The sequence below is a fragment of the Monodelphis domestica genome, chromosome 3 (genome assembly GCF_027887165.1).
Source record: "Monodelphis domestica isolate mMonDom1 chromosome 3, mMonDom1.pri, whole genome shotgun sequence".
Lineage (NCBI taxonomy): Eukaryota > Metazoa > Chordata > Mammalia > Didelphimorphia > Didelphidae > Monodelphis > Monodelphis domestica.
This window is the reverse complement of record NC_077229.1, coordinates 409,160,362-409,232,450: the sequence shown is the minus strand read 5'-3', so window position 1 is coordinate 409,232,450 and position 72,089 is coordinate 409,160,362.

Here is a 72,089-nt window from a genome sequence, read left to right as displayed (position 1 = left end):
ACTTGGGACAAGGACTTAATTCACACTTGGGGGTAGATGATAGTACTAAGTACTGAGTACTAATCTTTTTGCCTAAAGCTCAGGGCAGAGCTCTAAGACAGGGCAATCAAGGGTGTGCCTGATTGGATCAAGTATACATTGAGACCAAAAACTTGAGACTAAGGCTGAGGCTAGAATTTGATCAGTCCCTGACATGATTGAGATCAGAGTAAGATCAGAGTGAGTTCAAAAGGTTACACTTAAGCATGAGGCAAGTCTTTAAACTGTCAGTATTTCAAGGGTCAACTGAATCAGCAGGGGGAGAAGTGTTTCTGAACTCTCATCCCTCAGACCATTACATCATCCCCTGAAGTCAAACTTTAATTAGTTGTGGAAAATGATCATACAATAAAAATGCAGCTAATTTTAAAGAATTTTTATGGAGACAAAGAACAAGGTATAGACACAGAAAGGGACAGTGAAAGCAAATGAAACACCCAAAAATCCCCCCCCAAAATATGGATTAGACATAAATTCTGGAAGAAATTTTTTTAAATGACTTAAAAATAAACAAATTAAGAGAGGCAGAGGAAAAGTGAGAAAAAAATAAAAGTGATGCAAGAAGAAATGGGCCAATTGAAAAAAGAGAATGAAAAACTGACAGAGGAAAATCAGGGCTTAAAAATCAGTATTGACCATTTAGAAACTAATCATTTCATGAGAAATTAAGAAACAATAAAGCAAACTTAAAGGAATAAAAAAGACAAAAACATGAAATATCTTATTGAAAAACAACTGATATATAAAATAGATCTATGAGACACAATCTGAGAATTATGGGAGTACCTGAAAGCCATTATCAAGAAAAAGTCTTCAATATTATAAGAAATTATCAAATATAGCTGTCCAGAGATCCTCAAACAGGAAAATAATATTGAAATAGAAAGAATTCACAGATTACCTAGAGAAAGAAATCCTAAAATGACAACTTCCAGGAATAGAATAGCTAAAGTGAAGAGCCACAAAGGCAAGGAAAAAATACTTTAAACAACCAGCAAGAAACCATTAAAATACTATGGAGCTACCATCAAGATCACACAGAACATAGAGGCTTCTATGTTAAAGGATTGAAAGATATGGAATATGATATTCAGGAAGGAAAAAGATTGGGGTTTACAACCCAGAGTTACCTACTGAAGAATATCAGCAAAATTTTCTTGCATAATTTCTCTAAATATGATGACTAGGCTTTTTTCCCCCATGGCTTCCTGGTAGTTCAATAATTTTCAAATCACCTCTCCTGCATCTATTTTTCAGGTCAATTGCTTTTTCAATGAGATATTTCATGTTTCATTCTATTTTTTCATTCTTTTGATTTTGTTTTATTATTTCTTTCTATTTCGTGAATTCATTAACTTCTACTTGCCCAATTCTAGACTTTATGTACTTATTTTCAACTATGATCTTTTGATTTCCTTTTTCAGTTTGGTATGTCCTTCTTTTCATAACTTCTAGGAGGTCATTTCTGGTCTCCAATTTGTTTATTACTTCATTTGGTTTCTGTGCCTCTTTTTCCATTTGGGCAATTTTATCTTTTAAGCTATTCTTTTTTTTTACTTACTTTCATCTTTTTTATTCCCATTTTTCTTTATTTTTCTTACTTGGCTCTTGAATTCCTTTTTGAGTTCCTCCAAAGCTTGTGACCAATTTCCATTTTTTGTGGGAAGTTTGCATGTGTTTGCTTGTTTCTCAATGTTTCTGTACTTTGCTCTTTTTCTCTAAATTTTCCAGGGTTAAGAATTTTTTTTGCTATTGTTTACTCCTTTTCCTGCTGGAGAATTTGAACTCTTGCATGTTGGTGGTCATTGCTTACTTAGCTTCTGTCTCAGAGGGCTTTGCCTTGGTAGTATCTTCTTTTCCCTGTCGGAGGCCTGAATGAGGGCATATAGATCCTTGATGTTTTTTGTGTAGCATGCTTCAAAGCATTTTTCCCTGAGGCTATCATCCTCAGCTGCTGCTGCCTGTTGTTGCTGCTGCTGCCTGCCTGTTGCTGGAATCCTTTGGGCATTTAAAACCAGTCATATAATACTATTACAATAAGTCTCTAACCAACCTCCCTAATTTAAACTTCTGGTCTTAAAAATATATCAAATGCATTCCAATTGCTCTGCTTTTGGTTACTACATTCCCTATACCCATCCTCATTTTTGAAATGTGGCATCCTCTCTGAGGTAAGAGTTACCTTTGGTGATACCTATTAGAGAATTTATTCTGGTTTATGTTACTTTTTTTCAATATGTTTTACCTTATTACTTTATCCAAATTTATAATGGGCATTACTTTATATTAAAAAATTAGTGTATGTGTGTGTGTGTGTGTGTGTGTGTGTGTGTGTGTTTCATTTAAGGTCTGCAAAGTATATTATATTTATTATCTCATTTGTACCTCACAATAACTTGCTAAGGAAGGTACTAAAGGTATTATTATGTTAATTTTATAGATAAGGAATCTGAGACTTTGAAAAGCGAAGTGGCTTGCCCATGATCAGACAGCTAATAAATGTCATGGTACTGATTAGAACTCAGATTTTCATGATCTTGGTCCACTCATTTATCCTTTATACCAGGCTTTCCCCATCATACCTAAATTTTTGCTTTGTGGATATTTTATACTACATTCTATCTGTATATTACTAGTTGATAAAGAAATAAAACAAATCAGGTTATTTAACCACTAATTTAAGATGACTCTAAGTAGAAATGCTTTGGCTGAATGTTAATTTGCTTATGTCTACAGCTATTCCAACCCATAAATGGAGTTTCCCACCAGCAAGTACCTCCTTGCAGACAAAGGAAGCTGACCTCATGCAATTATCTTGCTCCCCTCTCTCTCTCTGCCAGCACCCAGCCCGATGAGAGGTCTGAGTTCAAACACACTAAAAATGCTTTGAAATGTCACTTGTTTGCAACATCTGAAAAAAGCCTGCCTTCTCTGCCCCCTACCAGTGTAATCAACTGTAATTTCAAATCAATATCTTTCCTCACCATGGATTGTTTTGTGCAGCAAGTCTTCTTCTTGTTCTTTTTCTGCCTCATTACTTACCTCCTTCACCTACTGATATAAGTTGCTCCAGTTACTAATGCAATTTTCTTAGCAGTGTGAAGTGAATTCAACTCCTTGACAGTCAGATCTGAGTTTTACAGCATGTTGCAGAAAACATTTATTTCCTGGCTGTTTGTTCTAGCCTTGCCACTATATTAAACTTGGTTATCAAATGATCCTTGGTTTTGGACTAGAACAAGTTAAGATCCTCCAAATGGGAATGTTCCTCTGAGCCCTATGGAGACATTTTTGATGGGACATTGTTAGCCTGGACCTATTAAAGGTCTGAAATCAAGGAAAGAGTTGTCTTTCATTAATTTGATCTTTTTCTTTTGTATTATTTACCTAAATATATGAGCTATGCTATTTATTTCCTTTTTTTTTAAAGTTCTCATTGGTTTTTGAGGTTTGGAATTTTTTTCTGTTACATTTTTCTTTTTTCCCCTATTGGAATTATTTAGAGACCACATCTTGCATAGATCAGAAATAACTTTCCACTTCTTAGGATTCAAATGGAACTAGGATTCTTAGGATTCAAATCTTTCTAGTCCTTTAGAACAAAATTCAAGTTCTCCATCTACTTTAATATTCCTGGAATCCATTAAGGATCTCTTCCGTATTTGTACTTCTACAATCTTTTTAGTTTTCTAATTTGTATCTAATTGCACACACCAAGGAAAACAATAGCCTTACTTTACTCTAATCAGATATACTTTGAATGGAATGTTCACTTCTCCTTTTATAGTTTAGGAATAACATTGATAAAAATGAAGCACATTCAAAAGAGGAAAACTCTGGAAAGGAGCATGTTTAGTCTGGGGGAAAAAAAAAGAAATAACTGGTGAAAGGATAGATATCTTTAAATATCTGAATTTTCATGTGAAATATATTTCATTTTTTATTCGTAGGGAAGAAAAATAAAAAATAATGGGTAAAAAGACTTAGGATGGATGTACCAAAGAAACAAAAAAAAATATTCTTAGTCAATTAAATGTATCAGAAAGAATAACCTCACCTTGGTTATAGTTTTTCAAGCAGAGGTTAGATGACCACTAGTCAAGTATATTTGAGAAGGGATTCTGATTCAACTATAAGTTATAACTTTTGACCTCTGAGGTTCCTTCCAAATCTAAAATTTTGAGAATCTCCTAGTTTATGACAGAGGAAGGCACAGAAATGGCACAACAGCAATAGCATTCTTGACTGGAGTGGCAGTTGTATGAAACTGAAAACACATTTGTATCCATGGAGATCTGAGCCAAGGGAGCTGGAGAAGCAGAGAGAGGGACACTGGAGAAACAGTGTGGAAAACCTCTCAAAGAGTATTTGTGTATGGGCTATCCTAGGAGAAAAATAAGCAAATGACGCTTTAAACCAATCCATTTCAACATGGGAAAGAGAGATAAGGGTTCAGAGAATTGGATGTGATGCCACAACAGGTTCTTCTACAACCTTTCCTGATAAACATCTCAGCAACTTGCATAGTTCACAGCCTACATGCAAACTGAAAGTGTCACAAGTGATAATGTATTTTTTAAAAGCAGGATATATAGACTTTTTCACTTATATCATCTTTTTTTTAAAATTATTTCATGTGTTTTGGTTTCTTTCTTAGTCAAGAAGACAACCTTACACTTGGGAAATGTAAAAACCAATATTTTTTGAGTAGACAGTAATTGCTATATTGACTGCTATATTCGTTGAATATCCATTAAAATGTTCATTAATTCACAAATAATATCTATTATGATATAATATAGTCAGTAGATTAAGTTAACACTTTATGTGTGTGTGTGTGTGTGTGTGTGTGTGTGTATGTATTTGTCATTACTGGTTCAAGAAAACTGCTTATAAGGAAACTCTGTCAATACTGAATGATAACTATTCCTTAAGAGTTGTTTAGGACCCTGGGAGTTTGAATGACTTCCCCAGTATCACGCAGCTAGCATTTAGATAATGTAGAACTTGAACCCTATCTGTGAGGTTGACCCTCCTCCCATTTTGCCAGGTTGTTTATCATAAATTAGCACTATTACCCTTTTTATGATTTCTAAATAAATAAATGTTGTTCCGCAAGAAAGGTTTGAATAAAGAACAGGCCACAGGTTCAGAGATTCTCAATCTGAAAAAGACCTTAAAGAAGGTCACTGAGACCCAGAGAGATTGAATTAAGGGGTTTGTTAAAAATCACATATGTAGCAAGTGGCAGAACCTGTAATTCAGGGATTCTAATGCCAAGTCACGTTTTTTTTTTTTCTATTAATCCAAGCTGATTTATTATCTTATTTTCCCCTCTTAAAATCAACAGTCTCCTCTAAAGCTTACCTCTGGAACCACTTGCTACACTTTCCAGATCCCAGTATATTTCTTCTGAAATTACTTTGTATTTACATATATGCCTGGTAGTATAGGGTTGTGGAGTTAGGAAGACCTGATTTCAAGTCTCTGCTGTGATGTGTATTGGCCTCTTACTCTGGGCAAGTCAATAAACAGCTTTGTATTATAGACCAGAAACATCAGATAGACTATTATGGTCTGATTGATTGCAGCCAAGGTGCATTTGGAGCCAATATTACTCTCCAGTGCAGCATAAATCAGATTAAAATGTAATTGGGAAATATTTAATAAAATCAATAAAAAGAATAAAACACATATAATGTTAATTTGTGGTTTTCTATGTTAATATGCTGCCCAAGGATTCCCATTAATGGGCTCCTTTCTATTAGAGTTTTATAAAATTCTCTTTAAAATTTTTTTTATATTTCCTAGATTACATCAATGCCATTTTTAATAATATTTTTCTGACATTTTGTGATTCGATCCTTGTTCTCTCCCTCTCACGCCTCCCCACAGGTATTATGATGTAGGCTGTACTTGTGTTATCATATAATACTTATTTCCATGTTCATAATATTGTTAAAGAAGACATATATTGCTTACACTAGAGAAAAATTCATGCAATAAATAAAGAAAGAATGGAATGCTTCAATCTGCATTTAGAGTTTTATATGATTCTTAAAGACTAAAATTCAGAGAAGATGGTGACCTGCATAGGTAGAGGGAGATATCTCAATAGGTCAGTACCTATTTCTATCCTTCCTACTTATCTATGAAGCTGTTTTATTGTCCAGTAGAATGTAAGCTCCATGAAAGGAAATACTGTTTAGTTGTTGACAGATCTCCCAGGATCTATACTAGAACAGCACCTTATAAATAATGGCCATTTGGTGTTAGTTGAATCGATTTTACTGAGACTTGTAAACCTCAAAATTCCTTAGTGATTATGATTCTATCTCTTTATGTTTTCTATGTCCAGTAAATTCTTAGTAAAAGGGCTGATGTCCAGTTTGGTGAACCAATAATCTGTGCTAAAAACAACAGTATGTTTGCAAAAAGCAAGTAAGTGAGTGAGAAGATGGCAGGTGAGCTTAATTGAAGGCAGGCTCCACAAGATTCCACACTTAATCATAGCTCAGTGGTGCAGCAAATATGTGTAAGCCCTTTCACAGTTTTAGATGTCATTTCTGGGGGAAAGCATATCCGACAGACAGTATTTCCCCAGAAGAGTCAAGAAAACTAGAGACTGATATAATTGTCTTCCAATTCCTTAGCATTATGCTGTATTTGCTTTCCTTTTGGAAGAAAACTGTTCATTTGAAACTGATATCCCTTAAGGATAAGCATTTGAGTAATGTTTCTTTTTAAATGGTTTGCTTATTTAAAAAGGTTTTAAATTTTTAGCTTAAGTTCTACTTTTTCTATTAACATTTCCCCTCCCCATAGTCATGTCTAATAATTCTGAAGATCATTTGCTCCACAAAGCCAAGAAGAGATTCAGGACCTAGTAATATGAGAAAACATGTGACTGGTTATAGGAGAGTGATAATTGGCCAATATTAACTCCCTTTTGAGGGGTAATTAGGCAACAAAATACTTCTTGATATCAAGGACTGTGATCTTCAAATTGAAAAGACATCTATTTGGCATGGCAATAGAGCACTAAGCTTGAAATCAGAAAGATCTGAGTTCAAAATCCAGCCTCAGGCATTTACTGTTCATGCGGTCCCGAGTAAATTATTTCACCTCTATTTGCCTCAGTTTTCTCAATCCTAAAATGAGAATTATGGCAGCATCTAATGCCCAGGGTTGTGAGGATCAAATGAGATTGTATTTGTAAAGTACGTAGCCCAGTGCCTGTAGGTACTACATTGTAGGTACTACATAAATGTTATTACCTTTTCCACAATCAACAAAGGATAAAAGAAATGCAATTGAAGTAATCTGAAGTGAGTGGAGCAGCAAGCCACTTTAAATGAATTTAATTTTACCGAAATAGGTGAGTTGAATCATAAAACGACTGAAAGAACTGATTTGGGGGCATGAACTGTGCATCAGTACAATGCCTATACATTTACAGTATAATATAGTGTTAGTCTCTCGGTGACCGAGAATGACTATTGTCTTTGTGCATTATCATCTATTGATGTACCCTCATGTGGCTTTGGAGTCCAAAGGCTGAGGCGCACAGTTTGTGGCACATGGGGCATGGGACGCCGGTTGTTACGGGAGGTGCGGTTGTGGCCTGGTGTCGGCGTTCATGCACAGCAGCAAGACGTCGACGTCGCTCATCTTCAAAGGTGGCGGCGGCATGGTGAATGTGGGTTTGCCAGCTGCTTCTGTCAGAGGCAGCGAGTTCTAGTTGCTTTGGTGTCATGCCAGCCCACTTCAAGTTGGACTTTAGCTGATCCTTGAATCTTTTCTTCGGCCGGCCTTGTTTCCTGAGTCCAGCTGACAGTTCACCATAGAATGCCTGTCTTGGTATTCACTGTGGGTCCATGCGGATGACGTGTCCAGACCATCGTAGCTGGGTTTTGAGGACCAGGACTTCGATGCTGGTGGAGTTGGCTCTGTCGAGGACTTCCTGGTTGGTGATTCGGTCCTGCCATCAGATCCTCATGATTGACCAGAGGGAGCGTTGGTGGAATTGCTCCAGCTGTTTCATGTGCTTCCGGTACAGTGTCCATGTCTCACAACCATACAGGAGCGAGCTGAGGACCGCTGCGTTGTACACTTTGAGCTTCGTCGCAGTGCTTACACCTCTGTGTTGGAGGACTTTGCAGAGCAGCTGCCCGAGTGCCTGGCTGGCCTTTTGGATCCTGGCCTTAATCTCGTGGTCTAGGGACCCGTCGTTGGTGATGGTGCTGCCCAGGTACTTGAAAGTGTTGATGTAAGAAAGCTGCATGCCATCGATTGTAATGCACGGCTGGTTCATTGGCCTCCCTGGTGCGGGTTGGAACAGCACCTCTGTTTTGCTGAGGCTGATAGTCAGGCCAAACAGTTTTGTTGAGGTGGAGAACCTGTCCACAATGGTTTGAAGATGATTTTCCTGGTGGGCCATGAGAGCATAGTCATCTGCAAAGAGAGCTTCCAGGATGAGTTTCTCTGTTGTCTTTGTTTTTGCAGTCAGGCAGCGAAGGTCGAATAGTGAGCCATCCAGTCAGTATTTGATATAGATGCCCAGGTCTAGATCCATCACAGCATGTCGAAATACTTGGGTGAAGTATAGGTTGAATAGTACCGGAGTGAGGACACAGACTTGTTTCACACCATTGGAGATGCTGAAGCTATCGGAAGTCTCTCCACCAGATAGGACTTCCCCTGTCATATCGACATGAAAGAGCTGGATCAGTTTGAGGAATTTTGCTGGGCAACCGGGCTTGCTGAGGATCACCCACAATGCGTCCCTGTTCACTGTGTCGAACGCCTTTGTCAGGTCTATGAAGACAATGTAGAGACTCAGGTTCTGCTCAAGGCATTTTTCCTCCATTTGCCTCACCATAAAGACCATGTTGATGGTGCTGCAATCTGGTCGGAAGCCACATTGTGATTCAGGCAGGTTCTGCTCTGAAACAGATGACAGGAGTCTGTTGAGTATAACATGGGCGAGGATCTTTCCAGCAGTGGAGAGTAATGAGATGCCTCTGTAGTTGTCACAAGCTGCTTGTGAGCCTTTGTTCTTGTATAGGACTATGATAGAGACATCTCTGAGTTCTGGGGGCATGTCTTCCTCTTCCCATATGCTGGTCAGCACTATGTGGAATGCCTGGAGCGCCTTTCCATTTAAGGCTTTGTACACCTCAGTTGGGATCCTGTCTTTACCGGGTGCCTTGCCTGCACTCATTTGTTTAATGGCTTTTTGGACTTCCTCTATTGAAGGAGGGACGTCGTTGTTCAATGGAGCGGTTTTGGGGGATCTGGTCAAGGGAGCTTTGGTCCACTGAAGAGGGTCGGTTGAGAAGCTGACTGAAGTGTTCTTTCCACCTGTTGCTGATGCCTTTTTTATCTTTTATGAGAGTGTCACTGTCAGAAAATAGCAAGGGAGTGGTGGTGTGTTTTAGTGGCCCATAGACAGTCTTGAGGGCACTGAAAAATTGTTTGTAGTTTTCAGTATCAGCAAAGTGCTGGATTTCTTCTGCCTTTTTTTCCCACCATCGGTCTTGCATCTTCCTGATCTCACGCTGCGCCGTGGCTTGGAGAGACTTGAATCTGTCCTTTTTAGGAGCAGAGTTTGGGTTATTTTGCCACTCCATAAAGGCTTTGTTCTTTTTACTCAATAGGTCTTCAATAGCAGTGTTGTTCTCGTGGAACCAGTCCTGGTGGTTGCGTTGTTTGGGGCCTAGGACTGCCTTTGATGTTTCCTTCACTGTGCCTCTGAACTGGTTCCATTTCTCGGTTGAGCTTCCAGTGAATGGTCCCTTGGCAGACAGCTTGTCGCCCAGGCAGGACTGGAATGTTTGCAAATAAGTTGGATCTCTAAGACGACCAAAGTTGTAAAATGCGTGAACTGTCTGGGCGCGTTTTGGATGGCGAGGCACAATGAGCACTTGAAGAGTCGCTCTAACCAATCGGTGGTCTGTCCAGCATTCAGCTCCTCTCATGGATCTGGTGATCTGTACATCCTGGATGTCTCACCGGCATACAATGATGTAGTAAATGAGATGCCACTGTTTTGATCGTGGTTTCATCCACGTTGTTTTATATTTGTTCACAATTCTGAACACAGTGTTTGTGATGGTGAGTTCAAACTCTGAGCATTTGCTAAGTAGCAGTAGGCCATTGTTGTTCATTTTGCCCACACCGTGTTTGCCGAGCACTCCTTTCCATCTTTCATGGTCCTGGCCAACGCGGGCGTTGAAGTCTCCCAGTAGTATCAGCTTGTCATTTGTGGGCACTGAGTGCAGAACGGCACTCAGGTCAGAGTAGAACTGTTCGATGGTCTCCTCTGTGCTGGTCAGTGTTGGGGTATATGCGCTGATGATTGTGGCATACCGGTCTTTGCTGAGAGGCAAACGGATCTTCATGAGCCTCTCGCTGATGCCCACAGGCAAGTCTGGCAGCTGTTTGAGCAAACTGGTCTTGATAGCCAGGCCAACACCATGGATTCTGTCTTCATTTGAGGCTCTGCCTTTCCAGAAGAAGGTGTATCCAGTGCTGGGTTCGTTGAGTGATCCCTCTTCTGGTAAGCGTGTTTCACTTAATGCTGCAATGTCGATGTTATATCGTGCCAGTTCTTTACCGATTAGAGTTGTTCTTCTCTCAGGTCTTGGGGTATTCTCTCTATCAAGTAATGTCCTGATGTTCCATGCTCCTAGTAGGAGATTCTTTGTATTTTTTCTTTGACTTCGACCTCTTAAAGGGGATGAACCGCCAGCTGCGGTGTGATGACAGGGTGTTTGTAGGGCAGGCAATGTTTGGGACACCTTTTCTAGTCCCCTCCCTTGATTAGGATGAGCAGTGCTGTCCTAGAGAGGGCTGCTCAGTCACCCAGGATGCTGCTGAACTTCCCTGCTGCCCTACAGAGCCAAGCGACCACTGGTCCGTGGGCTACCTATGTGCAGGATCATGACTACACCTGCCAGTGGTCACCTCCACCTGTTGTGTCGCCACTCCCCCATCACCGCAGGTCTTGAAGAGGGTGGACGGGGTTAGGATAGATGAGTGTGCACAAAGATACTTGTGCGTGAAAGAGATTTAAGTGGAAAAGCCAATGCACAGAGTCAGTCCCATGCTCTTGGCGTTGGAAGCCTGGGTCCATTGGCACAAAAAGTCATTACACCTGGAGACTTCCTTAGCTGCATTGGATGGCCCTGTTGTCTTTTGTGCTACAACATGCCCTAAGCACTCCACAGTGCTTTGCTGCGTCGCCATGTCAGCTGTTGAACCTTCTTATTGGTTTCTTCCGCCTGTTTCACCGAAACAGTCTTCACATGCTGCATGAGCAAAGACCCAATGGTATCCTCACAAGGTTTAGCCGGCCTGTCAAAGCCGTTGTCCGGGGTGAGGCCGCTGCTGCATGCTAGCAGCTACTGGGAGCCACAAGTGAGAGCTGGGTGTCAGATGGGGATCAGAGGCTGGAGAGCTTCCCTAGGAGGGCAGGGAAAGCCCTCCATACCAGAGATACCAGAGATACTACCCCTCCATGAACACCCTATACACCCCATATTTACAGTGCCTACTATGTAAAAGACACTTAATCATCTGTTTATCGATTTGTTAATAGTGCTGTGGTCAGCGTATGAGCAGTACTCAAACATTTCCTTATTGATTTATTAAAGATGGAAATAACACTTAATGTTGACTAGAAAAGTCTCCCCATCAGCAAATAGGGAAGGATTGAGTAATGTGTCCTCCTGGTGTTATTTTAAATATTTATTTCACATGAACATCTACTATGTGCCAGAAGGTATGCTAAGTTATTTAGAACAAGCATTGAACTGTTATTTCATTTGATCCTCAATACAACTCTGGGAGGTAGGACTTATTATTATTATTACCATTTAGAGGTAATGAAATTGAGGCAGTCAGAGAGGTTAAATGACTTGCTGTGTAATCAGGATCACATAGCTAGTGAATTTTTGAGGTCAAATTTGAACTCGGGTCTTCCTGATTCCAGGTCCAGAACCTCTGTATCTAGTTGCTTCACTACAATGAATTAGCATTATAATTCAACTATTTATAATTATGTAAATTTCAACTCATAAAATGTCATGACAAAATATCAGTCATGATCTCTAAATCTCCATCAGGTTATAAGGCTTCTCTGTCTTTTTGTTTCTCTGTCTGTGTCTGTGTCTGTGCCTGTGTGTCTGTCTGTCTGTCTCTATATATATGCTCTCTTTCTCTCTCTCTCTCTCTCTTTCTCTCTCTCTCTCTCTCTCTCTCTCTCTATATATATATATATATATACGTATATAAACATACATGTAATCATGATTGGTATGTAATATGTTATAGCTCTGTTCCTTTTACTTTTCATTTAATTTCATAAAAGTCTTCCTAGATTTCTTTGTATTCCATAGATTTGTCAGTCTTAATTTCATTTTGGCATTGCATTGCATTGTATTAAAGCAACAGTTCATTTCACCATTCCCCAATCCTGGGTATTTAAGATACATTTATATTTTAAAGCAATAACAAAAAGAGCTGCTATAAAGTTCTTTCACCTTTTCTCATTATTTCCTTCTTAATAACACTATCATACCATATTAATAATAATGGAGTTATAGTATAGGATCAAATGATATGATTAATTTGAAGTGTTTATTATATATTGCCCAATCTTTCTCTAAAAACAGATTATTGTAAATTCTAATTCCAATGCCAATGAATAGATGTATCTCTTTCTCCTCATGTATTCCCATCCACATAGTTTCATTGGTTTTAATTTTTTTTGTCAATTTAATGGATGTGAGGTGCATTTTTCATCTTTTTGATTACTAGTGACGTTGAACATTTGTTCAAAGCATTATTAATAATTTGATTTTACTTTTGTATAAACATTTCATTTCCATTGACCATTTCATTCACTAGGAACTAAAATTGCATTTATAATTATTTTAATGGCCTTCAATATTTTAACATCAAGTTTTTAAGTGTCATATTTTCCATGAACATTCTTTCCCATCTCTTTTTTATTTTGATTATTTCAGTTTTGTTATACAAATCATGTTTATGTTTACAAAATATATTCTAAATATAACTATTTTAGCTAAATAACTCATTACATTTGATAGAAAAAAGGAATCCATACTCTGCCTTCTATATATTTTAAAAAGAACATTCTCTGTAACCCAGATGATTTGCAAGATGAAGTAATGCTATTACATGCTCAATTTTTGTTTTCTATTAGTTTTTTAAAAATAAAATTCACATAAATATTTAGTTGGACATCTCTATTCCATTTATTTTTATCTTATTTTTTGACTACTACTGGATAATTTCAATGAAAGTGCTTTGTGATTTCACTCTCTGAGCTTTCAAGCCAACCCATCAGCAAGTATTAAAATACAAACTAGGTGCCAGGCATTGTGCTAAGAGCTTAAGATACAAAGACTACAATGGAACAGTTCCTGCCATTTTTACATAGCTAAATATAAAAAAAATTAATACTCTCTCTCTCTATATATATATATACATATATATAAAAATATATATGTATATATATATATATATATATATATATATATATATATATATATATATATATATATATATATATATATATAGTGACAGAGGCTGGTACTAAAGAAAAAGTGCCAGGCTGACCAGCATGTGAAGAGAGAATGTGGGAGAAAGACTTTCTCCTTAGGGTTATCCACTTTTTCTTGCTGTTGACTGGAAATCCTTCCCCCCGAACATTTCCCAATTGAAGGGACTATATGAAGAGAAACCTGAGCAGACTTTACCTCAGCTCCTGTTGCCCCAGGGTGAGCCAACCTGACTTTCTCTCAGGGGACTCAGGCTGCCAAGGCCTGAGTTCACCCTCGAAGGGAGGGGAAAGGGTTTAGATAGAGACAGGGACCCCCTTTCCCCACTTTCCTCTTCCCATTCTTTACTGCCCATTATTCTTTTGTATTATTCTGTTTGAGTTGACATTAAAATAGTGATAAATTTCCCAAGCTGTGAATCAAGTGAGAGTGAACAGATCAACGGGAGAACATTTGGTCTTGAGTAGTGGAGGGGGAACAAGAGGGACAAGAGTGAATCTGGGAGAGCAGCCTTAGCTAAGGAGGGAAAGCAGAAGGGGGAAGTCTTCAAAACCCCCTCTCCTCTCTCTGAGCCAACCCTAAACCTCAGCTGTCTCCCCTGTACTCTGCTTTGAGAAGGGGGAATCTCCACTCTTTCCTCCTCTCTATACTGAAAGATTAAACCCCACCATTACAAATTAATCCCTTTATAATACTATATATAGATAATATATACATATATATATATATATATACATATATACTTATGTATACACACACACATTCAAATGCCTATCATTCTTGATTCCCAGACCTTTTTTTGTGATCCCTTCTCTGGAGAGGGACACAAAAAAAGTCTGGGAATCAAGAATGGCTTAATCTAGAAGATGGCATTTGAATTGATCCTTGAGAGAAAGTAGGAGTTTTTAGAGAATCATGGAAGGGAAGACTTTATCACTATGGGGGAAAATGAGTAAAAAATCACAGAGACTGGACATCTAGTGTTATATGTGAGATATCCAAGACAATTCATTTGTTTGGACTATAGAGAATTTGAAGTAAATTAATGATTCATCAATTTTTCTTCCCTTCATGCCCCAACATATATTTCCCTGAATATTTTTGCCAATTTAACTTTTCCATATGTTTCATTATGATTACTACTTTCCATTTCTATGAAGGAACTTTTTGGTGATATTTTGTTGGAAATAGATTGAAAATATAAATTACTTTTAGATATGCTGTCATTTTATGTTATTTATCTAAATGATCTTTGAAGAATTCTTTTCCTTACAATTATTTTTTGATTTATTTTAGTCATTGTAGTTTTATAATTTCCCTTATTGCATATTGTACAATCTATTCTATATCTTGTACAAGTTCTTAGATTTTATGTTTTCCAGGCAACATTAAAAATATAAAAGAAAATAGCAAGAAATTCCAACACAACTACTTTAGGCAGGTTAATTCTGAAAGGTTTAATGAATTTTGTTACCATTCAAAATGTGATTTTATTTTATATATTATCCCCATTGGGATAGCTCATATATAAAGATATGTGTTATTTTGGTGCACTAATCATATATCCTTCAAACTTATTAAATTCCTGTGTCTATTTTATTTAGTCAATTGGCTTTTATGCATATATTACAATATTTTCTTTAAATAATGGTATTTGATTTCATTTCCAATGTTAATCCCCTGAGTATCTCAACTTTTCTTTTCTATTTTGATAGTAACTAACATTTTCCAATAATATTTTTTGTACTTCTTTTTAGTAGAAAGGCTACCAATGACTCTAAATTAAATTTTAAAGAGTCATTAAATACCTGCTACATCAAGCAGTGTCCCTAGTAGACTCTAAAGCTAAACAAACAAAAAAGCTTGCCTTCAAGGAGCTTTCATTCTAATTATGAATCATTTTGATTATTTGATGAGATAGATATTTTAATTCTTATTTTTAGGAAGAATCATTATATTCCTTTATTTTATGGCTTTTTGCATTAGTGTTTATTACGTTCTATTAAATGTCTTTTAGAAAATACTATCTACATTATAGACATAGGACCATAGACAACCAAACATATATTTCTTTTAACATGGTTGTAAAAGTCTTTTATCTGCTGCCATTATTTAATTAAAATATTATTGCATTATCTTTTAGGAATGAGCCATTCACAAATTTTGTCATTTTGAATTATGTGGGTCTTCTTTATGATATAATATATAATCAGATGTAAAAGTTTCATGTGAGATGAAAAGAATGTGTCAGTTTCTCCTATTTAGCTTTCTCTTCATATCTATTATTGTACTGAAGGATTTCAATGTCCCTCTAGTCCTATAAACAACAGATTATTCGTGATTAAATCTGTCAAGTTGTCATATGCCCTATGACCTCCAAAGAAGGGTAATCCTCCTCTTCTTATGATAGCCCATTCCCCTTAAGGATAAATATCATTGTTGGGAAGCTGCTTTATTTCTTTCATTGTTCCTGATTCTGTTTTCTGTAGTCAAAAATAAAAATCTAGTTCCTAACCAACAAGACAGCTCTTCAAATATAGGAAGAAAGCTTTCATGTCCTCCATTATAAAAAATTCACAGTTCCCTCAAGTAATCTTCATATTATATGAACTCAAGTCCCATTACTACCTTGATCAAGCTCTTCTAGATATTTCATTAGTGTTGGTGAACCTTTTCCAAGTTCTAGTGCCCAGAATGCAAATTCATGCTGTCTGTGAGCCCCTGGATTAAAGGAGAGTGAGCTGAGGGAGGAAGTGCTTTGCTTTAAGTGGCTGGACAGAGGGGTGAGGCATGAAAAAAATGTCCTCTAGCACTGGGAAGAGGGGAAGGGAGCAGCTCCCCAAGTGCTTGGCTCTGTATGGGTGCCACATCTTTGCCAACACTGCCTAGCTCATCTATCACCTTAATAAATAATCATTCCCAGATATGAACACTATATTCCAGATGACCCGATCAGAACAGAGTGGCATTTATTGTTTTGGTTAAGTTGTTTCAGTTATATCTGACTCTCCATAATCTCATTTGGGTTTTCTTTGCAGAAATACCAGAGTGTTTTGCCATTTCCTTCTCCAACTCATTTTGCAGATGAAAAACTGAAACAAACAGGGTTAAATGACTTGCCTAGTGTTGCCCAGCTAGTAAGTGTCTGAGGACAGAATTAAACTCAAGAAGATGAGTCTTCCTGACTTCAGACCTAGCAAACTATCCACTGTGCCACCTAGTTACCTCCCTCTTCTAGAAGGTCTGCTCTATTTAATGAAAAGATGACCATATCACATTACTGACATAGTAAGCTTGTAGATCTTAAACCCCCACCCAAGTTTTTTTTTTTTCAGAAAAAATAGAAACGATATTTCCCTGATTTTTTGTTCAAGAGAAATATTTTACATTCATCCATATTGAATTCCATTTCATTAGATGGGATCAAATGCTCTAGCTTATAAAAAAATTAATCTTTGGACTTCCGGGTAATCATGGCTGCAATCTAGACGCCACACTCTTCCTCTCCCCGGCACCGAACGAAATAGACTACATCAAAGGAGCATAAAATCACCTTTGGAGGAACAGAAGGACTCCCCAGTACCCGACAGAGGCAAAGGTACGTGGGGCTTGAACATTTCCACACTAAAATAAGAAGGAAAAGCTTGCACAGAAAAGTGAACTGAGCCGCCCTTCCCCCACCCCACCTCCCCCACTAAACCAGAGTGAGCTACCTGAGCGCTCACCGGGACAGCGAGTGAGTGGGGAGCGTCTCTGTCTGGGGGGGCACTCCAGGGTCCTTGGGATCTGGGGACTGCCAGGAAAAAACGTCTCAGGGCACTTTCACTGGAGAATCCAGCGGAACTGTACTTGGGGCGGGCTGCGACCACGCGCTGATTATCTGGGCGGAGCTGAATACCTGGGCTCGGAGGCTGGGAAGAACTAGTCTGAAGCAACCTAAATTCACAGAAAAACCGCTCATATAACCCAGACCCCAGACCAAAAAGGAAAGGGGAATAAAACCACCAAAGGGATGGCTCACATGGCCCAAAATCAAGCCTCCAGGAAGAAAGGGAAAAAAGTGACTATTGAAAACTTTTATGGTGGGAGTACCCAAGGAAAAGAGGAGAATGAGGAGGAAATCCAAAAAAATTCATAACACGCCTCCCAAAATGGAAACTATCAACAAGCTCTGGAAGATCTCAAACTGGAACTTATCCAAAAAATGGAAACCTGGAAAGAAAAATGGGAGAAAGAGATCAGCTGTCTGACAGATAAGAATGCTCAATTGGAAAAAGAACTCGAAGCATCCAATAGAAGGGCAGACAAAGCTGAAAAGCAAAACCAGTCCCTAATGACCAGAATTAAGCACCTCGAAGAAAGTGAGATGATAAAACATCAAGAATCAATAAAGCAAACCCAAATAATTAATGAATTGGAAGAAAACATAAAATATCTTACTGAGAAGGTCACAGACCTGGAGAACAGAGGAAGACGAGAAAATCTCCGTATTATCGGTCTCCCAGAAAAACCAGAGGTAAACAACAAATTGGATATTATTCTACAGGAGATTATAAAAGAAAATTGCCCTCACATTCTGGAGCAAGGGGACAAAATAGAAATAGAAAGGATTCATAGAACACCTTCTATACTAAATCCCCAAAAGACAACACCTAGGAATGTAATTGCCAAATTCAAGAGCTTCCAAGTAAAGGAGAAAATCCTACAAGAAGCCAAGAAGAAGAGCTTCAGATATAAGGGGGCTCCCATAAGGATCACACACGACTTAGCGGCTAATACACTAAGAGACCGCAAAGCATGGAACATGATATTTAGAAAGGCAAGAGAGCTGGGTCTCCAACCAAGAATCAACTACCCAGCAAAACTGACTATATACTTCCAGGGGAAAGTATGGGCATTCAACAAAATAGAAGATTTCCAAGCATTTGCTAAGAAAAGACCAGAACTTATTGGAAAATTTGATATCCAAGCACAGAAAGCAAGAGAAACATGAAAAGGTAAATATGAAAGAAAGGGAAAAGGAGATAAATCTTATCTTTTTCTTTAAGTCAAACTCTCTTCTATAAGGACTACATTTACATCAAATTATATATATTAATATGTGGGGAAAATGTTTTGTGTAACTCTCATAAATTGTATCATCATAAGAGTAGTTAGAAGAAACATGCATAGGGAAAGATTGGGGCATTAAGAAGATTTGGGGAAAGTTGGGGCAAAGAAAGGAAAAGGGAGGGGGGAACCGCGATAATACTAAGATTAACTTCAAGAAATAGCGGGGGAATCAATAGAATAATCTTTCCCATATAAAGATACACATGGGAAGGGGAGGGGAAGAACTCTCATATGAGAAGGAGAGGAAGAGAGTGTGAAGTGGAATTACTTAAACCTTACTCTCAGTGAAATCAAATCTGAGAGGGAAGAACATCTAGATCCAGTGGGATCCTGAATTCTATCTTATCCATTAAGGCAAGAAAGAAAGGAAAATCAAGGAGGGGGAGGGAGGAGGGAGTACAAAAAGGGAGGAAAGGAGAGGGGGGAGGGGAAGGGAGCATAAAAAGGGAGGGGCTAGAAAGGGAAGCATCTCAAGGGAGGGGACTAGGGGGACTGACACTTTCTCACTGGTTCAAAAGAAGAAAGCTAAAGAAGAAAGGTCAGAACAAGGGGAAGATATCAAAATGCCAGCGAATCCACAAATAACAATCATAACTTTGAACGTGAATGGGATGAACTCACCCATAAAACGCAGACAAATAGCAGATTGGATTAGAACCCAAAACCCTACCATATGTTGTCTTCAAGAAACACATATGAGATGGGTTGACACTCACAAGGTTAGAATTAAAGGTTGGAGTAAGACCTTTTGGGCCTCAACCGATAGAAAGAAGGCAGGAGTTGCAATCATGATATCTGACAAAGCCAAAGTACAAATAGACCTGATCAAAAGGGATAGAGAAGGTAAATATATTCTCCTAAAAGGAAGTATAGACAATGAGGAAATATCACTAATCAACATGTATGCACCAAATGGTATAGCATCCAAATTTTTAATAGAGAAACTAGGAGAATTGAAGGAGGAAATAGACAGTAAAACCATATTAGTGGGAGACTTGAACCAACCACTATCAAATTTAGATAAATCAAATCAAAAAATAAATAAGAAAGAGGTAAAAGAGGTGAATGAAATCTTAGAAAAATTAGAATTAATAGACATATGGAGAAAAATAAATAGGGACAAAAAAGAATACACCTTCTTTTCAGCACCACATGGCACATTCACAAAAATAGATCATACACTAGGTCATAGAAACATGGCACTCAAATGCAGAAAAGCAGAAATATTAACTGCAGCCTTTTCAGATCACAAGGCAATTAAAATATTGATCGGCAAGGGTACATGGAGACCCAAATCAAAAATTAATTGGAAATTAAATAACATGATATTCCAAAATCGGATAGTTAGAGAAGAAATCATAGAAACAATTAACAATTTCTTTGAAGAAAATGACAATGGCGAAACATCCTTTCAAACCTTATGGGATGCAGCCAAGGCAGTACTTAGAGGAAAATTCATATCCCTGAGTGCATATATTAACAAATTAGGGAGGACAGAGACCAAGGAATTGGAAATGCAAATCAAAAAACTTGAGAATGAACAAATTAAAAACCCCCAGAAGAAAACCATACTAGAGATCCTAAAAATTAAGGGAGAAATTAATAAAATAGAAAGTGACAGAACTATTGAGCTAATAAACAAGATTAGAAGCTGATACTTTGAAAAAACAGACAAAATAGACAAAGTACTGGTTAATTTAATTAAAAAAAGGAAAGAAGAAAGGCAAATTAATAGAATCAAGGATGAAAAGGGGGATCTCACCTCCAATGAAGAGGAAATTAAGGCAATCATTAAAAACTACTTTGCCCAACTATATGGCAATAAATATACCAACCTAGGTGATATGGATGAATATTTACAAAAATATAAATTGCCTAGACTAACAGAAGAAGAAATAGTTTTCTTAAATAATCCTATATCAGAAAAAGAAATCCAACAGGCCATCACAGAACTTCCTAAGAAAAAATCCCCAGGGCCTGATGGATTCACCAGCGAATTCTATCAAACATTCAGAGAACAGTTAATCCCAATACTATACAAACTATTTGACATAATAAGCAAAGAGGGAGTCCTACCAAACTCCTTTTATGACACAAGCATGGTACTGATTCCAAAACCAGGCAGGTCAAAAACAGAGAAAGAAAACTATAGACCAATCTCCCTAATGAATATAGATGCAAAAATCTTAAATAGGATACTAGCAAAAAGACTCCAGCAAGTGATCAGAAGGGTCATCCACCATGATCAAGTAGGATTCATACCAGGGATGCAGGGCTGGTTCAACATTAGGAAAACTGTCCACATAATTGATCACATCAACAAGCAAACCAACAAGAACCACATGATTATCTCAATAGATGCAGAAAAAGCCTTTGATAAAATACAACACCCATTCCTACTAAAAACACTAGAAAGCATAGGAATAGAAGGGTCATTCCTAAAAATAATAAACAGTATATATCTAAAACCATCAGCTAATATCATCTGCAATGGGGATAAACTAAATCCATTCCCATTAAGATCAGGAATGAAACAAGGATGCCCATTATCACCTCTACTATTTGACATTGTACTAGAAACACTAGCAGTAGCAATTAGAGAAGATAAAGAAATTGAAGGCATCAAAATAGGCAAGGAGGAGACCAAATTATCACTCTTTGCAGATGACATGATGGTAATATCATCTGCAATGGGGATAAACTAAATCCATTCCCATTAAGATCAGGAATGAAACAAGGATGCCCATTATCACCTCTACTATTTGACATTGTACTAGAAACACTAGCAGTAGCAATTAGAGAAGATAAAGAAATTGAAGGCATCAAAATAGGCAAGGAGGAGACCAAATTATCACTCTTTGCAGATGACATGATGGTCTACTTAAAGAATCCTAGAGACTCAACCAAAAAGCTAATTGAAATAATCAACAACTTTAGCAAAGTTTCAGGATACGAAATAAACCCACATAAGTCATCAGCATTTCTATATAATTCCAACACAGCTCAGCAGCAAGAACTAGAAAGAGAAATCCCATTCAAAATTACCCAAGACAAAATAAAATACTTAGGAATCTATCTCCCGAGACAAACACAGGATCTATATGAACACAACTACAAAACACTTTCCACACAACTAAAACTAGACTTGAACAATTGGAAGAACATTAACTGCTCATGGGTAGGACTAGCCAATATAATAAAAATGACCATCCTACCCAAACTCATCTATCTATTTAGTGCCATACCCATGGAACTTCCAAAGATTTTTTTAGTGATTTAGAAAAAAACATAACAAAGTTCATTTGGAAGAACAAAAGATCAAGGATATCCAGGGAATTAATGAAAAAAAAATACAAAGGAAGGGGGTCTTGCAGTCCCAGATCTCAGACTATATTACAAAGCAGCGGTCATCAAAACAATTTGGTACTGGCTAAGAGACAGAAAGGAGGATCAGTGGAATAGACTGGGGGCAAGCAACCTCAGCAAGACAGTATATGACAAACCCAAAGATCCCAGCTTTTGGGACAAAAATCCACTATTCCATAAAAACTGTTGGGAAAATTGGAGGACAGTATGGGAAAGATTAGGCTTAGATCAACACCTCACACCCTACACCAAGATGAATTCAAAATGGATGAATGACTTGAACATAAAGAAGGAAACTATAAGAAAATTAGGCGAACACAGAATAGTATACATGTCAGACCTTTGGGAAGGGAAATACTTCAAAACCAAGCAAGAATTAGAAAGAATTACAAAATGCAAAATAAATAATCTGGATTACATCAAATTAAAAAGTTTTTGTACAAACAAAACCAATGTAACCAAAATCAGAAGGGTAGCAACAAATTGGGAACAATCTTCATAAAAACCTCTGACAAAGGTTTAATTACTAAAATTTATAAAGAACTAAATCAATTGTACAAAAAATCAAGCCATTCTCCAATTGACAAATGGGCAAGGGACATGAACAGGCAATTCTCAGCCAAAGAAATCAAAATTATTAATAAGCACATGAAAAAGTGCTCTACATCTCTTATAATCAGAGAGATGCAAATCAAAACAACTCTGAGGTATCATCTCACACCTAGCAGATTGGCTAACATGACAGCTATGCAAAGTAATGAATGCTGGAGGGGATGTGGCAAAGTGGGGACATTAATTCATTGCTGGTGGAGTTGTGAATTGATCCAGCCATTCTGGAGGGCAATTTGGAATTATGTCCAAAGGGCGATAAAAGACTGTCTGCCCTTTGATCCAGCCATAGCACTGCTGGGCTTGTACCCCAAAGAGATAATGGACAAAAAGACTTGTACAAAAATATTCATAGCTGCGCTCTTTGTGGTGGCCAAAAATTGGAAAATGAGGGGATGCCCTTCAATTGGGGAATGGCTGAACAAACTGTGGTATATGTTGGTGATGGAATACTATTGTGCTAAAAGGAATAATAAAGTGGAGGAATTCCATGGAGACTGGAACAACCTCCAGGAAGTGATGCAGAGCGAAAGGAGCAGAACCAGGAAAACATTATACACAGAGACTGATACATTGTGGTACAATCGAAGGTGATGGACTTCTCCATTAGTATCAATGCAATTTCCCTGAACAATCTGCAGGGATCTTAAAAAAAAATTCTACCCACAAGCAGAGGATAAACTGTGGGAGTAAAAGCACCGCTGAAAAGCAACTGCTTGACTACAGGGTTGGAGGAGATAAGACTGAGGAGAGACACTAAATGAACACTATAATGCAAACTCCAACAACAGGGAAATGGGTTCGAGTCAAGAACACATGTGATAACCAGTGGAATCATGCGTCGGCTATGGGCGGGGGGGGGGGGGGAAGGGGAGGGGAGAAAAAGAAAACGATCTTTGTTTCCAGTGAATAATGTATGAAAACGACCAAATAAAATAATATTAAAAAAGAAAAAAAAGAAGAAAAAAAATTAATCTTTATAGTCACCCACTGTGCTAGCTCTCTAAAATTTGGGTTCATATGTAAAGTTAATGAGTGTACAATCCATATCTTTATCAAAACCACTGATAAAACTGTGAAATAGTTCAGAACAAAATATATATATATATATATATATATATATATACATATATATATATATCTCTCTGATATAATCCACAAGAATTTCTGACAGTGAATAAGCAATATAGATCAGTTATTTTTGTTGATTTTGTATTTAATTTATTATAATCTAATAGCTAACTGGTGATACCCTCCATTATTATTTAAATATTTTTGCTATTCTCTTTTATAGCATTGTTATATTTTTGTTAACTTTACTAAAATATATATAAATGTTATTTGAGGTCATGGACTGAGGATTAGAAAGGATATATTTCTAACTCATTTTCTCCTTTCAACATGACATTATATCCTTGGCTTTTACTTTTGGTATTCCTTCAATTTGAATTCTGTATTATTAAATATCATTGCTACAATATCTGCTCTTATTTTAAGCTTGAAACTGCTTGATTTTTATCTTGTATCATTTTTACATTAATTTTTTTCTGTAAATAACTTGTTGATTGAGTTTGTTTTCTGATCAATACATTTTTTATGTGTACTGTTTTGGGGGATTTAAGATACTTTCTACATATCATTATAAGTAATAATATGGATTTGCTTACTGCTATTTTTTATAATGTCTTGAAAGAGTCAAATTCAAATCAATCTTCTAGATGCATTTTGAATTTCAAGCCTAGTTATTGAAACAAATTAGAATTTCAGTTACCGATTACAATTTGGAATAAGTGCTAGTGATTTAATCTTTTTGTTACAGATAGAAGTGTTTTTTTTCCTTTTTGGCTTATCAGTTCCTTCTCTGTTTTCACCTAAATTATTTCTTATTGCTTTAAAAATGTTTTTTCTACTTTTTTGATAAATATACTTATATTTTAGTGTTCATTACCATTTTTAATCATCACAATTTATATTTAATCCAATGGAACTATTTCCATTAGAGATAGAAAATATTATGTAACTTATTTGAATAATCATTATGTATAGTTATAATACAAATTATAAACATATACACATATTATTTATGAGTATATGTACATATATATTAAGTAAGTATATATACTTATGTCATTTTCTTAAAATACCAAATATTTTTTCATAGTATGGAGAGGGAAGAGCTACAGGGATATTGTTCACTAATTGCCCATGATCTTTGTTCAAGGTTCCAATGCCTTTGAGTTTCAATCTGGGCTTCTATAGATTTCTCCTAGGGTTTGTCATATAAATATATATAATCACAATATATTATTGCATATACTACAAAAATATACATGTATTATATAATATCCCTTATAAAAATGTTATTATAGTTATTGTTAAGACCACATTATTCAATCTGTTTTGTTTAATTGTTCAATCATTTGCTTTTTTTTCAATTCTTCTAGATCATATTTGATTTAAATCCTATTCATGCTCCTCTTGGGCAGTGTGCCAAAGTATAGGAGGCAATAGGGTACAAAGGAAAGAAAAAATGAAACAAAAGCTTGCTCTGCAGTCAGGGAACCTCAGTTCAAATCACAATTTTTACCCTTACTATATATAATTAGAGGCAGCTAGGTGGTCCAGTGAATAGATTGCTGGACTTGGAGGAAGGAAGACCTGTGTTCAAATCTTGCCTTACATACTAACTTTTATCCCTGCACAAGACATTTAACCTCAATTTGGTTCAGTTTCCTAAACTATTAAGTGGAGATAATACTACATCTTGTAGCATTGCTGTGAAGTTCACATGAGGTGAAAGCTGTAAAAGACTAACCACCGTAGCTGGCATATAGTCAATGCTACCTGGATTTTTGGTAGTGGTATCATCGTTGTTCAGTCTTGTGTGACCCTTCATGACTCCATGGACCATGCTGTACTTGAGGTTTTCTTAGCAAAGCTTTTGGAGTGGTTTGTTAATTTCTTCTCCAGCAAGTGATTTGCCAGGGTCACACATGTAGGTAGTATCTGAGACTGGTGAAATCACGTCTTCTTGATTCCAGGCTGAGAGCCCTTTACTGGGCTACTTAGCTGCCTGTAGAATCAGTTAAAAACCATCCCTATCTGATTTTAGCCAATATTTCTAGGGTCATTATAGAGCTCTCTTCCTAAGAACCTTTACAATACAGCTGAATTGGTCAGCCTGCTATAACTTACAGATGACAATCCAACCTTCATTGCTGTGCATTTGTACAAAATCTCATACCTAGAATTCTCTTCCTATTCATCACTTTCTTTTCTGACCTCCATCTCTTAGTGACTCAACCAATTACTTGGTTTCACACACACAAGTGATAGTTGTGTATTTGTATAATTGTGTTATACCTACTTATTCACATGCTATTCTTTCTCCCTTTAGTATGTAAGCTCCTTCATAACTGGTTTTTTTCACATTTGTCTCTGTAACCTTAGAGTTACACCTAGTTTCTGAGACATAGTAAGCACCCCTCAATGTCTTATTGATTAAGTCATTAGGAGTGGAGATAATACAGTCCACTTTCTATAATCCTGAATGTTTGTAGTTGTGATATTTGCCAGGACAAGACAAGAGGAATCTGAACTCCTTGATTAGACTGAAGGAGAATTCCTACTTCTTTTAGAGAGGATTCCAAGGGAATGTCCAAAGCATTGGTCCTGCAGAGAATGAACAAGGCAAGGAACTCTTATTGAAGACCCGTTCTGGGGAGGAAGAGTCAGTAAGACTGTACTCAGTGATAAGTACCTAGCTATGAACCAGTTCTGAGATGAGGATGGCACTAGAAATCCCACTGGCTCACTTTCATTCTGGGACTAATAAAACATGAACTCTTTTCAGCTCAGTTTTATTCCCAGGTAGAAGGAAGGAGGACTTCAGTGGTCTGGTCAGGGGCAAGATAATTAAAGAGATAGAAGAGGCCTCTATTGTGGGTTGAGACTATATTTTATTTGCCTCCCAAGCTGAGAAGACTCAAATAGTAGTAAATTAATTTCTAGTTCTAGTTACAGAATATTGTTGTGGAATGTTGAAGGTAAAATTTAGGTGTAGGATTTATTAGCAGCTTGAAAACCATCAACCTTCACATGCAAGGAGATGGGTGACAGATTTAGCTTTGTTTGTTGAGGAAATAAATGGATTGGAGCCAGAAGTATCAGGAATAGCATGGCTCTAGTATCCTAGGGCAGCAGGGCTGAGAGCCTCTAAAAGCAGTGGTTGTAGTAACCTTCTCTATTCTCCCCCCACCCCATGATATATATTTCTTTTTCTTTTTCATTATTTTTCATTACTATTTCTATTATTACAACAATTATAATAATGGAGGGGCAAGGGAGGCATAGGTATCTGCCTTTCATTGAGGGAATTAAGAGTTTTCTTTCTTTTCTAATATTTTATAGAAAATCCTTGCTGACCTATTTTTGTTGTTATTTTGTTCAGAAATCTGATTTCTCAAGTGAAGAGAGATTCCATCAAGAGACTTTCTCAACCAATATAAATTGTCAAATCCTTTGCAAATTAACTTAAAGTTCAAGTGATTTGTCAGGGGACCTATACACCATCCTGTAACATTCTCCTAAGTGATGTTAAAGACTAGGACAATGAAGTAGAAGTCATCCATCAACTACTTACCTCTTCAAAATCCTTCATTTCCTTCTCTTCTGTAGTCACATGGCTACTATCTTCATTTCAGCCCTCTTACTAAAGCAACTGTATGAGGATGACACTTCTGTGTTCCTGAACATCCAATGGCTGCCTATTACATCTAAGATAAAATACAAACTCCTCAGCCTGGCTTTGGAATACTTTTACATACTTAGTCCAACCCAATTCCCAGGTTTATGTCATATTACTACCCTTTACACACTTCATGTTCCAGCTCAACTGTGCTACTTATTCTTGTTTTGTTGAGTTATCATATTTATTTCTTTCAGGTCTTTGCTCAGGAAGTTGCCCTGTGTCTGGAATGTCCTTTCTTATCTCTGACTCTTCAAATTCCTAGCTTCTTTAAAATCTAGTTCATACTTCTGGTCAAGATGGTGGCTTAGAGAAAGCTAAAGTTCAGATCTTTGGAAACCCTTCCTTACTGATCTCAAAGTATATGCTCCTAGGGCACTGAAATTCAAAACAAACAATAGCATAGACCAGGGGAACCCTCCTCCTGGACCTGGATCAAAAGGTACAGCCCCCCAAAAGCCAGAACCTGAGATCACTCGGACCTAAGGGGTAGGCAGAAGGAATGTCCCAGGACCCATTCCCCCCAACTCAGAGCGCTGAGTCCGAGGCAGCAGAGGGAACCTCAGAGCCTGCAAAAGGGCCTCAGGGCCTGCTATTCTGAAGGCCGCTTCCTGAAAACAACCTGACCCAGTCGAGGGGGCACCCAACACAGACAGCAGGGAAACAGAGAGAGACGGGGGTTGGGGGGGGAACCTGTAGCCCCCTGGCTGGATCCTTCCATCGGAGTCTCACTGAAGGTCCCTGCCTCAGGGCATACTCAGTTCAACCCAGCGGAAGTTAATCCTATCAGGAGCCCTCAGAGCTTTGGGAAGCTGCAGCCCCTCCCCCCTCAGAGTACAGGGTCTTCTGGCCGGCAAAGACATTGAAACACCTTGCAGAGAGTGCCAAGCCAGGCTCAGAGTGTGGAAGTAAGTAAACGGAGAAGCACTGGGAGGGAACTGAGGAAGGTAGTAACACCGAAAGACCAGCAATTCCTGGCTTCCCCGGGAAGCCCGAGGAAGAACAGCTGGGGATAATGGACAATTTGCCTAGGGATAAAGCCTCTGAACACCAGACAGAGATAAGAAAAGCTATTCCTCCCCACTCAGATAGAGATGGCAAACTCCACAGAAGCACACAAGCCTCAAAACTCCAAGAAAAACAAGAAGAAGGGGGTGACTTTGGACACATTTTATGGAGCAAAAGTACAAAATACAGAGGAGATAGAATAGGAAACACAAGCAAATGCTCCGAAACCTTCCAAAGGAAATGGAAACTCTCCACAAACCCATGAAGAATTTGAATAGGAAATGATAAAAAAGATGGAAACCTTATGGGAGGAAAAGTGGGAAATAATGCAAAAGAAATTCACGCATCTACAAAACCAGTTTGATCAAACTGAAAAGGAAAACCAGGCTTTAAAGGTCAGAATTAGGCAACTGTAAGACAACGAGCAAGAATTAATAAAGCAAAGCCAAAAGATCAAGAAATTAGAAGAGAACATAAAATATCTCACTGACAAGGTGACAGACATGGAAAATAGAGGGAGAAGAGACAATTTAAGAATAATTGCACTTCAAGAAAAGCCAGAAATAAACAGCAAACTTGACATCGTAACACAAGATATAATCAAAGAAAATTGCCTAGAGATCCTAGAACAAGAGGGCAATACAGACACTGAAAGAGTTCAAAGAACACCCTCTACACTAAATCCCCAAAACACAACTCCCAGGAATGTAATTGCCAAATTCCAAAGCTTTCAAACAAAAGAAAAAATACTGCAAGAAGCCAGAAAAAGACAATTTAGATATAAAGGAATGACAATCAGGGTCACACAAGACCTTGCAAGTTCCACTCTGAATGATCTTAAGGCATGGAACATGATTTTCAGAAAGGCAAGACAGCTGGGCCTTCAACCAAGAATCAGCTATCCAGCAAAACTGACTATATACTTCCAAGGGAAAGTTTGGGCATTCAACAAAATAGAAGACTTCCAAGTTTTTGCAAAGAAAAGAGCAGAGCCCTGTGGAAAGTCCAATATCGAAAAATAAAGAGCATGGAATACCTGAAAAGGTAAATATGAAGGAAAGGGAAAAGGAAAAAATGTTATCTTTTTCTTTTACTCAAACTCTCTTCTATAAGGACTACATTTATATCAATCTATGTATATTAACATGTGGGGAAAATGTAATGTGTAAATAGGGGGAAAAGAAAAACCAAATAGAATAATCTTTCTCACACAAAGATTCACATGGGAAGGGGTAGGGCAGAAAACTCCTATAAAAAGGAGAGGAAGAGAGTTTTCACTTAAACCTTACTCTCAGGGAAATCAACTCTGAGAGGGAAGAAAATCCAGATCCATTGGGATCTTGAATTCTATCTTTCCCAACAAGGGTAGGGAGAAAGGAAAACCAAGGGGGTTGGGGGGAGGGAACACAAAAAGGGAGGGAAGAAGAGGGGGTAGGGGTAGGGAACAAAAAGGGAGGGACGAGAAAGGGAAACATATCAATGGAGGGGACAAGGGGGACTGATTTAAAGTAAATCACTGGATTAAAAGGTAGAGCCGAGGAAGAAAAGCTTAGAATTAGGGAAGGCTATCAAAATGCCAGGGAGTCCACAAGTAACAATCATAAATTTGAACGTGAATGTGATGAACTCACCGATAAAATGTAGACGAATATCAGAATGGATTAGAATCCAAAACCCTGCCATATGTTGTCTTCAAGAAAGACACATGAGGCGGGTAGACACCCACAAGGTCAGAATTAAAGGATGGAGTAAGACCTCCTAGGCCTCAACTGACAGAAAGAAGGCAGGAGTGGCAATCAAGATATCTGATAAAGCCAAAGCAAAAATAGACCTGATCAAAAGGGATAGGGAAGGTAATTATATTTTGTTAAAAGGGACTTTAGATAATGAGGAAATATCACTAATCAACATGTATGTTCCAAATAATATAGCACCCAAATTTCTAATGGAGAAATCAGGAGAATTGAAGGAAGAAATAGAAAGTAAAACCATTTTAGTGGGAGACTTGAACCAACCACTATCAAATTTAGATAAATCAAATCAAAAAATACATAAGAAAGAGGTAAAGGAAGTGAATGAAATCTTAGAAAAATTAGAATTAATAGACATATGGAGAAAAATAAATAGGGATAAAAAGGAATACACCTTCTTTTCAGCACCACATGGCACATTCACAAAGATTGACCATACACTAGATCACAGAAACCTGGCATACAAATGCAGAAAAGCAGAGATAATAAATGCAGCCTTTTCACATCACAAGGCAATAAAAATAATGATCAGTAATGGTACATGGAAAAGCAAATAAAAAATTAATTGGAAATTAAAAAATATGATACTCCAAAATTGTTTCGTTAGAGAAGAAATCATAGAAACAATTAATAATTTCATCGAGGAGAATGACAATGGTAAGACATCCTTTCAAACCTTTGGGATGCAGCCAAAGCAGTAATCAGATGTAAATTCATATCCCTGAGTGCATGTATTAACAAACTAGGGAGAGCAGAGATCAATGAATTGGAAATACAATTAAAAAAACTCAAAAGAGACCAAACTAAAAACTCCCAGAAGAAAATCAAACTAGAAATCTTAAAAATTAAGGGAGAAATTAATAAAATCGAAAGTGATAGAACTATTGATTTAATAAATAAGAGAAGAAGCTGGTACTTTGAAAAAAAAACAAAATAGACATAGTACTGGTCAATCTAATTAAAAAAAGGAAAGAAGAAAAGCAAATTAACAGCATCAAAGATGAAAAGGGGGAAATCACCTCCAATGAGTAGGAAATTAAGGCAATCATTAAAAATTACTTTGCTCAATTATATGGCAATAAATACACCAACCTGGCTGACATGGATGAATACATACAAAAATACAAACTGCCTAGACTAACAGAAGAAGGAATAGAATTCTTAAATAATCCCATATCAGAAAATGAAATCCAACAGGCCATCAAAGAATTTCCTAAGACAAAATCCCCAGGGCCTGATGGATTCACCAGCGAATTCTATCAAACATTCAGAGAACAGTTAATCCCAATAGTATAGAAACTATTTGACATAATAAGCACAGAGGGAGTTCTACCAAACTCCTTTTATGACACAAACATGGTACTGATTCCAAAACCAGGCAGGTCAAAAACAGAGAAAGAAAATTATAGATCAATCTCCCTAATGAATATACATGCAAACATCTTAAATAGGATACTAGCAAAAAGACTCCAGCAGGTGATCAGAAGGGTCATCCACCATGATCAAGTAGGATTTATACCAGGGATGCAGGGCTGGTTCAATATTAGGAAAAACATCCACATAATCGACCATATCAACAAGCAAACCAACAAAAATCACATGATTATCTCAATGGATGCAGAAAAAGCCTTTGATAAAATACAACACCCATTCCTATTAAAAACAATAGAAAGCATAGGAATAGGAGGGTCATTCCTAAAAATAATAAACAGTGTATATCTAAAACCATCAGCAAATATCATCTGCAATGGTGATAAACTAGATGCATTCCCAATAAGATCAGGAGTGAAACAAGGATGCCCATTATCACCTCTACTATTTGACATTGTACTAGAAACACTAGCAGTAGCAATTAGAGAAGAAAAAGAAATTGAAGGCATCAAAATAGGCAAGGAGGAGACCAAGTTTTCACTCTTTGCAGATGACATGATGGTCTACTTAAAGAATCCTAGAGATTCAACCAAAAAGCTAATTGAAATAATCAACAACTTTAGCAAAGTTGCAGGATACAAAATAAACCCACATAAGTCATCAGCTTTTCTATATATCTCCAACACAGCTCAGCAACAGAAACTAGAAAGAGAAATCCCATTCAAAATCACCTTAGATAAAATAAAATACCTAGTAATCTATCTCCCAAGACAAACACAGGAACTATATGAACACAACTACAAAACACCTTCCACACAACTAAAACTAGACTTGAGCAATTGGAAAAACATTAACTGCTCATGGGTAGGACGAGCCAACATAATAAAAATGACTATCCTACCCATGCTCATCTATCTATTTAGTGCCATACCCATGGAACTTCCAAAAAATTTTTTTACTGATTTAGAACAAACCATAACAAAGTTCATTTGGAATAACAAAAGATCAAGGATATCCAGAGAAATAATGAAAAAAAAAAACACAAATGATGGTGGCCTTGCAGTCCCAGACCTCAAACTATATTACAAAGCAGCAGTTATCAAAACAATTTGGTACCGGCTAAGAGACAGAAAGGAGGATCAGTGGAGCAGACTGGGGGCAAGTGACCTCAGCAAGACAGTATTCGATAAATCCAAAGATCCCAACTTTTGGGACAAAAAATCCAATATTTGATAAAAACTGCTGGGAAAATTGGAAGACAGTGTGGGAGAGATTAGGAATTGATCAACACCTCACACCCTACACCAAGATAAATTCAAAATGGGTGAATGACTTAAACATAAAGAAGGAAACCATAAGTAAATTGGGTAAACACAGAATAGTATACATGTCAGACCTTTGGGAGGGGAAAAACTTTAAAACCAAGCAAGACATAGAAAGAATCACAAAATGTAAAATAAATAATTTTGACTACATCAAATTAAAAAGCTTTAGTACAAACAAAACCAATGTAACTAAAATCAGAAGGAAAACAACAAATTGGGAAAAAAATCTTCATAGAAACCTCTGACAAAGGTTTAATTACTCAAATTTATAAAGAGCTAAATCAATTGTACAAAAAATCAAGCCATTCTCCAATTGATAATTGGGTAAGGGACATGGATAGGCAGTTCTCAGATAAAGAAATCAAAACTATTAATAAGCACATGAAGAAGTGTTCTAAATCTCTTATAATCAGAAAGATGCAAATCAAAACAACTCTGAGGTATCACCTCACACCTAGCAGATTGGCTAACATGATAGCAAAGGAAAGTAATGAATGCTGGAGGGGATGTGTCAAAGTAGGGACATTAATTCATTGCTGGTAGATCCAACCTGATCCAGATCCAGATCCAGAACTGATCCAACCATTCTGGAGGGCAATTTGGAACTATGTCCAAAGGGGGTAAAAGATTGTCTGCCCTTTGATCCAGCCATAGCACTGCTGGGTTTGTACCCCAAGGAGATAATGGGGAAAAAGACTTGTACAAGAATATTCATAGCTGGGCTCTTTGTGGTGGCCAAAAATTGGAAAACGAGGGGATGCCCATCAATTGGGGAATGGCTGAACAAATTGTGGTATATGTTGGTGATGGAATACTATTGTGCAAAAAGGAATAATAAAGTGGAGAATTCCATGGAGACTGGAATGACCTCCAGGAAGTGATGCAGAGCGAGAGGAGCAGAACCAGGAGAACATTGTACACAGAGACTAATACACTGTGGTATAATCAAACATAATGGACTTCTCCATTAGTGGCGGTGTAATGTCCCTGAACAATCTGCAGGGATCTAGGAGAAAAACACTATCCATAAGCAGAGGATAAACTGTGGGAGTAGAAACCCCGAGGAAAAGCAACTGCCTGACTACAGCGGTTGAGGGGACAGGTCAGAGGAGAGACTCTGAAGGAACACTCTAATGCAAATACTAACAACATGGCAATGGGTTCGAATCAAGAACATATGTGATATCCAGTGGATTCACGCATTGGCTATGGGGGGGGGGGAGAAAATGATCTTTGTCACTAATGAGTAATGCTTGGAAATGATCAAATAAAATATTATTTAAAGAAAAAAAGAAATAATAAGAGGGATGATTTCAGTGAAACCTGAGATTACTTAAATGAACTGATACAGAATTAAGGGAGAAGAACCAGAAGATTCTTTACTGTAAATCCAATGCCCTACTTATTATGTTGTGCTGCCTCTAAAGGAATTCTTGATTTAAAAAAAATCTAGTTCATGTATTTTTTGAAAAATTTATTTATTAAATTTAGAATATTTTTCAATGGTTATAAGATTCATGTTCTTTCCTTGCCCTCCCCCCAAACCCCTCCTGTAGCTAATGCACAATTCCTCTGTATTTTACATGTGTCCCTGGTCAAGACCCATTCCTATACCATTAATATTTTCACTAGTGTGATCATTTAGAGTCTATATCCACAATCATATCCCCATTAACCCTTGTGATCGAGCAGTTGTTTTCCTTCTGTGTTTCTATTTCCACAGTTCTTCCTCTGACTGTAGATATTGTTCTTTCTCCTAAGTCCCTTCGAATTGTCCTCGATTATTGCTTTGCTGCTAGTAGAGAAGTTCATTACATTCAATCATTTAGTTCATGTGTTTTTTCTGCAAAACAACTTTTATAATTCCACTATTTTCTGTTCCTTTCCGTCTTCAAACTGTATCCTTTCTACTTTAACTTTTAAAATGTTTTGTATCAGTTTAAGAAAATGTTTGAGAGACTAGATTTTTTAATATTCCTAGAGATTTGGATATTGTAAACACTTAATATGAGCTTGTTGGACGGGATTAAAAGCTATCAGGTACTTCATGTGGGTGAGTTCTTCCAAACCAGTTCTTTATCCTTGTTTCATACTGTTTCACATTCCCACAAGCTTCCAGCTGAAGCTTATTTTCCTTCCTGGTGCCCTTGGGACAAAATTTCTTAGCTAAGCTTTTAGAAAACATGAACTTTTAAAATATATTTTTATTTCGTTAACCATTTCCCAATTAAATGTAAAAAATAACATTTTAAAAGATTGATATTGATTGTAGATATAAAGTCATGCAAAAAAGTTCCCTATTAGCCATGTTGCAAAAGAAATCACAGACAAAAAGAGAAAAATAAAGTTTTATAAAAAGTGTCCATTCTGCATGAGTTCTCTCTTTGGAGACATATAACTTTTTTCATCATAGGTTCTTTGGAATTGTTTTGGATCATTGTCTTGATCAGAGTAGCTACATCTTTCACAGCTGATTATCTTTACAATATTACTGTTCCTGTATACAATATTCTCCTAGTTCTGCTCACTACACTTTGAATGAGTTCATATAAGTTTCCTAAGTTTTTCTGAAATCATCTTGTTCATCATTTCTTACAAGTACAATAGTATTCCATCATAATAATATATCCCAAATCATTCAGCCATCCCCTAATTGATGCACATCCCCTCAATTTCTAATTCTTTGCCACAACAAAAAGAACTGCCAGAATATTTTTGTACAAATAGATATTTCTCCTGCCTTTTATCTCGTGTAATACAGATCTAATAATGGTATTGCTGTAGCAAAGGGTATGCACAACTTTATAGCTCTTTGGGCACAGTTCAAAATTGTTCTCTAGAATGAATGAACAAGTTCAAACTTTACCAATAGTGCATTTGCATCCACATTATTCCATATCTCTTCTAGAAGTTATCATTTTCCTTTTTTTTCCCCCGATGTTAGTCAATATCAGAGTTTTAAAATCTTTTTCTCTAATCAATAGTGATTTAAAACATTTTAAAATGTGATTATTGTTAGATATCTTCTTCTGAAAACAGCTTGTTCATATACTTTTATCATTTATCAATTGGGAAATGGTGTTTATCTTTGTAAATTTGACTTGGTTCCTTTTATATTTGAAAAACAAAAGCCTTTATGAGAGAAACTTAATAGAAATCCCATCCCTCCCAACCCCATCCCTGCCCCAGTTTCCTGTTATTCTTCTAATCATGGCTTCATTGGATTTGTTTGTGAAAAAGTTCATGTAATCACAATTAGTTTTACTTCTCTTTATCTATCGTTCTCATATTTGGTTATAAACTATTCTTTGTATGTAAATCTGAAAATAATAAATTTTCCCATGCTCCCTTAGTTTACTTATATCACTCTTTATTTGTGCTGTGTATTGTGTACCTAATTTATTCCACTGATATACCACTCTATTTCTTTGCCAGTACCAGATTGTTTTGATGATTACTACTTTAAAATATAGTTTAAAATATGTAACTGCTAGACAATTTTGCTTTTTTTGTTTTTATTCTCTAGATAGTCTTGACCTTTTGTTTCTGAAGACAAATTTTATTATTCTTTTCTAGCTCTATAAAATAATTATTTGGTAACTTGACTACTATGATCCTGAATAAGTAAATTAATACATAACTGAAATTTTTATGTTATAGTATTCCATTACATGCATATAAAACACCTTGTTCAATAATTTCTCAATTAATAGCTTTAGTTTCTAGGGTTTTTTTGCCATCACAAAAAAACAAAACATATATTCTACTGTAGCCTTTTATTTTAACTCTTTCCCTATCTCTCTGTTTCAGTTGTTTTTCTTGTAAACAATGTATTGTTTGGTTCTGGTTTCTATTCCATTCTGCTATCACTTTCAGTTTTTTGGTTAAGTTCATTCCATTAAGTTTCACAGATATGATTACTAACTGAGTATTTCACTCTATCCTATTTTCTTTTATTTATCCTTCTCTCTTTCCTTTTTATCCTTTAACTCCTCTAAATTCTATTTTACTTCTTACAACTACCTTCTTTTCCTTTACCCCCTTACCTACTGGGTAAGATAGATTTATAATGCCAGTTAACTATATCAAATACAATATATTCCCTCTCCAGTAAACTAATTTAGATGTGAATGATGTTCAGACATTACCTGGTCAATAATCATTTCATCCTGCACTTTAAACGCTCTTCCTTATGATCCTCCTTTATGTGAGATACCGCCCCCCCATTTTTCCTTTCCCTTTCTCTCTTCAATGAGGGCATTCCTCTCTCATATTATCCATTTGGTTTACATGATTCCAAAATAATTGGCTCACTCCTGCATTATCTATATAGAACTCTACTAACTATTTTCATAATGATGAAGTTCATCTAAATTACATGTATTATCTTCATATGTGGAAAGGTAAAGACTTTAACCTTACAGAGTCCTTTAGGATTTCTTTTTCATGTTTATGTCCCTATGCTCCTTTATAGTTTGATATATGAAAGGCAAGTTTTTAAAATTTAGCTTTGTTTTTTCCCTCAAAAATTCTTAAAATTCCTTTATTTCGTCAATTATCCTTTTTTTTTTCTCTTGAAGGATTATACTCAATTTTGATGCATAATTTATTCTTTGTTGTAATCACAGCATTTTGCCTTCTGGAATATAATATTCGAAGTCCTCCATTCCTTTAAAGTGGTAGTTGCTAAATCTTATCCAATCTTGACTGTTTCCATAATATTTGAATTATTTATTTCTGGCTAGTTGAATATTCCCTCTTTGTCCTGGGACTACTGGAATTTTTAATATTGCTTTATTGATTCTTTCATTGTTCATGGAGTAATTAATTTGTATCTGACCAAAACTCCTCTTCAATGAACTTTTTCATAATTCTTTCCCCTCAATTTGGCCAGTTATCCTTTTTGTTGAATTATTTTCATCAGTTAATTTTTGTACCTCTTTTTCTATTTGGCTAGTTCTGAAGGTGTTTTTTCTTTGAGTATTTTTGTGCATCTTTTACCAAATTGTTAATTATCTTTTCATAATATTCTTTCTTTTCTTCATCTAAGTTTTCCTTTACTACTCTTATAAGTTTTGAAAATGATACTTAAGCATACCTAGGAATTTCTGTTGCACTCATGTCCACTTTCATTTTGGAAGAGAGAGGGGAGGCTTCACTTTTTCTCTTTTAATTTCATAGTATTTTCAATTTGTGTCTTGATCTTCCCTGTCATCATAGTAGCTTTTTATGGTCACTTTCTTTTTATTTTCATTGCTTATTTTTTCCATCCCATTTCATGATTTTGATCTTCATGTTAAAAGTGTGCTTTATTCCCATCATATAGAGGAGAGGGGTACTGTCTTAAGCTACAAGGTTTTTTGCACTATTTGCAGAACTAGACTTTAAAGCTTTCATTGCTTCCAGGAAGCATGATCTGGGCAAAGGTACTGTCAATAGTCTTTTGGTTTGTACTCTGATTATTCTCAAAAAGAATTCATGATCCCTTAGTATTGCAATTTATACTGCTCCTCAGGGTCCCTATTCCTGTCACTAAAAGTAATACTGCTTTTCATTACTTCTACTCCCTCTTGACTAGAAGTGTTGCTGCTCTTGAACTCTGTTCCAGAAGTGGGAGGCAGCAGTTAAGTTGATCAGCAACATCTGGTCATGCATCCAATGCTAGTACAGGAGCCCTTGCAATTTCTTTTTGACTAGTTGACAGGTCCCCTTACAGTCTCTGGTTTGAGAGGTCTGAAAACTGCTTATTTTGTAATTACCACCTGGTCCCAACTTTAGTGTTCCATCTATTTGAGTTATGAGCCAGCCTCCTCCACCACCACCACTCCCTTATTAGAGGTCTCATTTTCTCACCTCCTAAATTGTCTTGGAGTAGAAGAATGTCTCATTCTGACAGACTTTTTGTTGATTCTGTCTTTCCAAAATTCAACATGAAGGGTTATTTTAAAGTTGTTGGGAGGGGAATATTGGCATATCTTACCTCAGTACTTTCTTTACTACACCATCTTGATGATTCCCACATCATTCCTCACTAGTTCTTATGATAATCTAGAGTATTCTTAATATTGTTCTAATGAATTAATATCAAACAGACAAGATTTCAAAAATCTGTTCACTTGTATTCTCTTATTTCTGGTTCTAAAATCATTCTCTTCTGAAGAGAAAACAGAAACAAATAATAGGTGGATCATATTGCCTCCACTCCTTTGGTTACTAACATTATCCCAAATAGGCAGAGCAATAGACATCACTTTTTTGATATTGCTTTGCCCCCTGACATGATCATAATGAAGTCTATTTTGTTATTGATATCTTGAACATTCTCAGTCTAATTTTCTCTTTCAATCATACCAAACAATGGCAAAAATATTGAACTCTGGAAAAATTATGAAGTAGTGACTTCTCATCTATATTTTCAAAACTCTTAATTTTCTTGAAGTTATTCCTCTTTTGTCTTTCCATAGAATAGTATAAAGACTAGTATAGTAGATTAGTCTCTATACCTAAACATAGATACATGTGCATGCCATTATTTGTGCATGTGTATTTGTGTAACATTAGCTTCAATGATCCCTTCCACATGCATTATGGATGCTATTATTATATCTTTGGGTTTCAGTGGAAGTAGAAACTTGGACTGACAATATGTCTTATTCTGTAGAGATTGCTGAATCTGATGGCTACAAAGAGCTAAGAGAGAAAAGACTAAGAGAGTGTTGTCTAATTTAATTCTTATTTTATGGAGAAATATTGGAGATAATTCTTTAAAGAAATTGATATTCTGAGAGCTAAATAGATAGACTGTGCTTTCAAAATTGAGAAATAAGCAGTGACAATTCTAGTTAGAGTTGACTCTGAATTTTATCTACCAATGATACATTGGGAATATTTTTATATCTTTGTTTTATTATTTATTACACTATTAACACATTGTTTAAAAAGCAGTATTAATATTTATTTAAGCCTAGCAGATTAGGAGCTTTTATTTAAAAATGGGAAAAAGATTTATCCACATTATATTATAAATAATATTTAATTAAATGTGGTGGTTGCTCAGAGCTTATTTATTAATTAATGAAATAGATGTAATGAAATAGATGTTGAATTTAGCAATTTACCAAGAAATATTAGGAGATACTTTTTTCATTACCTTAGAAATCAGGATAAGAATGAATAGAGAAGGTATGATATAATGAAGTAGTTGCAGGTAGAGGGAGGAGTGACAAGACATGGGATAGCCATCGCTTAAATATTATAACTACAAATATTATAAACCATAAATAATCAAAAGCTCCAGTTATTTGAACATTGAATTAATTTAAACTAGTTGTTTGAGTAAGTGAACATAATTTTATGTATCTAATGCTTATCATCTCAGTGGCATCTTGATGTTTTTCAGCTACTTCTCATAAGTCTATAATGGCCTCCAGGGAGTTTGCAAATCCAATTAAATCTATAGACATAATTGTGATTTATGTGATTTTTTTTTGTTCCTATCCTTTATCAGTACCCTTCTAATAAAATTTAGTACTTTCTACACCTCCAATTTGACCCTTATTAATTTAAGCAAAAAGAAACATTCATGGAACATAGCACCCATTAGGGAATGTTCTGGTTTTAGCTAGAAAATCCTTTCCTAGATTGTGTCTGTGGGTGTGTGTGGGTGTGTTTTAACTACTTCTAAATTTCTATTAGGTTGCTCTATTTCCCAATGTAACTCCTACCTTACTTCTCTAAGAAATGAACTGTCTCTGGACCAATTTGTCCATGCTATGCCTCTCAAGTGTTTTTGTAAGGACCCATTCTTCAGGGAGCTATTCCCAGCTAGATATTTTTAGAAATTATTTTATAAATTCATAAATTGAATACTCATGCATAGATATTAAGTTGATATTAAGGAAGGTAGAGGGTTCAGAGGAAATTTCAATCAATGAAGCTTGGGGGGGTGCCATCACAGTTACAGAGGCTAGTAAGTCAAAGACTTAGACTCTTAGAAACAAAGAAGAACCCTACTACCATAGTGAAGTGGAAGGAAGAACATATATAATAAATAGGAGATGGTATCAAAGAACTGATTTTTACCTCCTTCACAATTATTTATTGGCTTGGCTACAATGAATTCCATTGTTGAGAGTTATAACTTGGTTCTCCAGATTCATGCAAGCTATTATAGACTTCTGAAAATCAGAAAAAGATCCAAATTATGCTTAGAGTAAAAAAGCATCTAAATGTATCAAACCATTCTTCAATGTTATCTCCATGAACAGCAATCAGAAAGTGAAGGAAGAGGGGGAAAATTTCCTTTGTGTCTATAATACATAATTCACATTTAGTTAATTTCCTTATTTTCAGTTGTCTCAACCTGATTATTATCATACATTAGGGACAATTATTTTCATTAATAGTTTAAATGAAGTTCCTTTTAAAAGCATTTTATATTTAGATATATATATAGAGAAAGACAGATTCATACTGCCGTCTATTAAGCCTTGTTAAGTGCTCAAGTGACATATACATATAGACATATGTAGATATGAATATAGATATAGATAAATGTACACATATATATTTGTACATATGAATACACACAAATTTAATATATAATTATGGCACTCAACTATAATTAATATAAAAATTAAAAAGAGATTTCTGGTGGAGATGGCATGATAGGGGTCTTCAAATGCTTAAAGAACTATCATGAGGAAGAAGAATTACATTTCATTTTCTTTGACCTAAAGAAGAGAATTAAGAGCATGTGTTAGAAGTATCACAGAAGCATATTTAGGTTTGGTTATTTTTTGATCCACAGTAAAAATACGAAGAAATGAAGTTTTGATTTAGGGTCTTTTACGTTAATATTTACCAAATCCATGTCCACCAGCAGAAACTGAAGTCTGGACAATTATTTGCCAGATTTAGTGGACAAAAGATTACCATTTTGAAGTTTGAAATGGCCAATATTATGAGATTTGGATAGGATTGGGACTACTAGTGACTCAATGAATAGACTGCCAAACCTGAAGTCAGGAAGACTTAAAGTACTGAGTTCAAATCTCACATCATACATTTACTAGCTGTGTGTACTTAACCCTGAGTGCCTCAGATTCCTCATTTGTAAAATGAGTTGAAAAGGAAATGGATTTTTTCCAATAAAACCTCACATATGGTCACAAAGTTACAGATCACTAAAATAACTAAAGAAAAAATAGATTTATTGATTGTCAGAACAGAAAATTATTCTGAAGAGGAAAAGATAACATTTACTTGAATTATTGTCAAGGCATTAAATTTGTTCTATATGGCCTCAGAAGGCATAAATATTAGCTATTGATGGAAATTGTAGAAGGGAGATTTGGATCACTATAAAATAATGATTAAAAATGTATAGGTATCACAAAGTGCCTTTGCAATATCAGGGACCATTTCCTCATTTTCAGGTACATTACATTTAGTTGTGTTATTATTTAGAAATAGGAGTTAGATTTGATGCTCTCTGAATTTTATGGCAAATTTGAGATTCTCTAAGTTTTGTGAATATGAATATCTTTGGGCCTTGGTTTCTTTACCTAATTATAAAATGGAAATAACATATAGTATTTACCTCTTATTTTGAAGGTCAATAGGATTACCCCTATATAGACCTACACATACACATAGCATTTTTCAAACCTTAAAGCAATATAAAAATGTCAACTGATGATCATATTGATAATAGTAATAATGAAGGAAGAAGAGAAGGAAGAGGTGGAGGAGAAGGAAGAGAAATAGGAGAAAGACAAAAGAACAAAAAGATAAAAAAGAGAGGAGTGAGAATGAACAGAAAGAAGAGAACAATAATAACTCCAGTAACTACCTAACAAATTTACTTACTAATCTGGTCAATGTAGAAAGAATTAAATGCCAATTAAGATTACAAAGTATCTTTTTCTTCTTTTGTTTTCAGGAAAAGATATCTGTATTGATAAAATTTTATTTTGGTATCCCAGTGATTATGAAGAATTATAATAAGACTTTGTATCATTTTTTGCAATGACATTTTTGTCCAGAGAAAATTCATTGGGAATTTGAAAGAATCTTCTACTGAGTTTATGAATAGAGGTATTATTTATTTGGGCCTTCGGTAGAGTTGTTCTTTATCTCTATTGAGTAACCAAATTTCTGTTGCAAAGGGCTTCCAACTACAAAATTCTGCAATACAGTGGAAATTTTAGTTAGCAAATGAAAGAAGCCAAATTGAACCTCTATAGAGATATGCTTTTATTCTTCTTCACTGAGTTATGATACCGTAATAATTCCTAATAATAGGTAATAATTGTTGACATAAGGTATAATAACTTAATTATGAGTACAATCTCTGATTTTCCCAAAATTTTTCCCAAAATCTTTGATTATTTTTAACACTAGATTCAATCACTCAGAAAATCCAGAATCTTTTAAAAGTCTTTTCCTTTCCTGCTTTCCAGTTCTTTGATATCAGTCTACCTTTTAACTCACATATAGTTAATAAAAAGGAATTATTGTAGCTATGTTCCATTATAACCTTCTAATGGCCACATCTTGATATTATATATATATATATATATATATATATGTGTGTATAATTATGTGTACAACACATAAACAAGTTTTAGTCATGACATCTCTACCTTTAAAATTGTTTGAGAATATTTCATATCTGCATTTAACCAGAGGAAAAAACATCTGATTATATTTTTCTAAAAATCAAAAAGCTTAGCCTTCTTGACAAAGTCATGAGTTCAGTTCTTCACTTCACTGAGGAAAGTAAAAGTTTCACTGAACATATTTTACAATTCATAATCAAGAATTCAAGTAGTGAATTTTGCTATATTCAACACAGAACCAAGAATTCAATTTCATCTGTATATTATGAAGTGGTGCAAAGGCTAAATAAATAAAAAGAAAAATAAATGAATGACTAAGCAAATGAATGAATGAAACACAGTCTTCTTATGTCTAATGTATAATTTTCCCTGTTGAAATTCCTAAATCTGTAATCTGACTATAATCTAAGCAAATACTTTTAGGGGAAAAAATGTTTATAGATTTTTCAGCCTGTGTTCATTCTTTGTGTGTGCACTTTATCTTCTACTTATTCATTTACCTCTTTAATTCTTATTGTCACTCATTGTTAATTCAATTGTTTGTATGCTTTTTATTTAATCAGTTCATATGAAAAGTACCTGAGAAATTCGGTCGATCACAAATGCAATAAGAATAAACAATGAAACATATCAGCAAAAAAAAAAAAGAAAAACTGATGAAACCTTAAACTATACCAAAAAGTGCTAATAAAGGCCTTATTTGAAGAGCTCCAGTGATGTTAATTTTGCTCCTTCCAAAGACAGTTCATTCCATTTTTGAAACTTATTATGAAGTGTGTACTCACATTTTTCAAACTCTAACTTTTATCCATTTTCCCCAGTCCTTCCCTTTAAGGTTGAAATAATCCTAATCACTTTTCAACATACTACTTCAAATATTTAAACACTTTAAAGATTTAAACACTGAAATTTTGTTCCTCTTTTTTCTCTCCTAGTCAAACTACTCCCAATTATTTCAACTGGTTCTCATATGCTATGATCTTTAATACCATCATAACTTTGATGGTCTCTCTCTATATGCAGATTGTTGAATATCACTCCTAAAATATGACCCTCAGAAATAAATAAAATATTCCAGTTGTGGCTTGAATTAGGAAGTGTATTGCAGGACTTTCAATGTCCTTAACAGTTTTCATAACCCCAATGACAAATTATTTTTTTAAAAAGGGTGGCTGGTGCTATTATATTGCATTAAATAGGGATGGGTTTAATTTAAAAACTTTCAACTATGCTGAAATTATTGTTTCAATTAGTTTTTAGTTGACTCTCTAGAGTTTGGTAAGTAAATCCTTATGCCATTTGCAAAAAAATGTACCTAAGATCTTCCCATTTTGGATCATCTTACAAGCTTTGAGATGTGATCATCATGAAATATCCCTCTACAAAACAAATTGCCTTATTTAATGGTAAGTTTCTCTTTGAACCTGTATTTTATGACAAAGGCTAGGCCAGCATATCTTCATTATCTTTCTGAGTCCATTCCTTACTCTTTGGACATCAAAATAATATCTAGACTGGATGATGGGTATATTCATCTTTTCCCCCTCCACCCTCTGTCATTTACTTTTTCAGTTCCCTTTTCTGTTTATATGTTGTCTTCTTCCATTAGAATGCAAGTTCTTTGAAGACCAGTATTGCTTTTCTTTGTAAATGTATGCCCAGTAGCTAGCACAATGTCTACTACATAGTATTTTTTTTAATCCTTACCTTTCATCTTAGAATCAATAATGGGTATTGGTTCCAAGGCAAAAGAGTGGTAAGGGCTAAACAATGGGGTTTAAGTGACTTGCCCAGAGATACACAGCTAGGCAGTGTCTGAGGGGAGATTTGAACCTAGGACCCCCCATCTCAGGGTCTGACTGTCAATTCACTGAGCCACCCAGCTGCTCTTTAAAGTATTTAATAAATGTTCCTTCTTTTCTTCCTTGAACCTAAGTTTTTATCTTTTTTTTTTCTTTTGGGAGTCCATTTATAATCCATTCATTCTCTTTTCCCCTCTGAAATTAGCTTGTTTAAAATCTCTATTTCTTATACTTTTAATTTCTATATTTTACATTTGCATATATATCTACCCACTTCCTTTAAGTTGTTAAAATCATTGGCACAATGATAAAATGAGGTAATATTTGCAAAAAATACTTTTCACATAGTGCCTATATCACATGTATATATAGTATATATTACATAATTGCTTTTTTTCTTGCTCTTTATAGTTGGACAAAACAGATATTGAAAATAAACCCTATTTTTCTTCATTTCTTATTATTTCTCCATTTTCCCTTTTGATAATAGCAGTTTGAGTTTTTTTATTTTTAGAAATCAAATTAGCCAATTGTTTATCCAATTTCTAGTTTTAAAAAAATAGGTCTTAGTTCCATTTTTCAATTAATTTTTTCTTTTATTATATTTTATATCTCAATATTTTTTAAAATGGCAATTTTCTGGGTTTTTAAAAGTTTTATGCACAATTTATTGATGCTCTTTATTTTTATTGATGAAAGAGCTAAGGAATATAAATTTTCACCTAAGACTTGCTTTGATTGAATCCTGACAATTTTATTAAATGTTCTAATTTATGCCATCCTCTTTATTTAAATTGAAGGATGTTTTTTTTTTTCAATTATTCTTTGTTCCACTAATCTGTAAGATGAATTTAATGACAATTTTAGTTCTGTTTTCAGGGACAATTAAGTAAATGTGATTTTTCTTATATTGTGGTCAGTGACGCTTATATTTAATATTGATGATTTTTTTTTCATTTGTTTTCCAGATTTGTATGTCCTAATGGACATACAAATGGACAAATTTTTTTTTGTAAAAGTGTCATGCCAAGGCTATTTAAATGTTGACCCCTTTCTATTGATTTCGAAAATTGTCAGAGGTCTATCACATCTAACTCATCTACAATTTTATTGAATAACTTAATTTAAAATTTTTTCTCAAATTTTGTTAGTTTTGAAAGCAGTAATTTCAGGTTATCTGCCTATGTTAATATTTAACTATATTTTCCATGTAACTCTTTTAGGTTTTCCCCATATGTGTAGGTCCAGTAGCATATATGTTAAATAGTGAAATTAATTTGTCTATTACACATCTTGGATTAATGTGATTTCCCTATTTTTTCTATTTTAATAAAGTGCATTTTAAATTTTCATCTTGCCTCAGACTGATTTATATTCTTATTGGGGGAGGAATTTGATAAAGCATAATAGATTTAGCTCAAATCCCCTCTTTAAACTGTATGAGTTCATAATTAATTTTTTTTATCTTATAAAATATTGTTTGATTCATTTTTAATCAATGCTTATACCATATTCCATTTTGTGGGTGATTTTACCCATGTTATATTCATGGTTATGGAAATTAATTATTCCTTTTCTTCCATATTTTTTTCTTCTCTTTGTTATTTTAGTCCCTCTTTACATTGAAGAGGGTTGCCACAGAAAAAACATACATCATATCAGTGCTCTATGCTTGGCACACTCATTTTGTGATCCTGGAGCCCTCAATTTTTTTTCAGCTTTCTAGACCTCCATTACAGGATTCTTACATCATTTTAAATTTCATTTTTGTTGATGACTTTCAGCTATTCTAGTTATTCTGAAATTGTCTCCTCTATCTCTTTTTCAGGGAAGGAAGGAAAAGAAAAAAAGAAAGAGGGAAATGAAAAGAGAAAGGAGAGGGAAAATAGGAAGAAGAAAGAGGAGGAGAACAGAAAGAGATGGAGGAAAAAGATGAAGAGGAGGAGGAGTCAGAAACAATTTTCATGATAATTTTAACATGTACTGTATTACCTTGAGGAACTAAAAGCAAGTAAAGATGAGGTCAGTGACATGAACTAAGGTAGGAATAAGGGATGATTATTTCAATTTCATAGCCACTTTCTAACTACCTCTTATGACGTATGTATTATGCTAGGGACTGGGATTAATAGATCACATATCTTAATATTTTTTTTGTTTTCAAATATCTTACATTATATGGGATATAATGAAGACATTTGGGTTGAATGGAGTGAAAAGTATTTTGGGGAGCAGAAAGGGAAGGTAGATAAAACAATGTCTCACATGAGTGTCACTCAAGCCAAGAAAAGTTGGTTTTTAATATAATAGCAATGAATAGGGATTATAACAATGGAGGATAATCATGAAACAGGTGTTTTAGGAAAGCATACGCTGGGAATAGTATCCAAATGTGAGACAAGCAAAGGAAAGTCCAAGAGAATTTTTGTAGTTATTAAAAGATATGGTAGTAAAAGCCTAAACTGTGGTAGTGCCTTTGGAAAGTCTATGGGTAGGCTAATTAGGTATATTATAAATAAAGAATTAATAGAATTTGCTAATTATTTAAATATTGGAGTTGAGAAAGAGAGAGAAGAGTCAAAGAAAGCCTCAAGAGTATGTGTCTGGGAAATGAGAGAATGACAGTTTAATTTATAAAGATAAGATATTGGGAATAAGATATCCATTTGGGAGGAAGTTACTAAGTTCATTGTAGGAAATGATGAAAATAAGAGATCATTAAACTAATTGAATAAGATTTTAAAAGAGCTAGAAATCAGTGAATGAAGATGGGTAGAGTCATGTTATGATGAAAAGATTTCATTTATACTATTGTCACAGTTGTAAGTGTGGATCCCAAGTAGACATTAATTGATTTGTGGTATTACAGTATGACTCTCTCTGTTCTCAGCCTTGAAAAACTTCCTTAAAGATGTGGATTTTAAAGGGAAGCAAGAAAAGAAAAAAAAAAGCTTCCAGTTTTAGCATCCTTCATGAACTTTAATATTTAAAAATCTGTCTTTATCTAGAATACTATCTTCACAATAATTGCCTATTGGTTTGATAGAGCATATGCCCTTCTTCCTAGGTTTTAAATAGAAATCATTCTCTTCAGTTGTTTTTCAATCATGTTTGATATTTTGTATCTGCATTTGGGGTTTCTTGGCAAAAATACTGAAGTGTTTTGCTATTTCTTTCTCCAGCTTATTTTAGAAGTGAGAAAACTGAGCCAAACATGGTTAAACAACTTGCCCTGGATCACAAAGCTTGTATAATTTTGCCTGAGGCTGGATTTGAACTCAGGTCTTCCTGACTCGACTTAGCCCTCAATCTACTGTGCTACCTAGCTTCCTCAATAGGAATGAGAGCTTAGATAATAAAAAAAAAAAACCCAGCCCCCCCCCTCATTTTTTGGTGATGGCAAATGAATATTTTGTCTCTGAAAGCCTGTCTATTTACATTTAAATATGTTGTCTTTGACCTTAAAAGGACTTCAGTTTATGCTAATGCATCAATAGGCTACACATCTTAGAAGTGATTCCTATAAGGTCCCCAAACCAGCCTAGTGTTTTATACATAGTGATTTTCATCAGCAATTATTGTCAGTATTTACCAGGTGTCAAACACTGACAAATTCTAATTCTCAAATTTTGAAACATTGTATTAAATTTCATTCAACCTTAGTTTTCTCATTTATAAAATGGAAATAATAGAAGCACCTACTTCACAAGTTGGTTGTAAGCATCAAAATAGACATAAACATACATAAGGCACTTTGGAAAACTTAACGTGCTATATTAGTTCTAGCTGTGATGATTATGATTGTTATCTCCTAGTTGGAGGCATTGTCTTAAGATCTTTACACTATCTCCATGTGCATTGTTTAAAGCATGCAGGCTCAACCAAGAATGGAAGCAGTAAAAAGGAGAGAGAGGAAGTTTGAAACTGACTTCAGAAAATTTATCTGGCCTCTGGGAGATTAGCATCACTTCAGCTTAATTTAATCCGTACATTTCATATTCATAAAAATATTAAATAAAGAAGGATTTAAGATTGTACAGCATATATTATCATTTGTCATTCTATCTTTCTTTTCTAAGTTAACTCTCAGAGCAAGTGATCTCTCCCACATTCCAGACAGGTTAATTTGCAAACAAACTTTTCTAATATTCTACATCAAATGATGTATGAAATTCCAAATATATCACCTCTAATTTCTCCCTTTCATCAGTTCATTTTGCAACCTATTGTCTGGTACAATTTGTGCTTTAAAAACTCATTCTCTTCCTTATCACAGTGTTATTATGCTTCTTGCTCTTATGCTTCACCCCAGCCCCCTCTCTTTGATGCATTATTGAACAAAGCTGGATTTCAGGTTCCCTCTTTCCCTATTTTCGTGTTTCTTCTATCATTTTGTGGAATCAATTTGGCATTATTTTTTTTCCAATTTCCTAGATCTTTTGTCTTAGCAGCAAAAAGAATTACAAATAACCCCACCAAATTTTGTTAGTCCAGTTGATGCCCTTTCCTTCTTTGAAGCACCTTAGCCCTTGTCCTGTTGTACCAATATATCCTGCAATAATCCCCAGACATTTCCCTAAATAATATTCAGGGGATGCATTAGGTTGCTATACAGATATTCTGCCTATATGCCCAAGTAATTAATTACTCTCCAATCCCATAAGGTAAATATTAGACAAAGGAAGTGGGAGAAAAAGGTTTAGAGGGATAGAGAAAAGAGAGACTGTTAAAAAAGAGGAAAAAAAGAGAGTGATGGACTATTTTCAGACTAAGTTTATTGCCTCAATCTTAGGATAGTGTTAAGTATCTCCAGCAAAAGAAAGAAAACAGGGAAGATTTGAACACTTGAGTTAAAAGGAGTACAGAGATACATCATTTTATTGCACTTTACTCTATTCTGAAGGCATTGTGATTTTTACAAATGGAAGGTTTGTGGTCACCCTGTGTTGAGCAAGTCTATTAATACCGTTTTTGCAACAGTATTTATTTACATAGTGTCTCTGAGTCACATTTTGGTAATTCTCTTGAAATTTCAAACTTTTTAATTATTATTATATGTTATAATGATCTATGTTCAGTGATCTTTGATGTTTTTATTGTAATTGGGGAGCCATAATAAAAGGTATAAATAAATAATAAACAAATAAATTATATGTATATATATGTATATAAATACAGTCAGATAATCTAAAAATGTTGGGTGTATTCTGTCTGTCCACCAAATGGCTATTTCCTATTTCTCTCCCCTTCTCATGTCTCCTCCCTATTCACTGAAACACACAATATTGAAATTAGGGTATGGTCTCTAAGTGTTCAAGTGAAAGAGCCAATCAATGCCGCAAATTTATTTTAAGAAACTGTCACAGACACTCCAACGTTCAGCAACCAAAATTCTGATCAGTCTGTAGCCATCAACATCCAGGTAAGACCCTCTACCAGCAAAAAAAAATTATGACTTGCTGGGATTTTAGATGATGGTTGGCCTATTTAGAATTAAAATATTTTAAAATTATTATATGTACATGTTTAGACATAATACTATGGCGCAGTGCAGTGTAAGCACAACTTTAAATGTCCTGGGACACAAAAAATATATTGTGTCACTCTTTTTTGCGCTATTCACTTTATTGAGGTGGTCTAGAATTGAATTTGCAATGTTTCAGAGGCATGCTGTGCTTTGATGGATTTCAAACATCCTTAATTCAATATGGGCAATTTTCAATGCTTATTTTGAAAAGCTATGAATTACTAGAGCTCTAAAAATATTCATCCTCAGATACAGATTCCAAAACAAATGCAGGTAATTATTTTAGTGAAAAAATTTATATTTTCTCTATTATTTATGTCCTGTTCCTTTCTTTCCTCCTCTTCATTATCCTTCTCAGTTATAGACTTTGAGTTACATCATACTTATTCTAGAATCAAGGTAAAACTGACCAGCCAAAGCAAAAAGAAGGTAGAGATGATACCTTCCACCAAAAAAGAAAGCTTACTTGGGAGAACCCACTGTTTGAGACAAACCAACATTGACGATGCCTGTCATTCTTCCTGAATCTATGCTGATTTCCTAGGCTTTAGAATGACGAACAAAGTCTCGTGGAGCTTACTCCTACTATTTCTTTTTACTGTCTTGTATGTGAAGTTGTCTCCTACCCCTTTTCCTGAGGATCTTTCCTTTCCTTGGGCTGTTTATATGGCTACTAATTACTAGCACATGGTGTACTCAAATGTAACAGAAATACCAAAGTATTTATGTTTTACCTGTTCTATAACAGCAACAAAATATATTTTTGTATACTGAAATTTTTACCACGTGGGAAATGTAGAATCTAACTAATTATGGACTTTCTCAATTGCCTTTTTTTGAAGTAGAAAAGATACTACAACTAGTAACTATCTGTACAAAGCTAACCAAAATTAATGAAAGAGGGAACTATAATTTTTCAAGGAATCACAACTTTATAATGGTAATATTTACTTTAAACACATAGTGTACAAGTCTCATTTAGCAAAAATGGTGTTTCTTCTTTCTGATAGTGCAACAATTAAATAAAGTTTAACTCAGCCAACTTCAGAAGACCGCTGAAGTAGGATGGAGTTGATTAGTTTTTTGAAACTATCTGGATATGTGATTGGAAAGCATCAACAAATGAAGCAATGCTTTTTTTTCCCTCTCAACTTTCAAATTGCAAAAAAAGTTACCTTTTATTTATGAGGGATCATTTTTCCTGTCCATATTTTGACAAATAACATGACAGGAAAAATGATTAAGGGTCTCATTTCACAATGTGACTTGTATGTTATTTATTGTTAAAATAAAAGTCACTTTGTGAATTGAAGTTTTTAATCTTTTTTTTCCTCCCTCTGTCTTTCTGAAAATGGTTTTGTCAGAACAATTATTTTGGTGAGAACTGGTTTTTACTAATGACAGGTAAGTCCTTTTAAATGACTCATTGCTAATTAGTTCAGAGCAAAATTCCAAAAGAATATTTTATTTTTGGAACCTCATTTTATTGATTTTCTGCTCCAGTGGCGTGACTAATGTGCATCACAGTTAGAGCTCGGCAAAATGTTTACAGCAAAACCTCAAGCCAGGTGATATTCACCTGGTTTCTTCACTTTGTTATCAACCAAATCATCAGGCTCAATTCCTGAAAAGATCCATGAAGGCTGCATCCCTTTGTGATAATGCTGAGCCTTCTCACATGTGCCAATTCAGAACGATTTCTCTTGAAAATTCCCAACATTTGACCTGGAAATCTGATGGGAAGCTGTGATTTTGGATGATTTTCGCTTTGTGTTTTTGGTTCACTCATGCCTGAAAGTCAAAGGGAAAATCACTGTTAAGGCCCCTGAGAGCCAAAATGAGCAATCTAAAGGAACATCAGTGAATCCAAAAGGCCGAGTTTTACACAGTTTAATTATTACGCCTGGCATGGCAAGCACCACAGTGTCTTTTCTAGCTCCTGGCCAGGAGGACATCTGGTCCTAAAGTTTTTGGTGCAGTCTAGTAGCCTTCCTTTCCCCTTTCATCAGCTGTGCCTATAGACATCACAGCAGAGCCATTCTGCTGGGACTCTTGCAAAGGCTGATCTACGATAGTGATGCATTTTTGGCTGTTCTGTAAGAACCTCTAATGCTTTGGCAGGCAAAAGATCATGACACTGTGGGGAGGAACCATTGACTCAAATGGATGAGCAAGATGATTTGGGCAATAGTTCTGCTGACATAAATACCAACCTAGTCACATAATTTCAAGGCTGCAAAGGAGCCCTAGAACTCTTCATCCATCCTCCATCAAGCTTGAATGCACTTATTACCAGAGAAAAGTGTCTGCCTTTTTTTCTTTAAAAATCATTGCTTTTGATCAATAGTCTTGAGAGGAAAGAATTTCCCCTTCAAAGTCCCCAGGAAAGAAAACTGAACTAGGTGTTCATGAGGCATGAGTACCTATTTCAGATCTGCCACTAACTGGCTTTATGAGATTAGGCAGCACATTCAATTTCTTTGATGCTGTTTTCCTCATTTATCTATGAAATAAGATTCAACCACAGAGTGGATAAAAGCTTGTCTTAGAGTTATATAATGATCAGATTTTTAACCAATAAAGAATATGAGGCAATTTCTCTCAGAATAACATTGTTTAATAATGGGAGGCATGCAATTACCATTTAGAAAGAATGGATATTTTCACCAACCATCTTTCAAGAAAAAGTATGAGTGAGTCCTGTCTCTTACTTATTCATTTATTTATTCAGTCTTTCCCTGTCCTCCCCACACTATAGGAGGCACTACATGGCAAATTATATAGATTATACCTTTTTTTGTTTCCACTTCTCAATTTATTACCTGGGGATATCCTTTCACAAGTTATTCTTCAATTTTTTAATCTATAGCTACATATATATATATATATACACATATATATAATTTTTGTATCCATTCATTTCTCTCTTTATTATTTCATATAAGTCTTTTCAAGTTTTTTTTAAATTAATCTGCTTATTGTTTCTTACAGCCCAGCAGTATTTCAGTACAATCATATTCCACAATTTGTTTAGCCATTTCACAATTGGACATCTCCTCAATTTCTAGTTCTTTGCCATCACAAAGAAAGCTGCTATAAATATTTTGAAACATATAGGTTATTTTAATTTTCCCCTGAGCTCCTTGTGAAACAGGTCTAGCCTTGGAACTTCTTGGTCTCAAGATATGGTTTTAATGCCAAATTGCTGTCAAAAATTTGTTCAGTCCAGATCCACCAACAGTGCACTTGTTACCCCACTTTTCTACATCCCCTACAACATTTTTCATCCTTCCCGTTTATCATTGTAAGACATGAGAAATCTCATAATTAATTTGGTTTACATTTACCTAGTCAATAATGATTTAGAACATTTTTTCATGTACATATATATGTCTTTGATTTATTTCAAAAGCTAATCACATCTTTTGTCCATTTATCAATTAGGAGATGGCTCTTATTCCCATAAATTTGACAAAGTTATTGATATATTTTATGAGACCTCTATCTGAGAAACTGTCTAAGAAACTTTTCCCAATTATCTCCTTTCTTTCAAGTCTTGGAAACATATGTTTTATTGGTAGAAAAACTTTTCACTATAGTGCACTTAGAATTTTCCATTTTATACCTCATAATGCTCTCCATCTCTTGTTTACTTATAAATTCCTCTCTGTAAATCTGATAATAATATCTTCCATCTTAGAATTTCCTAATGATATCTTTTTTATTTAATCCAGATCATGTATCCATTTTGATCTTACCTTAATGAATGGCATAAGATTTTGCTCTACACCCAGTTTCTGCCAAACTAACTTCTAGTTATCCCAGCAATTTTTACCAAATAGTGATTTTTTAAAAAAATCTCAGCAATGCTGATGTATATTATTTGTCAAACACAAGATTACTATGATCTTTTACTGCTGTTTGTTGTACATCTAGCATGTTCCACTGGCCTACCATTCTATTTCTTCTCCAGTACCATATAATTTTGATAATTATTGCTTTATTGTAATGTTTACAATCTCATACTGTTAGATGACTTTTCTTTATATTTCTTCATTAATTATTTTGATATTTTTGATCTTTTGTTCTTCCGAATGAATTATGCTATTATTTTTTCAAGGTCAGTAAGATTTTTTTGGTAATTTGATTAGGATGGTATTGACTAAGTAGATTACTTTAGGTACGATTGTCATTTTAATTACATTGGCTCTGCCCATCTATGAACAATGAACATTTCTCCAATGATTTAGTTCTAACTTTATTTGAATGGTTTTTAATTATGTTTGCATAGTTCCTAGGTTTGTTTTGTCAGGCATATTGTCAGAAATTTTATTCTACCTGCCATTATTTTAAATGAAGTATCTCTATTCTTGGAAGACATTAATAGTATATAAATATGTTAACAATTTATATTGGCTTCTTTCATATCCCATTATTTTACTAAAATTATTGATAATTTCAACTAACTTTTTACTTGAACTTTTAGGGTTTTCTATGTATATCATCCTATCACATAAAAATGATAGTTTTATCACCCTTTTGTCTATTCTGTTTCCTTCAATTTATTTTTATACTCCTATTATAATTGTCAGTATTTCTGTGATGCCAAATTATGTTGGTGATAGCAGGCATCCTTATTTCCTTACTCTTCTTATTGGGAATGATTCTAGTTTATCCACATTATAAATAATACTTATTAATGATAGATGCTTCATATCATTTTAAGAAAAAATACCTTTAAATCTATACTCTCCAATTTTTAAAATTAAGAATGAGTGTTTTAATTTACTAAAGGCTTTTTCTGCATCTATTAATATTATATGATTTACCAATTTTGTGATTATATTATCAGTAATGATAATTTTCCTTACATTAAAACATCTGTCCATTCCTGGTATTAATATCATTTTGTAAAAATGTATATCTTTGTGATATATTATTATACTCTCCTACCTACTATTTCATTTAAGATTTTTATATTCATATATTAATGAAATTTGTCTATAATAAAACAGTTCTTCTTGGTTAAGGCAAGAATACCATATCTGTTTCATCAAAGGAATTTGATAAAATCACCTCTTTGCCCATTACTTCATATTTTATATTTAATTTTTTTAGAATTAGTTGAGAGACCATAGTGATATCCATCTCAGCAACAGCAGCAACCACCATATTGGCCACTTGGGTAGATGAGGCAGCTAGGGTAGATAAGGCCAAGATGGCAAATTAAGTTACACTTGAAGCTTGGCTACCACCCTCCAAATGATGAGAGAAGAACAAAAATACCTCAAAACTAAAACCAACATAAGAAAGGAAGGAGGATGAAACAGTGTTCTATCCCAGGGCAATATAGAAAGGCAGAAAGAAGGATTGATTTTGCTGGGGTAGAATGAGAGATCACTGAACAAGCTTCAGTGGCTTGTTGGGGACACAATATAGCTCAAGCAGAAGGAAAAAGAGAACAGTTTGCTCAGTCCAGCCTCAGTAGGGTAAGAGTAAATAACAATACAATACAGAACAACAGCAGTTAAAAGAAGGTGAACCCACATAATCCATCCAGAATAGAGCCCAGGTATGATCCAGCAAAGGCAGCCTTGGGAGGAACTCCACCCAACAAGGCCCAGATTCAGTGGCAATTACAAAGCCTCAAAGAAGAAAAAGCAGAATTAGAAAAAGGAATCCAACAATCAACAATTTCATAAGAGAGCAGGAAACAACAAAACAAATTCAAAATGAATGAAAAAAATGTAGAAAATTAGAAATCTTTCACTGGAAAAATAACTGACTAGGAAACAGATCCAGGAGAGATAATCTAAAATTAAGATTATTGCCTGTAAACCATGATCATTAAAAATAAAATCTGGATATCACATTGAAAGAAATTATGAGGGAAAACTACCATGATGTTTTTGATTTGGGGGAGAAAATAGAAATGGAAAAAAATCCACTAAGCACTTTCTGAATAAAATGACAAAGTTAAAAATTCTAGGATTTTTCCTAGTCAAATTCCAGAAATCTCAGGTCACAGAGACAATACCAGAGTCAGCCAAAAAAAAAAATCAGTTGTAATATTGTATAACTATAATCAGGATTACACAATCCCTAGCAGTTTAAATGATCAGAAGGTAAGGAATATGATATTCTATAAGGCAAAGGAACTAGGAACAACCAAAATCACCTACTCAAAGAAATGGAGCATAATATCCCAGGGGCAGAAATGGACATTTAATGCAAAATGTGAAATTGGAAATTGTTACCCAAAAAAATACATTTCCCGTGAGCCCAATGACTTCCTCTTGTTATGTACTTCCTGAAGACAGAGACTATTAGGCAGTGGGTTTGCTGGTCCCCGCCCCCCTTTACTTCCTGTTGGCAACCATGGTAGTAGTAAGTGGGGTTTTTGAACAGGCTGATTAGCCATGGGCATGTGGCTTTTATTTTGTTACCTTTTTATTCCTTTACTTCTAGTAATCATTAATAAATCTCTTAAAACATAATATTGAGATTAATTTTTATTTTTACAAATAGAGGGATTTCAGACATTACTAACAAAAGAGCCAGACCTGAAAAGAAAATTCAATGACCAATTTCAACACTCAACAAAATTATCAAAAGGGAAATAGAAAAAAAAATCATGAGAACCACATCCCTGAATGGGAAAGTGGTAACTAGGATACTAAAGATATCTGGTACAAGAGATACTTGAAGTATTTCTGAACTTAATCAAGTGAAACAATGAGTTAAACTGATTACATTTTTTATGAGGAAAATGAAAACTAGAACACTTGAGATATTTATGGTACAAGGAATATCAAAAATGCTTAAGATACTTGGAAGTAATCAAGGGAAACAATGAGGTTAACCTGATTGCTTTACTAGAAAGAAGATGGTAAAGTAGGATGCTACTGATAACTGAAGTACCTAAGATACCTAAAATACTTATGAAACTTTAGGTACTGAAGATACTCAAAAACTTTATCACCATTAGAACAATGAACAGAAACATTTCTAGATGGAGAGAAGGGATTAAGTTTGATATAATGTGATATTATTTTAAAATATCAAGGTATAATAAATAGTAATATACTGGGAAAAGAAGAAGGGAGAGATAGATATATAGATTCATTGATAAAATAAAACAAAACAAAAACAGTGCTTGGTCTTTTGTTTTATACAAAATATAAACAACTATATACAAATTATATATATAAAGGATAAATTTTGGGGATAATCTCAGAGGGAAGTCTCTAAGATTAAGAATGATTGGGAAATGATACAGCCATTTTGGAGAGCAAACTGAAACCATACACAAGAGGCCATAAAACTGTGCATTCCCTTTGAACCAGAAATATTACTAGGTCTATATTCTAAGGAGATTAAAGATAAGGAGAAAGGACCTAAATATACAAAAATATTCACAGCAGCTCTTTTTGTAGTGGCAAATAACTGAAAACTGAAGGGATGTGTATCAATTAGGAAATGGCTGAACAAGTTGTGATACATGCTTGTTCCATACATAATGATAAATAAGATGATCAACAAAAAAAACTAGGAAAAACATATAAAGTGATGCAAAGTTAAGTGAGCAGAACCATGTAAACATTGTACTCAGTTTGGAAAATAATGTATGATAATCAACTATGGATTACAACTGTTATCAATAAGGCAAGGATCTAGTACAATTCCAAAAACTTATTATATAAAAGGATATCCAGTGTCTGAATTCAGATTGATACATGCTATTTTTCACTTTATTTTCTCCATTAATTTTTCTTTCTACTATAAACAATATGTACCTTGTTTGATACTATATGTGCAACCTGTAGCATATCACTTGCCTCTTGGGGGGAGGGGATGGGGTGGAAGGGTGGGAAAGAATGTGGATTGAAAATTTTCAGAAAACAAATATTAAATTGTATCAACATGTAATCTATAAAATTTTAATATGAATGAGAAACGTTTAACAAAGGAAATACAATTAAAATTGGAATTAGTTGATCTTTAAACATTTGTTAGAATTCATTGAATCTATCTGGAACTAATGATTTTTTTTTAGGAAGTTCTTTTATGTCCTGTTCAATTTCTTTTTCTAAAATAGGTAAATTTATATATTCAATTTCATCCTTTAATAATCCAGGCAATTTATATATTTGCAAGTATTCTTCAATTTCACTTATATCATTAAGTTTGTTGACATGTAATTGAGCAAAATAATTCCTCATAATTGCTTTAATTTTATTTTCATTGGTGGTATATTTACCCTTTCATCTTTAATGCTAGTGATTTGGTTTTCTTCTCTCTTTTTAAGTATCATATATACTAATGGTTTATCTACTTTCTTGATTTTTTTCATAAAACCAGCTCCTATATTTATTTTTAGTTCAATGATTTTCTTATATTCATTTTATTGATCTTTCACTTAGTTTTATGATTTCTGATTTTGTGTTCAGTTGGGGATGCTGCCTTGCTTATAAAGGGAGTTGTGTCACCTTTCTGACTGGCTTTAGTACTCCCCTAATAGTTCCTATTAGTGGGTATTTCAAAAGAGGAGGTGGATTGAGAGACCTTAACTTTTTCCTCATTAATTTACAATAAGATAGGCCTGGAAATAAGTAAGCTTAGTTTGGAAGCTGGCTTTCCTTTAACACCCAAACTTTAAGAAAAGTTTCATATAGAAATACTATAATGCAATATTAATTTTCTTCAGCTAGAAGGAGCTTGATGCAATTCAGACACATTGCTTTGTGACTAAGCAAATTATGTGACCTCTGAATGTTCTAGGAAAGTCCTTAAAATTATAAATTGCACAAAGGTCACTCCTGGCATTAGAGGAATGAGTTTCCTCAACTCATATTTCCTTGCTCAGACCACTTCACAGGATTGCTCTCATCCTTATTTTATAGGTCTGGTCACAATACCTGTTCCTATCTAAAAAATTGTGATAATATTTTAAAATCACAGAACCTGAGTGTGAAAAGATGCCACCGAGGACATACTAGTCTCTTAGGTTTTTTGTGAGGATCCTTAATCACATGTTGGAGAAATGCCCATTTTTAAAAATCAAACACATTTAATTTTCTCAAATAATAATAATAAATATTCAACATGTATTCTGGAAATTATTAGATCCAAATTGTCTGCCTCCTTCCTTTGCCTTCCCCATATCAGAGAAGGTAAACAATTTGATCTGGGTAATACATGTATTATCATGCAAAACAATCTTCCATACTGGCCATTGTGGTCATTGTTCTAAAAGAAACTTATATTAAACCAGAACCCCAGAATAAAACCATGAATAAACTAAAGTGAAAAACAGTGTGATTTGATCTGCATACAAGTCAGTTTTTTTTACTCTGGAGGTAGATAGCATTCTTTATCATAAGACCTTCAGAAATGCTCTAGATCATTGAATTGCTGAAGTAGTTTAGTCATTCACAGTTAATTATGACACAATATTGCTGTTACTGTGTATGATGTTCTCCTTTGTAAACCTTAAAATTTCTTAGACTTATGAATGTTGGAAATTTCACCATTGGGAAATTTCATACTTGGAAAAAATTTCCTACTGATAGTAAGAACTCTATTGGAATGTGAAACCCCTTGGCATGGGAGGATCCTTCTCCTCCCTACTTAAGACTACTTTAGGACAGAAACCTTTTGCTGGACAATGGAAAGGGCTTTGACCTATGCTTAAGCATAGAACAGGAAGTTTTTGAGTCATGATTGATTTTAGAATTCTTACAATAGAGATACTTGGAATGACAGAACCAGGTCTTCGAAAATACAATCTCCACCCTACTTAGAGTAACAGGATTTAGGAAGGGCTGCAACAAAGATCAAGATTTAATTATTTGAGAATATGACCTTCAACAGACATGTGCAAAGGGGTCAGACCTCTGGGCAGTCCTGGGTTAAGCTAGAGCCACCATTGGCACAGGGGAGACATGGACAGTGATTGGTAGATGTGAGAACTGAGGGGAGGGAACTAGAGATTGTTTCCTTAAAGATAGCAGGGGTCTGAGGCTGGAAGGAGGTGGCTCTGAAGAAGGACTGAGGAGGTTGCTCTGTTAGAGGACGGAGGAGGTTTTGCTCTGAGAGGTTGTGCTCTGAAGGAGTCTGAGAGGAGAGAGGTCCTGGAGGGAGAGCTCCTGGAGAGGTCTTAAAGGAGGCTGTGGAAGGAGAACTCAGGAGGAGTCAGGAGGAGAATTCTCTGGAACATTTCTTGAAAGGAGGCTCTCTTGAAGGTGGAGCCTGAGGTTGGCATGAGAAGCCTTACCTAGAGAGATCTTGGGTGAGTGATAAAACCAACTGACTGATTTATTCATTCTTATTCCTTTCTTCCTTTCTCTCTTTTTCTATTGATTAATTGATTAATTGATTAATTAATTTTTGTAGAAGTAGGTCCTTTCCCTCCTTTTTTAATAATCTCTTTGGCATACAAACCTAGTGGTGGCATTATATTTCAAAGGGGAATTTTTATTTTTTAATTTCATTATTTATTATTAATTAATTTTATTCATTTTATAGCCCTTTTGGCAAGGTTCAACATTACCCTCCAGAATGGTTGGATCAGTTCACAGTTCTATCATTTGTGTCCCAATTTTGCCATTTCCCCTCCAATATTTATCACTTTCCTATATTGTCATATGGGTCAATATGATACGTGTGAGTTCGTGCCTCAGAGTTGTTTTAATTTGAATTTTTTAAACAAGAGTGAATTAGAACATTTTTCCTCTGATTATTGATAACTTATTTTTTAATCAGAAAATTGCTTCTTCATATCCTTTGACCATTTGTCAATTAAAGAATGAATTTGAATTTTATAAATTTGCCTTAGTTATCCATAAATTTTAGAAATTAGACATTTTTCAGAGAAATCTGTTATAATTTTCCTTCCAGTTTATTTCCCTTCTAAATTTGGTTAAATTGATTTATGTGTACAAAATCTTTTAAAATGCAATATAATAAAAATTATTCATTTTACATCTCATAATTATCTCTATTTCTTGTTTGGTTACCTTCCTTGAAATTTTTTTCATTAATTCCTTGTTATTATTGACCTTTTGTTCTTTCAGATGAATTTTGTTGTCATTTTTTCTTGTTCTAGATAGTATTTTTTTGGCAATTTGATTGGCATGGCACTTAATAAGCAAATTAATGAGAAGGAATTGTCATTTTTATTATATTAGTTCTGCCTACCCATGAGCAATTAATATTTTTCCACTTGTTTAGATCTGACTTTATTTGTGTGAAAAATGTTTTGTAATAGTGTTCATATAATTCACATAATTAATCTTGACATGTAGATTCCCAGGTTTTTTATATTATTTAGAGCTATTTTAAATGGAATTTCTATTTCTAATTCTTGCCGCTAAACTTCATTGGTAATATATAGAGTTGCTAATGATTTATGTGGGTTCATTTTGTATCCCGAAACTCAAGATTGTTAATTATTTCAACTAGCATTTTAGTGAATTCTCTTGGATTCTCTAAGTATACTATTATATCATCTCCACAGTCATAGTTTAGTTTCCTTATTGCCTACTTTATTGCTTCAATTTCTTTTTCTTCTCTTATTCCTAAAGGTAATATTTCTAGAACAATATTAAATACTACAGGAGTCCATGGGCATCCTTGCTTCACCCTTGATCTGAGAAGACTTCTATCTTATCTCTATTGCATATGAAACTTGAAGATTTTTTAGTAGATACTACTTATGATTTTAAGGAATAGCCCATTTATTATTATGTTTTCTAGCATTTTAATAGGAATGGTGTGTTTTTTGTTATTTTTGATCAAAGGCTTTTTCTGCATCTGTTAAGATAATCATGAGATTTGTATTATTTAGCTTATTGAAATGGTCAGTTATGCTGAGAGTTTTTGTAATTTTAAACCATCCCTGCATTCCTGGTATAAATCCCACTTGCTTATAGTGAATGATCCTTGTGATATACTTCTGTAGTTTCTTTGCTAATATTTTATTTAATTTTTTGCATCTATATTCATTAATGAAATTTGCTTATAATTTTCATTCTGTTTTTACTCTTCTTGGGGTAGTTAACAGTTAAATAAACCATATTTGTGTCACAAAAAGAATTGGATAGGATTCTTTTTCTGCCCATTATTCCAAATAATTTATATAGTATTATAATTAATTATGCTTTAAGTGTTTGATAGAATTCACTTGTGAATCCATCAGGCCATGGGCATTTTTTCAAAGAAAGTCCATTGATGATTTGTTCAATTTATTTTTCTAAAATAGGATTATTTGAATATTCTTTTTCTTTTGTTTATCCAAACAATTTATGATTTTGTAAATATTTATCCAGTTCATTTAGATTGTCAGATTTATTGTTGTATAGTTGGGCAAAATAGCTTCTAATGATTCCTTTCATTTCCTCTTCATTAATGGTGAACTTACCCTTTCCATTTTCGATACTGGTTTTTTAAAATTTTCTTCTTTCTTTTTTTAAATTAAATTAACCAAAGTTCCATTTTAATTGTTTTATTTCTTTTTTGATAAAACCATCTCCTAATCTTATTTATTAGTTCAACAATTCTCTTATTTCAATTTTATTAATTTCTTCTTTGATTTTTAGGATTTCCAATATAGCCTTTAATTGGGTCTTTTTAATTTGTTCTTTTTCCAGTTTTTTTTTTTTAGTTGTGGGCAAAGTTCATTGAACAGCTTTTTCTCTGTTGTTTTTTTTTTTTATGTAAGTGTTTAGTGATATAAATTTACTCTAATAAATGCTTTGGCTATAACACATACATTTTGATATGTTGTTGCTTTGTTGTCATTCTCCTTAATGAGAAATGACAATTTTTAAATACTTTTTTCCAAATTACATGTCAACACAACTGTTATAATCATTTTCTGACATTTTGCAATCCATGTTCTCCCTCTCCCTCTCACCCTTCTCTACTCCCCAAGACAGAAGGTAACTTAATATAGATTATGTGTGTTATCTATCATATAGTATATATTTATATATTCATCATATTGTGAAATAAGAAATTGGCTTATAATTTATAGAATAATGATACATATCTCCTGCAGTAGAGAAAAATAATGGAGAAAATAAAATGAAGAAAGATATTCTTAAATCTGGATTCAGAATCTTCAGTTCCTTCTGTGGTAGAGAATAGTCTTTTTTTGTCAAGAGTCCTTTTGAGTTTTCCTGGTTCCTAGCATTGCTGATAATAGATGTTTATACTAATAGATGATAATAGATGTAAATACTATTTACAGTGTTCTCTTGGGTTCTGCTCACCTTACTTTGAATCACTTAATACATGTTTTTCCAAGATTTTTTTGGTGTTCACCTTATTTGTCATTTGTTATGATGCAATAATATTGTATTATATTCACATATGAGTTGTTCAGCCATTCAGAGGAATGCCAAATTAATGGAAAGATGCTGGATTTAGTGAAGCACTATGTGAGTTCTTACTATAAAGATAAAGAAAAAACCCTACATATTATATTCTCTATACAAATCTCTGAGGAAGCACAGAAATATAGTGACAAGCCTGGAAGAAGATAAATAAAGAAGAATAAAGAGCATTCAAGAATAGATGGTAGAGCAAAAAAAGAGAAAGTGATTAAAACTAAATGTTTCGATAAGAGATTGACATTATGTTTGTGGTAATTTCTGTTGTTTTTTTTTTTGTGGTGTGAATATCATGAAGTGACATAATAAAATAAACTGTGGGGATCCTGCTATATAGAGTATTTGAAAGTGCTTGGTAATGGTTAAAATTATATTGAAATATATGGGTATCATAACCATCACATTGCCATCTTCATCAGTTAGCTGGGGAAGAGGAAGAGGAATAGGAGCAACAATCATAGTAGTAGTAGTTGTGGTAGTGATGGTGATTGTGGTGGTGGTGGTAGTAGTAGTAGCAATAGTAGTGGTAGTGGTGGGGGTGGTTGTAGTTTTGTCTATAATGCTGCTTCTTCTACCCTAAGGGAGGAACATCAAAAAGTGTTCCCTTTCCCAGAGGTTGGGACAGTGTGATGTTCCTTATAGAAGTAGAAGACTTCTATATGTAGTATAATGAGTACAGCCTTAGAGTAAATAATTTGGGCCTCTCCATCTTTTACTAGCTGTGTGGCTTCAAACAAGTCACTTTCCCTCCAGTGGGTTCCTCATTTATAATGAGATATTGGATTACACGATCTTTAAGGTGGCTTCAAGCTCTAACATTCTATTCCATAGAAGAAGATTCGGTAACATAATTAATCTTTAACCAATTTCATTCTAAGTCAACATATATATCTAAATAGAATATCTAAAAAGCTCCTGCTGTGACAATGACCTCATTGTCGGGCCTAGCCAGAACAGATCGTCCCCAGCCCTCATTATGATGGTCCTTTCCTTAGTTTAAGTTTACTGCTAATAGATTAGCTAATTTTGATTATATGATATTTTCCTGGTTCTAAAAAATTATACTTTGTTTGCAAAAAAAGAATATGGGCATTAAACTAATAATGCAAAGTAGGAAAGAAAAATTTGTGTGTCTGGTCAAATACTAGATTTACCTCTGAGAAAAAGACTTTTTATTGGCAAAAACAAAACAAGCCAAATCTCTGCTTTCCTTCTCAAGCAGGCTTAATTTGTAGAGAATGTTTTCTTCTATTTGATGTCAGAATATAAGAACTGTTTGCTATGCAATTTGCTTTAATTTTAGCTTTGATTTTTTTCCTGTTGTTTCTCATTTCATTTCTACATGTAGGCTGTGGTACCACCATAATTAGTGCTAGATGACATGAATGTGGATTTTTTTAGAATTGTTTTTCAATTTCTTTTGAAGTACATGGACACATTAACTGCCAATTAGACTGAATTCCACTCTTTCCCTGGCCCCCATGTCCTTAACTCACCAATTCTAAACATGGTAGTTGGTTATAGAAAATTAAAAGCAAAAGAAAGAAAAAATAATCATCATTTTAAAAATTACCAATACAATGAAGTAATTTTCTTGCATTGTTGGCTAAATATCTATAATTTTCTGAGTAGTAACTTCTTTCCTGTATAATTGTTCTAAAAGGCTCCCATAATAATATAATAGAGGTAATTGTAATACAATTAAGTCCCCTAAATTAAAATTAAAATACAAGAATCCTTTTTGGGATTATTCTTAAGTAATATTTGGAACTTGAGCAGCAAATCTGATCTCTGCTTTTAAGATAATTATATTTCTTTTGTCCTTGTCTAAGATGAATTATAAAATTCTCTCTCTGGCCCTCAGTTTCCTCCTCCATAAAATTAGGAAATCGGATTAAATTACCTCTACACTCCTTTACAGATTTTAGTCTACTAACTGAACTATCTTTAGGGTAATATTTTACAGTAATAATTTATATTTATACAGACCATTTTATACCTCACTTGATGTGGACAACAATTGTCTAATGTGGATAGGGCAAATATTGTAATTCTCATTTTACACATGAGGAAATTGAGGCTCAAAGAAGTCAAAGGTCTTATCCAGAGTCACATAAGCAACAAAGCCAAGACTAAAACCCAAACCCATGTAACAATTAAAATTAGTTTCTCTGCTAAAAGTATTATATTTTATGGGGTTTATTAAAGATTATTAGAATTAAGAAATAAAGAAAATACAAAATAAGAAAGCACGTGCCTAGGAGGGCTGAAAGGCCCATTCAATTTCGCTTACTACATCTTGGGAGATGTGTGTGCTTAGAAGTGGAAGCTGAGAGAGAGGGGCAAAGTAGGCAGAGTCAGTTTAAATACAAATTGTGTTCTCACTCTCAGGTGAGGACTCAGGGTGATATTATAGGGAATTCTGGGAACTACCAAGGACTTCTGGGAATTGAAGTCTGGGGTTCAAATCTCCATTTTACACCCATTAGCTGTGAGGCTAGGTTTTTCCCCTTTTTCTACATAAGAGATTGCTAAGTTCCAGCATATTAGTATTTACTATGTCATAGACCACATAAATAACATGTCCCAACTCTTTCCAATTACCTTTCCTCCCTCTTCAAAAACACATTTTTATCCTGGTCTTCTAAAAGTTGACATTGGGTCAGGATCAAAACAGACAACCAGCTGATGGCAAAGAATCTGTTTTTTAGATTGATTCTTTTCCATTTAATTGTTCAAATTCATATTTTCATCAATGGGACAAAAACAAGTCTGGTTCAGCTTGCGGAAGAGAGAATGGATGGTAAATTACTCACTCCAACCTCTTCTAATGGCCAATGAACTGTGTCACAGCTGTGATTATAAGTCACATCAGAAAAAAGTAGTAAAGCATTACATTTAATGACATATGGAACCCAATTAAAAATCCTGAGAAGAACCAAGAGAGTACATTTTTTTAAGCTAGTGAGAAAAATAAATCTAATTTGAAAATTTAAAATGGTAAGTACGGACACTGAAAAGCATTCAGAAGTTTTGTGGCTTAAGTTATGCCCTTGCAGAGAGAGAGAGAGAGAGAGAGAGAGAGAGAGAGAGAGAGAGAGAGAGAGAGAGAGAGAGAGAGAGAGAGAGAGAGAAAGAGAGAGAGAGAGAGAGAGAAAATGAGAGAGAGACAGAGACAGAGAGACAGAGACAGAGACAGAGAGAGAAAGACAGAGAGAGAGGGAGAGAAAGAGAGGCAGAGATAGACAAAAAGAGCACTTATTAATTTACCCATGTTGCAGATGCTATGTTAAGACCTGGAGATACTAATACAATTAGGCATCCTCTTCTCTCTAGGAGCATACATTTTTCTGCAAGAATACATTGCATCAGAAGGTGCTCAACTAGAGCGGGTGCAGGAAGGTAGAAACAGGAGAGGCCCATTTACCACTGCCCAATTAGGTCCTAGGGGTAAAATTCAAGAATCCTATGGAAAGGAAATGAGGATAAGGATTGGAATGGCTGTAGCATTCTTTGGACTTAGTAGCTGGGAAGCAAGGGATAGGCTTTTCTGAGAAAACAATGGCAAAATCTCATGTATCTTTCCTTAGTTCTCTTTCCTTAAACCAAACCCTTTACCATTCCTTCAGGGAGCTCATCTTTTACATCTAAAAGGACCAGGGTTGACCAATTGGATTTTTTTTTTTACCCAATAGATCATGCAATAGAAGACTTTTTTTTACTGAAGCAGAAATTGCCTAAATTTCAGTCTTTCCCCCCCTCTTTACATCATTGGTACAATATCTCTGTTTTTCAATTAGCCTCACAGTTTCTGAGTCACTACTTTATTCAGCTTCTAGTCACCTAGCTGAATGGCATAGGCATCTATCTACCAATGTATAGGGAAAGAAAGCCGATCAAAATCTGGGAAAATCTCAAATGATTATGAAGGAGTCAGTTTCCTAGGTAGATTGGTTGGTTTAAACCCTGATCAGATGGAAGGGTCTTCAAGGAAGTATATTGCTCTAGATTGGCACTGAGGGTAGAAATTGCTATTCTTGGAGGAGAAAATTCCTCAGTCAGCTGTTTTTGGCCTAAAAATTGGTAGGAAAATAATCTTGCAGATCCAATAGGCATCTTGGGGATAGTTAAAATGGCTTTGGCAGATATCATTTCCAAAGGCTGAAATGTCTCAATCAGTGCAGTGCCTGCCTTAAGTAGAATTTGCGATTAAGATTCCTGGGAAACAGAAAAAAGTAAATCCCCCCTTTTCAAATCTAGACTTTCATAGCATTAATCTGCACTCAAGGTAAAGTGTGAGAAGGACCCAATCTTCCTTACCACGATGGTGCTAGATTAGAGGGCTTTAATTAAAAATGATGAATCTTAGGAGGCAAGATGTAAATTGGAACCTTCATTTAGGAAAATGAAAAAGAATCTAGAAAAAAAATGTAGGCATAATGTCAGCTTACATTTCTGGCAGAAATATGGGATAAAGAGTGAGAGAATTAATTAGACTGGTCCTTAATTTTACAACACCCAAAGTAAAGGAGCTAAAAGTTCCTGAAAAGAGAACCAAACCCCATATCGTACCACTCCTGCAACATGCTCCTTCCCCACCCCCACGTAGTAGTCTCAGAAGAGATTAAACCCATATACCATAATATCCTTCCTCTTCTGTTTAAGATTATAGTATCATTCATAGATTTAGAGTTTTGAGACCATCGTGTGAAACTTGTTTTATAGGAAAGGAACTGAGTCTCAAATAGTCTAAGCAATTTGCCCAAGGTCCCCCAGGTAGGAAGAATGAGAGGTGGAATTTAAACCCAAAGCCTCCAACTTCAAAACTACTGTTCTTTTAATGGAATTATGTTGCTCTTCCTAGCTTTTCAAAGCCTCTCATATTCAAGGTGATATCTTTTTTTAGACCCTTACCTTCTGTCTTAAAATCAATAGTGAGTATTGTTTCCAAGGTAGAAGAGTGGTGACAGCTAGGCAATGGGGATTAAGTGACTTGCCCAGGGTCACACAGGTGTGAAATGTCTGAGACCAGTTTTGAACCCAGGATCTCCCCTCTCCCAGCCTGGCTCTCTACTCACTGAGCCATCTACCTTCCTCCAGGATGATATCTTTTTGTTTTGTGCATTATACACGGCCCTAAGATTATATTCAAAATTCTGTTTCAAAGAATGCAATTCTCTGCTCCAAGGTCTTGTCTTAAACATCTTAAATTTGTCTTAAATTTGATTATATCAAATTCAAACGAAAATAGGAGCCATTAAACTACATATGGGGATTCTTCTGGGTCACAGACTGACTTAGAAAACCACGTATCAATACTATCTATGTTCTGTTGAAGTATTTGTATTTCAATATATATTTATCAACTATGTTTTCATCTAGTTCAGCAACATAGGAATATTGTGGACCAGTGACATGCAGATTTGACACCTCTACCTTACAATGAATAGCAATAGAGTCATCAAAGTTAATTGCCAGAACAGACCATAAAGGTCCAAACTATAGATGGATATAGATAAAATATATGTATGTATGTGTGTATATGCATGCATGTATATAATTGCATAAGTATACATGCATGGATATATGCACATCCATATATGCATGTGTGTAAGTTCATACATATGTGTGCGTGCATGTATGCATGTATGAACTTAAGTCCAAAGAAGGTGACTTTGCTTCCCCCATCCCTTCCCAAATCAAAAACTAGAACTCAGCTCTGTGTGTCCCAGCACAACATTCCTACTTCATCAGACTGTCTCTCATATGAAACGAAATAACTCTTTTTGATAGAGGATCTGGAAAGTTGATGAGGCAATTTTTTTAAATGAAGCCATGAAAATAGTTTCAGTGGCTGCTAATCAGAGATAGGAAGGAGTTCATGGGGACATAGAATGAATCGTAGAATCAAAGAATATTAAAGTGGGAAGGGATTCTCTCTCTTTCCATGCTCTTCTCAATCCATCATGAAAATAAAATTGAAAAAAAATTAAAAACTCAAAACAGTCTTTTGAAAGTGTTACCTCTCTTTATACCCTGAAATCATTTGCTCCTCTCCCCATAAGAAAAATAAGTTAGGCATCTTCTCTTAGCTCTATTCCTCCCTTAGTGAGAGTCATAGAACACCCATTGAAGTTGTGTATGAATACATAAAATTTTGCCTAAGGGGGCGTAGAGTTTTCATCTTGGTTCCTTTTGTTGTTTATTACAAATTGTTCAGTTCCCCCTGGGCTCAGGTTTGGAAGGAAGAGGGAGGAATGTTCAAGTTGCTTTCCAAATCCCCAATTTGTGAGGGGAGCTTTCCAGGAGGCTCATTTGGCAAAATTCCCTTCACGTTTGGCCTATGGAGGGTGTGCTGTCCCTGGGCTCCAGCAATCCTGGTTTATGAGGCTGCTTGTGGCATCTGAAGTTCAAAAACGAAGCTGCAGATAGGAAAAAAAATAGAAACCTAAAGTTTCAAAGGCACAAGCCTGTTTCAGAAATCTTCTAACATTTCTGCGGGAAGTAGTGAGATAGTAATGCTGAGAATATCCTGCAAATTATACAAAGACGACTTGAAAAGCTCCAGCATGTCAGTTTTCAAAAGTTCTCTGGAACCCCAGAGACTGGGAAATTCACATGTATGTTGATTTATGCAGTGATTTGCTTTGACCCCAGGGAAAGCTGTTTTATGGTCTGGACATCTATGCCTACCCATCTTTCCACCTAGCTGTGAGGGTTGCCAAATAAAAGCACAAAGGGAAAATCAACTGAGAAAAAAGAGGAAGTCATAATAATAATAAAGGGGAGGTAGAGAGGGAGATTTTAACCAATTTATAGGTGTAAATATATTTTTCAATGTCTTTTTAGTTAAACATTTTGTGTTCACTGGGCCACATATCACATCTTCAATAGTTTTGTGTATGCATTTATCAAATTCTTTCTTTGTTCTTGTTTTTAAGGGAGGTGAACACATATGATTTGGATTGTCAAGGTGAGATGAGACAGAGGAAATTTGTCCTCTCCTGGCTTGCTCTCCCTCATATTCTAAAATATTTTGATCCTCAGCATTTTTAAATTTCCAGATGATATCCTGATCAAACTCCCTACTCTAGCATCTTTATAAAGACTTTTCAAACTCAAATCTCTCTTTTCTGAACTCCTGCAGTATATGGGACAGTCATTAGACTAGGTCATGTCCTGCTTTGTGACAACTGTTGTACCATTATTATATGTTACTACTAATATTTGATTATACGTGCTCTCACTCCCAATATGATAGTCTGCTTGAGAGAAGGAATCCTATATAGTGTGTGTTCTTTATAGTACATTGTACCAGACTATTCATTTAGTAAGTGAGCAGAGCAGTTAATATATGTGGGAAGAAGAGTATTTCACTTTCACTCTTCTCATTTGCTTAGGTTAAAACACTTTTTTTTTTGAGGATTGGATCTGTATCTCCACTTTCCTATCAACAAAACAGAATGTCAGTCTCGGGGGCACCCAGATAGCAGGGAGGCAGAGAGGGATGGGGTGGGGGGGAGCCTGTAGCCCCCTGACCAGAACCTTCCATCTGGGTCTCACTGAAGGTCCCTGCCTGAGGGCATACTCAGTCTGAGGTTAATCCTATCATCAGCCCTCAGAGCTCCAGGAAACCACAGCACCTCCCCCCTCAGAGTGCAGGGTCTTCTGAAACAACAGTAACCCTCAGGGCTGGCAAAAGGGCCTCGGAGCTGAAGGCCAAATCCTGAAAACAACCTGACCCAATCGAGGGGGCACCCAGACATCAGGGAAACAGAGATAGACAGGAGGAGCCTGTAGCCCCCTGACCAGATCCTTCCATCTGAG